This window comes from Dermochelys coriacea, chromosome 11 (assembly GCF_009764565.3).
Source record: "Dermochelys coriacea isolate rDerCor1 chromosome 11, rDerCor1.pri.v4, whole genome shotgun sequence".
NCBI classification, from domain to species: Eukaryota; Metazoa; Chordata; order Testudines; family Dermochelyidae; genus Dermochelys; species Dermochelys coriacea.
The window spans coordinates 59,527,582-59,599,338 of record NC_050078.2 but is presented as its reverse complement, the minus strand read 5'-3'; the positions used below and the strand labels follow the sequence as shown (position 1 = coordinate 59,599,338).

The following is a 71,757-nucleotide window of genomic DNA, read 5'->3' as shown; positions in this document are numbered from 1 at the left end:
ATGAACTTTGCCCCTCAGTCATTCACTTTTGTGTCTCAGTTTCCCCATCTGTGAAACTAATCACCTTAAAGCACTTGGAGATGTATTTATGTAGCACTTTTCAACAGTAGATCTCAAAGTGCTTTGCTGGATCAGGGACTTAAAATTTCTCATAGTTATTTAGCAAGAGTGCTAGGTAAAATGTTGTGTTTGTATATAAACAAACATTTCTGTTTGTATCTTTTGAGGTCGAAACGCAGCCCTGGCTTTACACCATTATAGAAAGTGCTAAGGTAGGTCAAGATTAAGATTGCTGAATAATTTGGGATGGATTCTGTTAAATGCAGCCTTACTTCCAGGAAAGTCTGAAGTCATTTAACAAGCATAATTAAGTATAGTTATTCTTCAGAAACAATCCTGCAACTGGGATGTTATTAATTTATTACAGGAAATATGACAATGAATCTGAAGTGAAAGCACTGCTTTTAAAAGCATCTGTTATTTAGTAAAAGCAAGTTACAAGCTTCTGGCTTCACTGAGGGATTCATGTCCCATTCCATTCAAACTGGCAGGTGTTCTCATCCCTTCCCATTCCCTATTCACACCACATCCAATGATTACATTAAAAACTGCCACTCAGATGGAATTGTGCAGCTCCACAAGAGACTTGCAATATTTTTATACAAATGCATTATCCCTAGAAAGCATAAACACATGGGAAGTTGCATATTTTGCCTAAGCTTATAAATAGAGATCCAAGTTCTCTTCTGCACTAAGATCCATTCAGTGCAGGAGAGTGGAGGGTAAGGCAGGGAGAAGCATCACTAATTCATGGGCCACATACCTCTTAAGTGTACTCCAAAGGACATCATCCACTTTAGTCCAAAGTTACCTACATTCCATACAAACCTGGTGTCTTCTCACTCAGATTGTTGAAACATTTACATCATGGACAAGGAACCATGGGATTGTGGTTACATAAATAGGTATTTCCACAACATGGAATGGATACCACAACAACATTTTCAGTTCCTGCATGAACTGTTTCTTCATCCCCCTCTTTTAGGCCTTTGTCCCACATTCAGGCCTCAGCAGATTTTGAGGTACAATGGGTTGATCTGCCCTAGCCCAAGCTACAGCAGCTGAAGTTCAGCTGCTGCTACAGAAACAATGCTTCACTCAAAATCATGTTAAGTGCCTTTAAAAATGTTTAAGTTAGACTAAATGTGGCTTATTTTAGAAAATTAAAACCATTCAAGATACAGGTTTCTGGGAGATTTTTGGAAAGAAGGTGGGAGGGGAACAGAGGAGGGAAAGCTTGGAAAACATGGAAGTTAAAGTTTAGTTCTTGCAAAAGCTACAAAGCATAAGAAATCAATCTAGGCTGAGCTGCTGCAATAGACAAAAAGGCTAAAGGCTGAAAGTTTTGAGACATGTGAATAAAATTATTCAAAATAATGTATGTTAAAGTGACAAGATTTTAATTGTGTGATTCCAACCTTGTGAAAATGAAACAGGAAATACCTAAGGCATATGAGGTACCCTCATGACAGAAATTATGGATTTAGTCAGTGATTGCTCTGTGAAACAGTATTGGATGAAGTCCTTGAAAGAAGATTTATCTAGGTATGGTCTTAATAGCTAGGTCAAGGTAAGCAGTTTTGGAACAGCTGAGGAGATATCAAGCCACCTCATTTGCATTACAGTATGTTCCAAATTATCTTGGAATTGATCAAGGCATGTCACACTAACGCTGTCAGACTTTAAGCCTTGAAGGGATGTGACATGAATGTGGTTAAATAGAATGAAATAAATTATAGAAGGTGTATAAACTGAGGTGAGGTAGTTTTAAACAGGGCCTGTAACTGGTGAAGACAAAGGGCAAACATGCTCATGAGATGCAGAGTCTCTGCTTGGACTATGCAGATCATTCAGAAGGGACCAAGAATGGAAAAACAATTACATGCAGTGCCGCTTTCAAAGGAAACAGGAAATATAGTGCTCTAGGGAGAAATATAGAAAACCTCTAAAGCAGACAGGCTATTGTGAATGTAAACAAGAACTATAAACAAGATAGGGAAAGATTTTAAACTCCTCCACAAAAACTCACAAACTGCAACAGACCAGCATTGAAGGAAACAAGAAGCACTTCAGATTTCACTGAAACCCTTTTGGAAATAGCACAGGCTACCATACAAATGAAGGGAGGCTACCGTGGCTTCTTTAAGAAGGAGTTCAGAAAAATTCCAAATCAAATCAATAGTGCTGCAATAAAGTTTGATTTTAGCAATGTGGGAAGGGAAGCATTGCTTACACAGACCCTAACCCACCAAAGCACCATTCAAAGAAATGGGACGATTCATGTGCTCTGATAAATTTGTGCTTCAGCAATTCTCTGGATCAGGGCTGGGAAGAATAAAGAAAGTATGAATGTAAACACTCCAGCCCAGGCTTGCAGTGGCGGAGAAAAACTTTTCCTAGGCATCATCCATCCTATGCACTGAATGAGACAGGGATCCCATGGTGAAAAGAGTATATGATTATGTAATTAAAGACTATCATAAAGCATATGTACAAGGGGGCTAGATTAAGGTTGAACAGGCAACCTTAATTCTGGTATTTCCTAGCTATTGAGTGCTTGACTTTGCATCCTTAACATTCTTTTAATGTAGCTTTTGGATGTAATGTATCAAATATAGTGTTTATTTCTGAGTTCAGGATGAAGAAGAAAACTGTGTCCACTTCAGATATGAATGTCCTGGGAGAAGTGATGGGACGCATTCAGATGAATATCATTACACAATGTGCTGGAGAAACTAGGAACAAGATCTTAAACATAATGCAGACACATGCGTGGTAATGAAACTATGGACAAAAAACAAGAAAAGGAAAGAAATCCTTACTGACTGCATGCATACTAGGAGAAAGGTGAGGAACAATGCTGGGAGAATTCCAAAGCCTTTGGCACAGTGTTTAGCAGCAAGAAGAAATAGAAGCCAACAAACCAGATTCAGGGATGTATAGAAAGACATATCAAATGTCAGTTAGAGGAAATTATTCTAGCAGCTGACAAATACCATTCAGACTAATTTGAAACACTGTGCAGAGCTCTGGTTAGGCTATTAGAAACATGCAGAAGCTCGAGCAAAGAGAACAAAATGATCCTGGACTTCAGGAGACTGGTGATATCTATCCATATATAAATATCTTGCTTACTAGAGCAGAGATCTGAGGTCTTCAAAGCGAGGGATGACACATGAACATCTGTGATGTATAAAAGCCATCGGAAAGAAATTGTGGGATAAATGCAACAGTGGTTGTTTGCTCGGGAGTCAAACATAACAGTAAAAACTGGAGGTGGAGACAGTGACAGCTGCTAAAGGAGAGGAAGGCTGGTCTTGTGATTAAGGCACTGGGCTAAAATGCAGGCGTGTTCATATTCCCGAATGTACTATAGACTTCTCATGTGAGCCACTCTCCTCGCTGGATTTTGGTTCCCCATCTGTAGACTAGGGATAATACTTTCTCCTTTATCTGTCTATTTAGATTGTAAACCTTAATAGGGCAGGTGCACATTTATTAGGTACATGTCTGGTGCCTAGCATAAATGAGGGCCTGATCTTGGTTGGGGGCTGTAGTAATAAAAATTAAAAAAAAAAAACAAACAAAAACTTGAATTTTTTTTTTTTTTTAAAAGCAGGGAGCAGTAGTTATACAGAACAACATCCAACAGCAGCAGCTATTCAAAAATCCTTTTCAAAATCCACTTATTTCACCTTGTTTTACACTGCTGGCTTCTATTCCTGTGCTATCTGGTCTTCCCCTTCCAGTGTACTCCAGGCTATTATTTTAAAATAGCAGGACTATGATCTGCTCACTATCTCACATTATTAATTATTATTATGGACCCTCATTCTCACTATCCCTTCCATTGTCTGTTATCTTCATGTAGTACGCTAGTCTAATTTAGGGCCCAATCTGGCACCCATGAGAAGTCACACTGAGTTTATAATAGGAGTAGGAACTCCTCCTCCAGTGTAGAGGTCTCGGGTCTACACTAGCCTATTGCTACACTAGAAAGCTTACTTTGTCAACCAGTCTCCATCTGAGAGTTTTAGGTTCTTTTAGATACCCTGGCTCCAGCCATTGAGCACCTTGAAGAGAAGGACTGAGACCTTGAATTTAACTCTATAGTGTATGGGAAGCCAGTGCAGAAAGGTGGTCAGGGTAGATGGGCTTGTGGTAGCCAGTGTTGCTGAGGAGATGTGCTGCAGCAGCCTGTACTAAATGGGGTTTCAAAAGATGTGAAGGCTTCATGCCCAGATATATTGCATTGCTGTGGTCCAGCTGAGAGGTGACAAAGGTCTGAATAACTGAGGCCAGGTCTTCCTCCACCAGGATGGGTGGAAGTCTCATAGCCAGCCAAAAATTAGAGCAACTTCTGTGAGTAATACTATCGATGCAAGAGCTTAGCATCAGCAAGGAATACCAGAATACTCCTGAACTATGGACTGAATTGGCCAATTGTGGGTGTGTAACTCCACCTAAAGGAGATTTTGCAGCAACAGTGCAGTCACTCTTCAAAATGTCTTCCTTTCCCCACCAGCATACCCCTCTGTCTTGTTTGGGTTCAGCAAGCTGTTCTTCATCCAGGAGATGATCTTGTCCAAGCATTTGGCTGTCTTGGTGCAAGAGGCATGGTCTTATGTGGTGAAGGAGAGAGGGAGCTGTGTCTCATCTGCGTATTACTGGGACTTGAGTCTGTCCTCTGACCTAGTAGCTACATGTAGATGTTGAAAAGGACCAGAGAGAAAATTGATCCTTGTGGGACTCCCCAAGTGAAGAGTGTGGTGGTACAGGTGCAGCTTCTCATCACAACTCATTGGGGATTGGGTGTATCCTTCTAGGATGGACTAAAACCATGTCAATGTGTTCCCTTGGTCTCCTGCCACTTCTCTCAGGCAGGACAGCAGTATCCCATGGTCAATAGTGCCAAATGCGGCAAAGATTAGCAGGAGAATGAGAATGGATGTCTGCCAGCTATTCATTGACAGCAGATCATCTGTCAGTGCCACTAACTAAGTTGCTTTCATCCGGTGTCCTGACCTAAGTCAGGATTGTGCCAGGACTAGAATGTTAGCTTCAATTACATGAGCTTGTAGTTGGTCTTAAACTTGTCAGGATCAGGAGGTTTGACTCTGGATAGTAGTTGGCTAGAACCAGTGTATCCAGAGTGGGTTTATTCAGTATTGCTCAGACTCAGCACAGAATAGCCAGACCACAGAGCTCTCTGGCTTCTCCCCCTCCAGCCCCAGCAACTCACGGCCTAACCCCTGCCATGCCTCCATACCAACAACTGCAAAGAGGACAGTTTGGGAGCACATAGCCAGCTCTACGCTGCCTGTACACTAGGAGGATTCTCCTGCAGCCCATTTACATTGCTGGAGCAAGGTAAAGGGGCTGCAGCAAAGGCCAGAATAGACCTCCCTAATCTTTTCTTGGCTCCTTTTCCGGTTAGAAAGGAGTTGGTAATCATTAGGAAAGCTTTATTCTCAATGTTCTGTGGATCTATATAGTACACAGGCCCTCTAGCTACCAGAGCCTGGCAAAAAACAACCTCTCTCTGTGATATTCGGACAAGTGAGCCTGTGAAGTTAACAAAAAGAAAAGGAGGACTTGTGGCATCTTAGAGACTAACAAATTTATTTGAGCATAAGCTTTCGTGAGCTACAACTCACTGTTTTTTTGCCAGGCTCTGGTAGCCAGAGGGCCTGTGTACTATATAGATACACTTTGTAATAGAACATTGAGAATAAAGCTTTCCTAATGATTACCAACTCCTTTCTAACCAGAAAAGGAGCCAAGAAAAGATTAGGGGGTCTATTCTGACCTTTGCTGCAGGCCCTTTACCTTGCTCCAGCAAAGTGAGCTGTAGCTCACGAAAGCTTATGCTCTAATAAATTTGTTAGTCTCTAAGGTGCCACAAGTACTCCTTTTCTTTTTGCGAATACAGACTAACACAGCTGCTTCTCTGAAACCTGTGAAGTTAACGTCATACCTGTCTGATGCAATAACTATTCCTGTCTCCTTTGAGAGCTTTGGGAAAGTTTGGCTCTGAATCTGATCTTTGCAGCTCAAGCCCATCTACAATGTACAAAGTCATAATCTTAAAAAAAAAAAGTTACAATTTGTCATTTAAAGGGATGCGGACAGGTCAAAATGAAATTAACTGAAAAACTCCATTAAAAACCACCACCTGTCTCCCCAATGTGTTAAATCTCTCAGCTCCTCAAGGCAGAGAGCTGCATTGCTGCTGAAATGTCAGCTTTTCAGCTGGGTGATCTAAGAGCAGCAGCAAGTCAAGGACACTAGGGGGTTCCAAATCTGAAGATGTATCCTCCTGACACTATCACCACCAACTGGCACCAATCACATGAATACCTTACTGCCCCTATGCTGTCTCCTGCCTGCTCTGTTCTTATGTATTGCAAAAACCAAACTTGCTCTCAAAAACCTGGTTCTTAAAGGAAAGCACAAGAGTGTTACAGCATGTCTAATATATTGGATCTATGTTTTTGGTGGAATGACTTCAAGGTCAGTAGAGAAATTACAGACCCAGTCTGCTCCCATTCATGTTAATAGCAATTTCCCTGTTGACAGGGCTTTACACTAGGAGCACAAACACACAAATGCCCACCCCCCTCAGGATCAGTTAAAATGTACCCTATAGATGAGGCCAGAGCAACAGTTATTTTTACACAGCCATGGATGCGCATGGCCCTTGTTCAGGGAGTTACTGTATAAAATAATATGAAACAACAGGAGACAGCTAGGTGGAGAGAAAGGTTGAGCCCTATAGGATGCTGATCACCAACGATACATAACATGGAGTCGACACTGAGTTAACCGAGTCCTCAACTGGAAAGATGATACTTCTTGCATTTAGGAAGAGCAATATAGTCATTGTTGTGAATACGAGAACATATGACTTAGAGTAGTGGCTTTCCAGACTAATGTACCCCTTTCAGGAGTCTGATTTGTCTTGCGTACCCCCCGCCCCCCAGGTTTCACCTCACTTAAAAACTACTTGCTTACAAAATCAGACATAAAAAATACATGAGAGTCACAGCACACTATTATTGAAAAATTGAGTACTCTCTCATTTTTACCAAGTAAGTGTAGAATAAACCAACTGGAATATAAATATCGTACTTACATTTCAGTGTATAGTATATAGAGCAGTATAAACAAGTCATTATCTGTATGAAATCTTAGTTTGTATTGACATCGCTAATGCTTTTTAGGTAGTCTGTTGTAAAACTAGGCAAATATCTAGATGGTGTTGATGTACCCCATGGAAGACCTCTGCAGATCCCCAGGGGTATGTGTACCGCTAGCTGAGAACCACTGACTTAAGGTATCTGTATACCACAGACAAGCTTGAGTTAATGCATTAAAAAAATAACACTGTGGATTCTGCGGCTTGGCCTGCAGCTGGGGCTCTCAAGTCCATCTAACCTCTAGGCTTGAGAACCCAGACTGCAATGTCCAAAATGCTGTTTTTAGCATGCTATCTACCTGGGCTGGGAAGCTCACTCCCAGCTTCAGCGTAGCCATACCTGGAGTGCTGATCACTGGAGAGCAACATATAGGAGACTTGAAAATTGTGACATATATAACCTGAAGCGAAGACAGGATGAACCTGGAACCAGTCTTGAAGACAGAGTGGGGAAACTTAGAGCCCCCAAATGATCAGGGCCATGTGAAAAAAACCCACAGTATTTCAAATGGTAGCATAAACCAGGGCTGCTACTATTACTGTTAGAAATTAAGACTTTTGAATTAATCTACTTTTACAATTAATCTTAAATATTAGGAATTTTCATCACTTTCATACCATGTGAAAAGGATATGGAGCATCAGAGGAGCCCAGGACCAACGCTGGTGAGTATGTAAAGGTTCGCTAAAGAGCCAAATCTAGAGAGTTCAGAGACTGTTTAAGGAGGGTTGATTTGAAGCCTATACAGTCATAACAATAAATTGGTTCCTCACCAGTCCTACCCAACACTTGCACTACCATGGTACAATAGCTTTGTGACTGAGGACATCTACTGGCGAACGGGATATGTGCAAACAAACAACTTCTGTGTAGCTAACTTTAATGAAAAAAGAAAAGGAGTACTTGTGGCACCTTAGAGACTAACAAATTTATTAGAGCATAAGCTTTCGTGAGCTGTAGCTCACGAAAGCTTATGCTCTAATAAATTTGTTAGTCTCTAAGGTGCCACAAGTACTCCTTTTCTTTTTGCGAATACAGACTAACACGGCTGCTACTCTGAAACCTGTAACTTTAATGAGAATTTTTAACCATTTACTGACTCAGCCAGTGAAACTGTGCTAAACAGCTGTTTACTGACACGGGCTTGTGGGTAAGTAGTATAACTGTAGTTTCAGATGAAGAAAAAAAAATAAAACCTCCAAAAATCCCAAGAGGAACAACTACAAATGTCATGGCTATAGATAACCTGTGAACCAAGAAATATATTACCCAGCAGAATAGTAATAGAGTCTTTCACCTCAAGGTCACCAGTTCAAATCTACTTCAGGTGTGTTACCATCGGTCTGCTCTTTGGTACTCTACCCAAAATGAATGTGTGATTGCAGGTTTGCTATTCGTGGACAAAAGGCCACTTTGTGAAAAGTGGCTACCAAAATCTGTAGTCTTGTTTTCAGGGATGCGTGGAAACAGAGACTGAACAGCACATGGTTCAGAGGCCAGAGCATTAATTTTTTCTGTAGAGTCGCAGATACGCAGGTGAATATAAAAACTAGGTCCCTGCCCTAACAGAGTTACCATTTCAAATACAGACAAAAAAAACACCAGCTACGGAAGTCGGAGAGAGGGAGGATGAAGGTGAGGAAAAGGTTCCTCCAGTTCAAAACTGATGAAGTTGGCAGATTAATTAAGCTTTCGTGAGCTACAGCTCACTTCATCGGATGCATGTGGCTCACGAAAGCTTATGCTCAAATAAATTTGTTAGTCTCTAAGGTGCCACAAGTACTCCTTTTCTTTTTTGCGAATACAGACTAACACGGCTGCTACTCTGAATACCAAGAAACTATTTGTGTTACCAATAAGAAAAGCAAACATACACACGCACAAAACAAAGCAAACCCACAAAGTTGAGAAAAACAAAACAGCCATTCAAATATAAGGACTTGCTTTGGTCCTACATTCCTGGCTGCCTGTTGAAATCAAAGTTGCAAACATTGGAGATCTTGCCTGTTCACAACCATCTGTTCAGCAGAGATCAGCTTGCCATGAAAGACAACAGACACCTTTTTCCACCCCTCCACTTAAAACAGAAAAACGGTTCTGCTAAAGTGGGAGCTGGAAATATGTCTCTCAAATGCCCTCCTTTAGTTTCTAATCTTACCTTTGTTCAAAACAAATTTAGCATCTCCTCACTTGTGTTGTGGAAAGTCACTTACTTCAGGAATAAGGAAAAGAATAACGATGTTACAGAGAGAATGACTGAATCCCACAGCATTTTAAATTCTCTTCTCCAATGTTACTCTACGGCCGCGCTTTTCTGCCATACACAGTAGATTTTAACAGCAAGTCAGATAACTCTATCCTGGCCAAGATTCAAAACTTGGAGAAAATGCCTTTAATTAAAAAACAAAACACTACCACTATTCTATTGTAATGTTCCAAAACACTGCACTACTGGAGTGGATTTGGGTTTGAGGGAAGCGCAAGATTTGCAGGCAATGTAACCATGATGCAACCTAGCTTCTTGTACTTTTTTAAAGTAGTGTCCTGAGATTCTTCATATGATTTAGAAATAAGTTCCTACATGCAAGCAATTAGCTATTTGCATGGATAGTTTCCTATGGATTGGCTGCATATATGCAAAACCAGTAATCCAAGATGTTATACTCCATTAGGTCAGCAAGTCTGCCTCTCTAATTTCTTCAGGAGTCCTTGACTTGATCGACACTGATGGCTTAGGAAGAATTATCACAGGCTTCCAAAGCAAAAATCACTTAAGAATTCTTTAGGCAGCTCTTGAGAAAATAAATGAAATCATAGATAATAATGGCTCTGAAGAAGGCATTAGGGTCACTCGACACCATTCACCCAGTTACATGACACAAGTGTGAACTTTCTTTTGTTAACAGGTCACTCAAGTAAATGGAGCAGATAACCACAAACTGCATTGCGTCCAACTGTCTCCAATTGCTTGTTCAACTGGGGCCTGATCCTATGAGTTGCCATGTGCCCTACACTCCCATTTATTTCCCCTGGACTTGAGAGTGGTCTACAAGCCTTTGCTTATGCAAAGCAAGTCACACAAGTAAAGGGCAGCAGAATACAAATAAAGCCTTACTAATCCAAGATTAACCCTCACTAGGACAGGGGGCAGTTATTTCCTGGTAGCAAGTGGGATAGAGTCAACAAAATTCACTCCCAGGATAATGGAATGCATGTGTCCCTTCCTCCATAAACCACAGAGAGTATGTATTGTAATTAACAAAGGACACATGGGATTTGTAACCTTTTTGTGGCTTCCCTGCCTTCAGTCTAGAAATCTGACCCTTTAGAATAGGCCAATCTGGGGGAAAGGGGGCTATATTTTTGAGCAGCCTCCTCTCATCAGCACGTCTGGTGACCCAGGGTTAGAACAGAAACCCATCTTTCCAACCTAGTTGCACAAGCTCTACTAGTTGCTTAAACATAGTATTGTTAATTCTAATTCATAAAGTTTAGTAATTTGAATGTACTTCCCAATTTATTTGCTACAATAAGGGAAAGGATAGATACCAAACCAGATGGGGATTGCACTGTTTTACAGAATTGATTAGGTGACCACAATAGATTCAGTCTCAACCCCTGCTCAGTCTTAACTCTGAAAGCATGAAACTGTAGATACGTAAGACTCCAATTAGCACCCTTCACTAGGTATTCTTATGCTTTAATTAGAAGTACAGTGTTGTTTCCTCACTCCAAATCAGCAGTTTAGCAAAAACAGGGTTTGTTTTACCTTTAATTCTGCCAAAAGGTCTGCCTCTTCTCTTTTTGAGCGTCTTTGAACATTTTTCACTGATATGTAAAGTCATAAAACTGGAGGATTCAGCAAAAAGTTTGATATCTTATGTCACACTATTGTAGATAAAATATTTTTTGACCAGTTCCACACAAACAGAAGGCCAGAGACTGCTAGAACAGTAGTTCTTAACCTTTCTAAAGTAGTGTACTCATTTCAGGAGTCTGGTTTGTCTTGTGTACCCCAAGTTTCACCTCACTTAAAAACTACTTGCTTACAAAAGTAGACATTAAAAAAAAAATACACAAGTGTCACAGCACACTATTACTGAAAAATTGCTTACATCTCATTTTTACCATATAATTATACAATAAATCGATTATAATATATTGTACTTACATTTCAGGGTGATACTTGAGCCTGTTTTTCACTTGTCAGCTTGTCTGAAGCTGGAGCTTCGAGTGGCAGGGCTGAAGCCTGAACCTCACCACCCCGAACACTACATGTAACTTAGCTTCACAGGGTCCCTTGTGGTATGAGACCCTGGGCAATTACCCTGCTTGCCACCCCATAATGCCAGCCCTTCACTTACAACCTCCCTAAACCCATCCCTTGACCCCTCTGAGAGTTGCAACCCCAGGTTAAGAAATACTGATCTAGAGGGGTTGAGTACCCCCTAGAAGACCTCTGTGTACCCGTTTGAGAACCACTGTACTAGAACGTCCCTTCCAAAGCCCCACTTCTGAAGTTCCACCTCTGCTATTTCTCTACAGATTTAATATTCAGGGTCTTGAAGGGTCTCTCAGACATGTTGAAAAATTCACCCCTATAGCATTTTCCTAGGGCGCTATGGTAGAGATTTCCCTACTAACACTATACAACATGAATGGTCCAAACACGATTAGACAGAGCCAGAGAAAAGACTTAGAGAACCAAGTCCACTCCACTGCAAGGGTAAAACAGTATATTTTGTTCACATATAATGTTTCAAGAAATGGGGCTTTGATCCATTTCTTTGAGAGACCATGTCACAAGCTAATGGTGCCCTCCCAGAACAATTTTTCTGGATATCCAAACGTATGTGCCTTTTAATTTCCTCCAGCATAAATGGCTTTTTACCATCCTATCAAATCCTATTCCCTTTGTGGTTACAGCCATTACCTACTTGTAGAATGGTAACATTCCAAACTGTTATTTAAATCGCTGTCCGCTATCACTTCAGCCATCTTTCAGCATTGCCTGCCTTCCAGGTTTTGGTAACCCATTGATGATTTTGCTGTGTTACGTATTCTGCCTAGGATTCTGACCTCTCTGGTTGGCCCCTGCATTACATACACCACACAGAACAGTGACCCTGTCCTAGGGCACATCTGCCTACCTCATTAGTGTGCTGTTTATTCCTTCTGTTAACATTTCACATGGGGATGAGACTGAACAGAAAGATGAATTAGTCTGATAGACATCCAAATTTGATACACTCCATTTACCACATCATTACCCTTTGGCTAAAGGGCCATGAACAGTTTTTAATCTGCCTCAAAGTTTCTCAAACCCAAGTTATAAAAGTTGACTATATATATTTAAATACAGAATCTCAGGTCTTCTCCCGTTAAGACAGGGAAGTGCTGTTATCGGTCAACATTGTTCAAGAGTTGAGACAACAGGAATTCTCAAGTACAAAAACTGGTGGCTGACAACCAAAGTATTTTGCTCTCATTTAGTCTCCCAGAATGTTAAAACAGCTTGTTGATGAATCCTAACTATGTGTTATTGCCATGAATCCTTTTTATAACCCCAGATTGACTGAGGAAGACGCATGTTACAATTGTTGTGATGCTCTAACTCCAACGCCTATGACTCACACAGTAAGAATACTTGAAACACAAGGTGGGTGAGGCAATATCTTTTATTGGACTGACTTCTCTTGGTGAGAGACACAAAATTTCAAGGTTACAGAGCTATAGAGATGAAGAGCTCTGTCTAAGCTTCATAGCTTGTCTCTCTCACCAAGAGAAGTTGGTCCAATAAAGGATATTACCTCAGCCACCTTGTCTTTCTCCTATCCTGGGACAGACATGGCTACAACAACATTGCGTACAGTAATAATACTTGGCACTTAACACCTTCAAAATGCTGTATCCTGAGTTAATCCTCATAACAGCTCTTGTGAGGTAGATTAATAGTGCCCCTCCTTTTACAGAGGAAGTCAGATGCTCCTGCCAGGAATTCCTACTGAACTCCATGAAAGTTACAGCTACTTAGAGCAGGGTTGAATTTGGCCCAGAGATATTAAAGGCAGATTATAACAAAGCTACAATGCAAATCTGTGGCAGAGTTGGGAGTGAAATTCAAGAACTTCTGGTTCACAGTGCCCCAATGTTTTTAATTATTTTTGTTTATTTTGATGGCAAGCCTTCCAGCTTGCCAGGGCTTGATTTGACACAGTGCCCCAACTTCAACTTTAGTTTCATGTTTTGGATTAAGTTTTGTTCCAAATACCCAAATTTGAAACTGTCCAGGTTCTTCAGTCTGAAGGAATTTTGTCACTTCTGTTACTTAATCAGAATACCAAAATAATTTTTCTGTATCACTTTCATAGTAGAATGCTCTATGTCTGTGACAGCTTAGACTGGAGTCCAGAATGTACACTTTTTAGAATCTAGTTTTAATTTTCTTGACTTCCAATTCATTAATTCAAGAGTGGAATTACACAAATATATTGCTATCATCAAACTAGCTAGGAAGTGTATATAACTGTACCCACCTCCTTCAAACATTCTGTTTTAACTACTGTACATTATATCTTTGAGAAAATACCCATAATAAATTAAGTGGTATTATTCAGAAGGGTTGCCAGTTACGACTGCATCTTTTGTTTTATACATATTGTATCCTATTAGAACCAAGATTTCTTCTGAGAATGTAACAGATCAATATGTCTGTAACTCTGACCTGTAACCCAATTACTATGCAAATGTCTCTGATAACTATTACAAATTAAATTTGTATTTCGTAGCTTCAGAGACTCGCAGAAAAGGCTTTATTGTTATGCTTTCAGAGAAATCCTGTCTAGGTTAATTCAAAAGTATTTTGGGAATTAAAAAATATAAAATTAATCCTTAAAAGAGATCGTTGCGGGGAGAATAAAAAAGCTTGACACTTGGTATGCCAGAGGATTTATAAGGGTCCATAAAAGTCATTGTACAAGAAATTTATTCTAATAGCTTTGGATGCTCAATCCGTGTAATAGTCCAGTCTGCCTTCACTCCTTGTGTAAATTCCCTTCGGAACCTAGGAAAAACAGCACAAATAAGTTGTTAAAGCTCACATAATCCTTTAAAGGGCTCCTAATGCTATTGAGAAAACTTGGCAAAATACTTTCCTTAGTTATTCTGTTATCGTTTTCTCTATCTCTTCCCTTGTCCTTCAACCTTATGAAAGCCAGGTGTTTTACAAGAGATCATTAGATGCCACCGCTCAGTCCCCATATGCAGAATTGTGACTTCAAAGCTATTTCTGCAACAAGAGACTGATCCAAAGCCTACTGACGTCAACGGGAAGGCTTTCCTGACTTCAGTTGGGCTTTGGCTCAGGTCACAAGTGAGGAATAAAACAACAAGAGCAGAGGAAGTCTTAAGTACCCCATTTTCATGCTAATACCCTCAAAATTCTAGAAAATGGTCTATAGGAAAATTAGTTTCTAAATTAAGGGTTTCATTTTTCCACGAGGCATCAGCAAATCAATATGGTGAACTAGGTGCTTTTTACCCAGAGATATTTGGTTTAGGCATAAAAAAAAAAATCACGGAATAATATGAAGTTAGTAGATCTTTTTAAAGATTAGACCAGATATACCAAAAAAATCTAAGTGTAGGATTGAATCCTTCAACACATTTGAGTTCTACAGTTGTTTGAAAGAATGTTAACAGCCACCCCACATTTTAAAAGCTTTCCCCTTTTAGTGCTGGAACCTTTGAACACCTGCATTTCCAAGTTGGTAAGGTCTTTTCATAGGTATTTTATGTGAAGCCTTCAGTTTCTAGTGTGTTAACACAGCATTTATATGCCTAAATCACACACAGAACAGCAAGGGCAGCAGCAGTGTAATCCATATTGTCCTTCAAGTGTGTTCCAATCCTGGCCTGGGCAGAACCATCCCTAGACACCTAGCTACTCTAGTGATGGGTGCTTTACAAAAGGGTTTGAAGTCTCTCTGCGCATTTGTTCCTTGATCTCTGTGAAGAAGCCAGAAAGAGTGCCAATTTCAGATGATTATTAGGACACCTGGCCACTTGGAACTGAGACAACTCACAAGCTTTCCCCCAAGGAGTCAGGACCCTCAAAGAAAGTAGACAAGACTCTAAGATATGTGATAAATATGGTCAAGAGATGAACATAGTTGCTCTTCAAGTGATTTTTATTTGTATTTTCTCTGGACCTGGACGCTGCGTAGTTTCTCCTCTCTGAGAAAGAGTTTAGAAGAGAGCCATCCTATCATAACTTAGGCAAAAATATGCCATTTCCCCTCCACTTTTTATAATTCTGAAGAATATTTTCAATCGTTTTGCCAAGAGTGCAAATATTTTTTCATCTCTCCGACATTAGCACATTTTATAACCAGTGTTTTATATGCACATTCCTATGAAAATACATCCACTTGCAAGTGAGCACTCAGAGGATTTAGATCAGATCCATGTGAACTGTTCAAACACCAGATGATGATTGCGTTGTTCTAACTTGCTTCAGAAAGCATTCAGTTAAATCTTTCATCTTCTCAAGCCAACAGCAATACTTGCTCCTTTGCAAGAGGGTGGTGTTACAGCAGCAGCACAAAGCAGGCTGATTGACTAGGCAGCACTGTTTGATTTGGTGCATAAAACTGGGACTGAGGACTGACATGGGCCTCTTTCCAAAAAGGGGGGGATAAGGAGGGATGAGAAAGTTTGTGACATGCTAGTAGATTCATAGAGTGTAGTAGCATCAGTCTGAAGTTAAGAATCAAAGCTGTAATGTGACAACCTTAAGGTGATTGTGTTTTAAAAAACCCCACACCCCAAGAGTTGCTCCCCAGAATAAAAGTTGGGTTGAATGAGGAAACTCTTATGCTGAAGGTCAAGATAAATACAACCAGAAGGAAAAAAAGATAGGGAGACTTACTCATAGTTTGCTGTTAGAAGACGTTTAGTTTCTTTCACAGTTTCATCTCCAAATACAATCTGGAAAACTTTGGTTCCATCTGGGGCCTCATCAGGGAGGTCAGCGCTAGTTAGATACCAGAAGCGCATCAGGATACTAACAAACTTTCTTCCTGTTAGAAAGAAAACTAAGCCATAAGCCAACATTCAGGAATTTTGCATATACCTCAGCAGTCTAATATTTTTTTACTTGCAAACCACTAAGCATTTACTAAAACTCTAAAGAAGCAAGTGGCTACAGCCTAAGAGGAAGCACCAAAAAATAAGGAAAACATAGTGATACTTAAAGTAATTCACCTTAAAGCCACCTTCATAAGGTTTGGCAGGAGTAAAAACAAAACATCATACTTTCTATAGAGAGGTGCATAAGTCAGCAGGAGTTATTCCTGTCACTATCTATAATCACATTGTATGGAATGCTGGCATATTCCAGATTATAGAATGACCATTGTGGCTGAAAAGATACTTAGGGTGACAGGGAATGAGACGTGAAGAAGTAGGATTATTAAAACAATAGAATAAGAGAAGTCCAACGTATTAGATAGCCTGAAATAAAGAGGTATGGATGGATGAGACCAAGGTTAGGTTCAGAAAAAGAAGCATCTCAGCTATATTTTGTAATGAGCCAAGCACACATTGGTGGCATTTAACAAAATAAAGCAGATGGTTGCTAGTTTAAAAAATAATATAATACAGTACAATATAATAATATTATCTATATCTCTATCTATCAAGGTGTCCTGGAGCCGTGTGGAGAAATTGTCACACACTGTGGTATGAGATTATTCCCATTCCACTTCTCTATGCTAAATATGCTGAGCCAGCATGGGGAGAAATTATGCCAATGCTGCTGCTCCAGCATACAGCACTTAGTGGTACAATAGGAAAGCAGTAAAGAGCAACTCAGACCATGCCCATTTCATGCTGCAGCTGCTGCATCCCCAACACCACAACAGAAGCAAACTTTCAGAAGGCAATAGGTAGGAATGGAACACACAGGACGGGAGGCAGACAATGAAGAGGAACGAATTACAAAGTCAGATGCAACATGAAGACAGAAAAATTCAGAGGTCTTAAATTTGATCCCTCATTTCCCATGCCAGCAGGATTTTGGAGCACTGCAGAGGCAGTGCTCAGCCCACATGGGAAAAGACAGACTGTATGTCGCCTTTCTGGCTCAGGCTGACAGAAGCAGCAGCACTAACAAGCTCCAAAGAAAGTCATATCCAGCCATTCTCCATCAGAAGAATGTCTGCCACAAGGCAACATTTTTGGCAGGAGCACAGGGTGGGGAGGAGGGGGGGGGGGGAATAAAAGAAAGGAGAGAGACCAGAAGAAGAAAAGAATCTATAAGAGAAGGAGCAGGAGTACACATGTTGGGAGTCATTATGTTTTTATAGCACATACAACACTTTAAGGCCTAGCACTCTGCATACAGTAAAGTATGAGGGGACTTTTTTTTCCCCTGAGAAGTGTATAAAATCCATGTGAAGGAGAATAAGAAAAATTTGAACAGGCACCAAGGAGGTATAATGACTCCTACTACTAATGATAGTTTATAGTGAGATAAAATAAGTACATAAAGATCTTTAAACGTTATTTCTAGGAATGAGAAATAGGACTCATGAACACCTTTGTAACTAGAAAAGCTGTAAAATACAAAAACCATGACAACAGGTTCGCTATCTATGCTAGGTGAATGTTTTAGAATTCCATACATACCATTGTCATCGTAGTAAATACCAACATCTCCTGGTGTTGTATACATTATTTCATCCATGTCAGCAGTCAGGGCATTCCTGTGGTTTTCAGACAATGAAGAAAGCTTCTCCTCCAACATCTGAAGTACCTGAATTTAGAGAAATTGTAGCTTTTGTTAATTGTAGCTACAGTAGCTACTGTAGCTATTGTATTGTACTGTAGCTATTGTAGCTACTAGATAATTGAAACCATTGATCTTGTAAACTCCATAACAGTCCAGTATTAACCAGTATTACCCCAATACATATACTGAAGTATTTCTAATCCACATTGCTGTAAAATAGTCTATTAAAATAGAAATATTGTTCAGCCAAAAAAAAAAAATACATACATCTCCCATAGTATTTTCTTCTAACTGAAGAATGGTTAAATGTAAAAAATTACATCAACGAAACATTGAAATCCACAAGAATGGACATGAAAAAGAATTAAAATACTCACAATAACTTTAATTTAAATGTATCCTGTGCAATGTGCGTTAACACTCAAACTAATTAAGACAGAATATCCAAATTCTACACAAAAAGCTACATCTGAAGAACATTAACATTGCAAAGTCAGAAAGCATCAGTTAAGGTTTTCCTCAAAACCTAAACTCTGCTCCCCCCTTCCATTTAACCTTCTCTCTGCTTCCTCTTATCTATATTTAAGTTTTGTATTACACATCACTGTGGTATGCGAGTGTCCTTATCCTTTTATACATTACAATTGTCTCTATAATTATATATTAATTGCACTGGACCGTTGCCTCATTCAGTGCACAGGTCAGACAGGACAGTGGAACTTTGCCTTTTTTCTCTAAACACCATCCTCCAAATTTGTTCACATGCGATAGTGGCAAATTAAATTTGTGTTAAAACAAGTCCTGGATACACAGAGCCCAGGCCCCGTTCACAATTTTGCATACCACATTCACTGAGCACCATCCAACCTGCAAAAGATCATCATGATGTTCACCAACCCAGGCATCAACAACAAGAAGTCTACTAGCTGGATCTAACTGCAATCATTGTTTCACAGTTTCAGTCTTGGGTCACACATGGCTCCTAATAATTGCTTCCCTTTCTCCTCCTTTGTGGGGTGGCTCCCCATTTCTTCCCCCTCCTCTGATTGTGGGTGGTTTCCTTTTAGTACTAGTAGAGCTTCTATGAACACCTGCTGAACCCATAGAGTTTGGGGTGGGAGGAGGAAGGGAAGATGCTCTCTTTAAAGAGCTCACTAGGAACAAGCTCACATTTCACTGCTACCTCTACTCAGCAGGAGGCAAAATGGTCCATTGGCACTACACCACATGGTATTAGGGTTCTCTTTCCATAGGCACAAGAGGCACCAGGCAGCCCAAGCTACTGGCATACAGTAACACAAACATACACCTGAAACAGCTCACCCATGAGACTCTTCTGGATCCGAAAAAAGAAAAGGAGTACTTGTGGCACCTTAGAGACTAACAAATTTATTAGAGCATAAGCTTTTGTGAGCTACAGCTCACTTCATCGGATGCATTTGGTGGAAAAAGCAGAGGAGAGATTTATATACACACACACACACACACACACACACACACACACACACACACACACACACACACACAGAGACACCCTTCTCCAGAGGTGACCACGAAAACAGTCCCAGTGGTTCAAAATTCACACTGACAATTAAAACTGGTCAATTTGGCTACATCCTTGAGGCCATGATGCAAGATCGAGGTCTCCAGTTTAGGACTAGGTAGCTAAGTGGCAGTGTGACCTACATGGGATGGGAACCAATTCAGACGAGGGGATGCACAAGAAATGAATTATCCATTGGGCAGGTCTATGTTGCTCACCTAAAGTTTTGGCACCAATGAATAGTACTGGTGGCCACAGTAGGAACTTCTACTCACTTGCCCCATATGAATAGAAGTTTGCAAGCCTGCCCCTGTTATCCACCCTCTTCTGCAATGACTATATTTTTAATCCTTTTTTGATGACTCTCCGGACTCTTCTGGCAGCTGCTCCATTATCCTAATGGCAAGAGCAATTGGACAATTTTCCTTATACAGTAACTGATCATGCCCTTACAGATTAGACTAAAGGAGGACAGACAAGCTTAAGACTAACATTCTCCTGATCTTTATTGAGGAGTTCTTCCCCAGTTGGTACTATCTGTGTTTATTAACAAGCTAAACTTCACTTTAGATGACTGAGAACCCATTGGTAGATTAAAGGGTGAGACAGAGAAATATTTTTCATTCTGTGTTGGAGATTTTAGAAAAGAAATAAAATACTCTTTACCTCTTTTGATACAAATTCCTCCATCTGATCAAGTTTACATTGAGAAAGCAGCTTTGAAACAAGAGCAAAGGCCTACAAAACATAAAAATACATGAGCAAACATTCCACTAACTCCAGGTCAGCTCATTTTCCCGTAAACAGAGAATCAGACATTAGATATAGAAAAAGACTCATTAGGTCATCTAGTTCCATCACAGTGGTAGGGCAGGATTGTTGCCTTCAGTATATTTTCTAGTGTCTGCTTCCATCCAGTTTTAGGCAATCCATCTAATGGGACCGTGGCCCCACTTTGCATACAAAATTACTCCAGACCAAAATAGATTTTTTTTCCTGATGTTTACCTTACATTTTCCCCATTCTTAGTCTTTATCCCCTTGTACCACCCTGTATAATCTCTCTCCATTCTAGAATGCGACAGCCTACTCGTACATGAAGGGTGTGAATGCCTTCTCAGTATTCACACCAGTCATGAGTATCGACCTTTTACACATCAACAAAGGCATAGTATAATTGCCCTCCCATAAAGTTAGACTAGTTTCTACTGTCCTTCCCTAGAAGCAGCTGGAAATGGCCTTCCCCACACTATCTTTCTATTGTGACTGTGGGAAAGCTATGCTGAAGTAGCAAGTTTTATTCTTTGCTCTGAAAACAGCAAAGTCTGAGTGTTCTCACTTCCTCCAGAAAAGTGGCAAAGCCTTGGGCCATCTCCCCAGAAAACCATCTCCCCATCTCATACATGACAGCTTCACTTTTCCTACAAAACATAACTGTCAATGGAGATCTATATCTTGGGTCAATTCCACAGGCCTTAAAGCTGAGACTTGAATATGACCTGTAGTCTATGGCAAAGCCAGTACAGTGAGCCATTGACCAGGCTGATGTGCTGTTGATGATTTTTTTTTTGCTGCAGAAACATGGGGCTGCATTCTGGACCAACTGAGGCCAGTCAGTGAGCTACTAATACAGGGAAATGCACTAGTCAAGTCTTCAGGTCACAAGGGCATGAATCACTGTGAACAAATCATTCTGCAGCAGTATGGGATACATGCAGAAAAAAGCACTTTTAGCAGCAATTGCTATCCAAGTATCCAGCAGTAAGGAGTTCAGTAGAAAAGAGAGGCTATGAACCAGCTTGAGTACTTGAGAGCAGGCTCCATCAAAGCAGTGATGCTACAGTGATAGTTACATCTTTAAGATGACATATCCATCTTCCTTGGGTTCAACTTCAGCCAACTGTTTTTCAGCCACATGCTGATCTCAGCTAGACAACCAGAAAGCTGAGAGATAGTTCAGTTGGCATTGGAAGTAAATGAGATATGGGGTCATCTGTGTGCTTGTGGAACTTGAGTCATTACACAGTGACTTCATGCAGATGTTAAGTAGGATGAGGAAAGAACAGAGTTCTGTGGAACTGCACAAACGAGTACTCTGATGGCAGAGGAACATTTGTCCAGCACTACTCAGGGTGCAGCCTGAAAGGAAGGATTGGAGCCATCTCAGTGCTTTCCTTTTTATTGTTGCTATATCTTTAAAGTGGGAGAGAAGTGTGTGATCAATAGAGCTGGATTAAGACAATCCAACGTCCTAGGTAAACCCCACATGGCCCTGCCTCTGCTTGAGGGATCGTCACAGTCCCCCCCCCAGCACAGACACAAGGTGGGAGGGCCATTACCTCGCCTCTGTGGGGGGCCACTATCTCTCTTGTTTTGAGGAATGAGGCCTCCCCTGAGACTACCTATGCCAATGGTTTTCAAACTGTGGGTCACAACCCAGTACTGGGTCGCGGAATGTAAGGCACTGGTTCGTGGTGGCTCTGGTCAGCATCGCCAACTGGGCCATGAAAAGTCCCATTGGTGGTGCTGCCTGGCTAAGGCAGGCTAGTCCCTACTTGTCCTGGCTTCTCGCTGCACCCCAGAAGTGGCCAGCAGCAGGTCTGGCTCCTAGGCAGGAGGGCCATGGGGCTCCACGCACTGGCTCCACATTCCCATTTGCCAAGAACCGGCCAATGGGAGCTGGAGAGGGAGCAGTGCTTGTGGGCAAGAGCCGCTTGTGTATTTCCACCTAGGAGCTGGACTTGCTGCTGACTGCTTCTGGGGCGCAGCGTGGTCCACGGTGCCAGGAAGCCTGCTTTAGCACCCCTGCTGCACAGCTGACTGGGAGCCACTCGAGGTAGTCCCGCGCCCCAATCCCCTGCCCACCCCCCAAACCCAGAGCCCCCTCCTGCACTCCAAACTCCTCATTCCCAGCCAGAGCCCTGACCCCCTCCCGCACCCCAACCCTCTACCCCAGCACAGAGCCCCCTCCCACACCCCAAATCCCTTATCCCTGTGGGTCGTGGGCATCAACAATTTTCTTCAACTGGGTTGCCAGAAAAAAAAAGTCTGAATTGACCTATGCCATACCAGAAGGAGTAGTCAGCCACAACCTACCTAAATGGGTGGAGGGATGTGTGGGGAGCTCCTCCTGACACCACCCAAACAGAGCCATAAGAAGGAGGCAGAAGCAAAGCCTTCTGAGCCTTCTGCTGAGGTGCCGTCACTGGGGGGGTCTCAGAGAAGCAAGTTGCAGAGTTAGCATAATGAGAAAGTGGGCACGTGACATTCACAGAGCTATTGTTGCAGGCTATCGGCAGAGAGCAGTTAAATTTAGGCTCCATGTTCTCAAGGTTTTCTTCACAACCATAAGGAATAGAAAAAGATTTAAAAAAAAAAAGTGTGAAAACTGAGATTCTATCATCATGCAATTCCAGGATCTGGAACTATGCCTTAAATCCAGGCACAGTGATCAATGGTACCAAGTACCAGGAGAGATCCAAAATGATATACAATTCCCATTCTCTCAGTCATTTTAGCTAAACTAGTTTCTGTTGTTCTGCTCTGAGCACCCTCCATTTTATCAGTACCGTTCCAGTAATGTGGCACCTAGAACTTGGGTTTCCAATTTTGGTTGGACATATTCCCGGAGATTTCATTTTATGATGTAATATTTAATTAAAGATTAATCTTCAATTCCTGGAGACAATCCTGGAGGGCCGACAACCCTACCCAGAACTTGAAAGCAATATTCAAAGTGCTGCTGCAATAAGAATCATACTGAATGGCCTCCTTGCCTCCCTGCTCTGCGACTAGATGCCTCTGCAGCCTGAAATTTATTTGTCTTTTCTGTTGCCAAATTACACTGGACCCTGCCATGGTGTGTTGCATTTATGCCTAATACTGCATCACTCTTACAGATGTTTTGCAACCTTTTCAATCCCTTACAATATACAGGAAAGCCTGTCAAATTTTGATTCCTGGTTTAAGGAGATAAAGGACAACTTATATGGCATCACTGTCACAGCAATAATATCCCTCCCACAGGGTCTCACTACTGGGACAATATGAACAAAACACACAGTTCATCGCAGTTGAACAAAATATCTGTCTCCAGAGCCAATGGGCAGCAGTATTTAGTGGGGAAAGGGGGAAAGAGCGATCAGCGGGAAGAGAAGCAGCAGAGGGGAGTAGGTAGGGAGCAGTGAGGGATAAGGTCCAGGGTGGCCAGGTACGCCAAGGGGAACAGTGAAGGTGGGCCCCATAATGAGGTGACAGGAAGGAGATAAGGGGTTTCACTGCATACACAGTGTGTGTGGGGAAAGGCTCCTTGCATGATCGCACACCGGTCAAGCCGGTGAACAGGCCTCCCCGCCAACATAGCTGGGGCACCCGGGGAGTCCCAGGCAAGGGTAAGGGGGGATAACGGACCACCCTCCTACAGAGCCCCCCCCACACACACACAGCAGCGGGGGGGCTGGGTAACGGCCCCCCCACACACAGACAGACACAGCGGCGGGGGGGGCTGGGTAACGGCTCCCCCCCACACAGACACACACAGCGGCGGGGGGGGGGCTGGGTAACGGCTCCCCCCCACACAGACACACACAGCGGCGGGGGGGGGCTGGGTAACGCCCCCCCCACAGAAACACAGCGGCGGGGGGGGCTGGGTAACGGCTCCCCCCCACACACAGACACACACAGCGGCGGGGGGGGGGCTGGGTAACGGCTCCCCCCCACACAGACACACACAGCGGCGGGGGGGGGGGCTGGGTAACGCCCCCCCCACAGAAACACAGCGGCGGGGGGGGGGGGGGGGTAACGGCTCCCCCCCACACAGACACACACAGCGGCAGGGGGGGGCTGGGTAACGGCTCCCCCCCACACAGACACACACAGCGGCGGGGGGGGGGGGCTGGGTAACGCCCCCCCCACAGAAACACAGCGGCGGGGGGGGGGGCTGGGTAACGGCTCCCCCCCACACAGACACACACAGCGGCGGGGGGGGGCTGGGTAACGGCTCCCCCCCACACAGACACACACAGCGGCGGGGGGGGGCTGGGTAACGGCTCCCCCCCCACACAGACACACACAGCGGCGGGGGGGGGGGGCTGGGTAACGCCCCCCCCCACAGAAACACAGCGGCGGGGGGGGGCTGGGTAACGGCTCCCCCCCCCACACAGACACACACAGCGGCGGGGGGGGGCTGGGTAACGGCTCCCCCCCCACACAGACACACACAGCGGCGGGGGGGGGGGCTGGGTAACGCCCCCCCCCACAGAAACACAGCGGCGGGGGGGGGGCTGGGTAACGGCTCCCCCCCACACAGACACACACAGCGGCGGGGGGGGGGCTGGGTAACGGCTCCCCCCCCACACAGACACACACAGCGGCGGGGGGGGGGCTGGGTAACGCCCCCCCCACAGAAACACAGCGACGGGGGGGGGCTGGGTAACGGCTCCCCCCACACCCAGCGGGGGGGGAACGGCCTCCCCCGTAGCGGTTGGAGGCGCGGCGGCCCCGCAGTCACCTGCTTGGCCCCCTGGGTGAACTCCTCGACGCTGAACTCCCGGTCGAAGTAGGCCCGGATGAGGAAGCAGTAGAGTCTGGTGCGGACCCAGATGAAGGGGTTGGGGATCCCCAGCACCACCACGCTCCGGCCGCCGCCCGCCCCCGGCGAACCCCGCCGCCGGCTCGGCTCGTCGCTGGCGCAGAAGCGCGCGGGGGGGCGGGCGCCGGTCAGGGCAGCCGGGCCCCGCGGCTCCAGCTCGGCCCGGCCGGGTCTGGCAGTCGCCGCCAGGAGGTGAACGGAGAAGGCGCGGAGCGGCCCAGGGCAGCGCCGGAGCCCGCTGGGCAGCGCCATCTTAGCGAGCCGCCCCGCCCCGCCCCGCCCCGCCCCGCGCGCGTGGAAAGGGGCCTGCCCGGGAAACCGGCCAGATCCAGCCGGGCGCCCCGCGTGCTCCGGCCCGCCCGGAAGGGCCGCTCCCTGGCGGGAGGCAGGCCCCGAGCGCCCCTTGCTGGCCAGGCCCCTCGGAGGATCGGGTCCCAGCCCGGGGGCAAACGGAGCTTCCCGGCCCGGCGGCCGGAGCAGCGGGGCGGCCGGGCCCTTGTTTCCCGGCGGAGCGTGTGAGCGAGGCGCAGCCGCCGCCGCCGCCGCCGCCATGGCGCAGCCGAGGGGCCCCGTGGCCCGGCACAGCGGGATCAGCAGGGAGCGCTTTCGGCAGGACCTTTACCCGCTGGTGAGGCCCGGGGCGTGCTCGGGGCGGGACCCTGCCTGGCCCGCGCCCCTGGGTGCCGGAGACCCCTGCTCGGGGCGGGCGCTGGATCCGGCCTGCGGCAGCTCCCCCGCAGCGGCCTGACTTCCCGCTCCGCGCTGGAGATTGCTGGGGTCCCCTCAGATCCGGGGCTGGGGGCTGCGCCTCCTCCCTCCCGGCAGCTCGCCTCTCCCGTCCCGGTATGTCACCCTGGTCAGTGCCTTGCCTCTCCCCTCACACCCCGGCCCTTCGCAGTCCCCGCTGCGGTGCTCGGCAGCCCCCGCAGTTTATCCACTTGAAACGCCCTGAAAAACCGACCCTGTGCTGCCCCCGACACCCTCCCGAGAGCGGGGGAGACCAGAGCAGACCCTCGGCTCTCTTCAGCTGAGGCCACAATGAGCGTGAGACATTTAGCTGGTCTGTGGAAATCCAAGGTTGACGCTGGACCCCTTTACCCTTCCCCCTTGACTTCGCAAAAAGAAAAGGAGGACTTGTGGCACCTTAAAGACTAACATTTATTAGAGCATAAGCTTTCGTGAGCTACAGCTCACTTCATCGGATGCATAAAGCTTATGCTCTAATAAATGTGTTAGTCTCTAAGGTGCCACAAGTCCTCCTTTTCTTTTTGTGAATGCAGACTAACAGGGCTGCTACTCTGAAACCCTTGTCTTCAGAGCCTCTTCCTGTCCCCTCTACAGCAGCTGTCTGGCTCTTTTGACACAATACTTAATTTTTTGATCCCAGGTTTTTGGAACTTGAACAGTATTGAAGCCCAAACTTTGATACCTGTTGTTTCTGGGTTTCCTGTTTTAACACAGTTGGACCCCAGAGAGAGAAAGAAAACAACAAATACCACAAAAATCTAAAAATAACCGATGTTTTAACAACTGAAAGGAAGTGTACAAGTTGCCTTTCTAAATGATTCTTTAAAAAGAATGTAAACCAGAATGTCACTTTTATGTAATATCTATTTTTATAATTAAACAAAATAATGAAGATTCGTCAGAGACTGTGAAGTGTGTTGCTTGTGTGGTATTTCAGTTTCTAAAAAGGGTTCTGATACACTTTACAGATTCACTTACCGAATGGTATCCATTTGACAAAAAAATGGTTTGTGTTTCTAAACAGACGTGTTGTGGTGAGAATAGATGGGGAAAGGAGGAGAAGCTGCAGCATAATTAGAAAAAAGGGACATACTCAGTAATTTTGTTGGTATTATTTAACAGTGAGGTACGTGTTGCTCATATGAAATGTTTTCCTGGTAGTGGGATAAGTGAAAAATACTGGCGAGGGACAGATCCCATTATATGAAGTTGCTGGCATAGATCTTGAGGAACTGGAACAACAGTCCATCACCTGGCCTGGCCCAAGAAGACTGGGGAGTCTCCCTCACTAGGCTAAAGAGGTTAAAGCACTAATCCCACAATGCATACAGACTCTGCACAAAGCTCTGTCGTCTTCTTTGGATGCAAAGTGGGGGCACAGGGCTTAGAGCCCAGGATCAGGACCAAGCTGGAGTCAGATATGGAGTAATGTCTTCTTTTAACCTATCCTCATACCAATCCCAGTTTGCTCATATAATGGTTGCATGGTTGTCATCCTGAAAGTACACTGCTCACTTTTCTGCCAGCTGGAATATGATGCAGTGATGAGCTCAGTCCTGGATGCCTGTGTGTCAACTCCTACTGAAACAAGTGGGATTCTAATTAGTTAAAATTGGGGTATAGTTTGTGTTTGTTTGTTGTTATAGCTACTGATGCAAGCCTGTCCGTTACTCCCTTGGAGTTTGGCTTGAAAATAAAAGGGGATAATTAACCTCATGTGTTCCTCCATCAAGCATGTTACATTAAAACCAGAAACTCATGAAAGCCATGAGCCAGCTCCACTGTGCTTGATCTAAAAAGGTATTACAGAACTGAGTTTGTAAAGACTTCATATATAAAGTAAACAAACTTCCCCAAACCCACTATTTATAAACAGATTCAGCAAATGAGAGAAAACAATTTGGGACAGTTTGTACTAATCTGGTGGTTTGGTTCCTTAGGACTTTACTGTAATTCCACCGGTCTGGTCTTTTGTGTTTTGCGGAGAGGCTCAGTGGAGTGAGTATTGGGTTGGGAGCAAGAAATTGCTGATTTCTAATTTAATTCTGTTCCTGACATCCTCTGTGTCCCAAACCCCTAATCTCTCCCTTGTTCAGTTTCCCTGACAGTAAAAGGTGATGATGGTAACTTCCATCTCATAGGATTAGTTAAAGTTTGGGCAGTGCTTTGAAAATATACAATGTTGTGTGAGTGTGAAGTGTTCTTGTAATTGTCACTGGCCCCTTGCTCTCTAAGGTCCTGATCCAAAACCAACTGAAGTAAACAAGTCTTTCCATTATTTTTAATGGACATTAGATCGTTGTTTATGCTCTGCCAGCACAAAGAGGACTTAGCATGTGTGGAAACATCTTGCATAGAGGGCATCCATGGTCAGTGTAAGAACTGGTGTAATATTGCCCCCTGTCCCAATATCTGGGTCAAGGGTGTGGACTGGGGGCATGGCCTAAGTGCACTTCCCTACAGCTGTGCTCTACTAAGCCTTTTGAAGAAGAGCTGAAGTTATATCAGGGCCTTGCCAAATCCTTCCATGATTCCAGAATAGGGTGAATGCAATATTGGTTAAAGAACCTTTTCTCACACTCCATTCCTGCCACAAGCAAAGGAGTATAATAACTGAGAATAAGGCCCATGATTTCCTGGATTTTGTTTTCACACTCAGTGCACAAACTCATGGAGCCTTCTGACTAATGTGCAACAGGTGTACATATTCAATTGATTTGTTCTTGTACTTGACAAATTAGTCCTGAATTTTTTTGTTGGATTCTGTCACCAATTCAGTGACAACATGCCATGCCATAAACCTGCTTTTGTTTACTTCTCAGAGAAAGCCAGCAGTGCTGAAAGGAATAGACTTGGGTACTTGTACAACCAAATGGACAGTGGATTACCTCAGCCAAACAGCAGGAACTAAAGAAGTAAAGATTCATGTTTCCACAGTGCCACAGATGGACTTCCTCAGTAAGAACTTTGTATATAGGTACTTTATTCCAAGGCTTCCTCTATTTTAAAGGCACATACTGGTAACTTTGAGAAACATTCTACATTGCTTTGAAGTTTTATACAAAGTATACTCTTCTGTGTTGCCTGGCTCTGTTGGTGTTACCATTCAGCAAGTTGGTGCTCTCTGGCTTTTTGTAAACTTTTTAATGGTAATTGCTGTGTATATTGCTATTTATTGTATTACCTAGATATGTTATAGAGCTTCTCTTTCTAGAGAGATGCTTTTGAATTCAGGTGCCATTGTCTGAAAGGCATTTTTTTTTATTTAAAAAGGTAAAGATATTTCAAAAAAAGAAAAGGAGTACTTGTGGCACCTTAGAGACTAACAAATTTATTTGAGCATAAGCTTTTGTGAGCTACAGCTCACTTCGTCGGATGCATTCAGTGGAAAATACAGAGGGGAGATTTATATACACACACAGAAAACATGAAACAATGGGTATTAGCATACACACTGTACGGAGAGTGATCACTTAAGATATGCTATTACCAGCAGGTAGGGAGGGTGGGGGGGAAGGAAGAAAACCTTTTGTGGTGATAATCAAGGTGGGCCATTTCCAGCAGTTGACAAGACCATCTGAGGAACAGTTGGGGGGGGGGGGGAAGAATAACATGGGGAAATAGTTTTACTTTGTGTAATGACCCATCCACTCCCAGTCTCTATTCAAGCCTAAGTTAACTACTCTGAAAGATATTTCAGTACTAGAAGAAATATTTCATCACAGTTTTGTCCTTCAGCTATGGCTTTGGAATTCATGGGTGTGTCATTATTCTCTTTCTTTTTTCTTTTGGCCCAGTCCCAGATAGCAATTTTTTAACATGCCTTTATTGTTCATGATGGATGTCAGAATGACCAAGCTTTGAAAACTTGAGCCTGTATTCACAGATGAGTTACAGTATAGGCTGTGGTAAATCAGATTTCCCTACATACACCTGTCAGTACACGCCACTCCTAACAGCAGAGAGGAGTTTTAAAAGAGTATTTGGGGGAAGACAATGAGGTGGTTCTGCAGATATTCGTAGGGAGCGCCTCCCATGCATAAGGGGCAGCACAGGAAGAACTTCAAAGATGTTTGTTCGGAAAAATTTTAAAATGGGCGATGAAGACTGGTCATTTGCAGAATGAATGTAGGAGTCAATGTCTCGATACTGTATAAGGGTTGATAAGTAGCACAGGGATAGACTGTGAAGGGCATAAAAGTGAAGATAAGTGGTCTGTTTTTGAAATAGTGAAGATGAAGAAGTTAGTGGGGGAATCCAAAGAGGAGGGTTTGAAAGAAACTCTCAGTTTGTGACTTGCAGTCTGCTGCAACAAGAACTTTGAAACTAGGCAGGTCATTCTGATACTTGATGATTATATTGTTTGAAGCTAGCGCTGCTCAGTACCTGAACTGCTTTGAATGCTGTTATGTTACAGATATGCTAGTTCAGTGGTTCTCAAACTTTTGTACTGGTGACCCCTTTCACATAGCAAACTTTTGAGTGAGACCTCCCCCGTATTAATTAAAAACACTTTTTTTTTTTTTAATATTTAACACCATTATAAATGCAGGAGGCAAAGCGGGGTTTGGGGTGGAGTCTGACAGCTCGCAACCCCCCCAAGTAATAACCTTGTGACCCCTTTAGGGGTCCCGACCCCCAGTTTGAGAACCCCAGTGCCAGTTGGTTTAGTTGGTGTTGGTCCTGCTTTGAGCAGAGGATTGGACTAGATGACTTCCTGAGGTCTCTTCTAACCCTAATATTCTATGATTCAACAGAATTATGCGGGAGGGATGTCAGCAATTAAAAAACAAACAACTTCAAAGTTTAGGGTATGTGCAGTTTCTAGTGTCCTCAAATTACAGACTATCACACATTTCACCAGCCCTTTAGTCTGAAGACATGTCACGCAGAATGTCTAATGTCCTAAGAAGTTCCTCATTAGATTTGTCCATGTCCTGTAGTTTGCCAAAACGTTCTTCAGAGTCTAATGCATCTTAGTCATTTTGTTGTTGTTCTGCAATCGTAAAGTCTTCATTTCAACTGTTGTTTGCTTTCCCCAAGTATGAACAAGATGTGTTCAATCATTTATTATTTTAATAAAATTTAAGAAAACAGACATATGTGCTGGAATCAAATATTCTACAGTCTATAATGAGTGAATGACCCTGGTGTCACATTCAGTACACTCTTTATTCACAGCTGGTTGAACCATTGAACATTTTGAAACTATTTTTTGGACTGCAAATAAAATTCTGTCATACATCTTTGCCTTATATATATAGTTCAGTGTTTATCTCACTGTCTGGGGAAAAAATGAAACACAAATAGGCATAAAAAAGGGAGATGCAATTTTGTACCCTTGCATTTCCCTTCTAAGGGTCTGATTCTGCAGGCCCTAATGCACTTTACTAACATTATGCTTGTATGTAGTTCTGTTTAATTCAGTGGTGATATTTCACATGCATAATTTTGTTCAGGTGTGTTAGGATTTGCAGATTAGGGGCTAAATTTGCATTTTTGTATATGGCAGTATGGTAATGCTCTCTAAATATCTGGTCTTGAGAGTTGCTAAGTATTTGTGACTTTCACCATTTCTAGAGGACTTGGGGAACTCAGAACCTCTCTGAATCAGGCTATGTATTTATATCTGTGGGGAAAATAAATAAAATTGCTACAAGAATAAAAACTCTCTAGTACAAAGACTTAGACATCATTATGGCCAGCTAAGGACCTGATCCAGACATACGCTGAGCACAAGCAACTCATATTTCTTTCAGTGGGAGATGTAGTCGTTCAGGCTCTGGGGTCTGATCCACTTCCATTAGTGTCCAAGGGATTCTCTCCATTGACTCCAAAAGCTGCTGGATCAAGCTTTTCATGAACCAGAACATAGAAATTGTATATTGTCAGGGAAATGGTCCATGTAGTCCTATATTTGACAATGGCTACTACCAGATATTTCAGAGGAAAATGTAAACCCCCTGTAATGGATAACTTTGCCTATGGGGAAACTTTCTTCCTAACATTGGGCATTTAATTGTTCTTATGTTCTGTGAAGCATGAAATAAATTGCTATATGCAGCATGGATATTAGCCAGTAGCAGCTAGGTGATTTGAGTGATCTTTACAGCTTGGGAAAAAAATCTTTCCTGATTAATGAGAAATTCAGGATATTTAACAATAGTTAGACTGACTCCTGAGACGTGTGCATTATATTTTTCATTGTCTAATTTGAATCTTATGGTAAATGATATGTTTGTATTAGGTTCTAGTTAATATTTTTGTATGCATGTTTGTTTATGTTGTTTTTTTACCCCTACCCTCTTGCTGTTTAAAAAATCAAAATTTAAATTGTGCTGGGGTGGAAATCAAACTAGCTGGTGCTTATAGATGCTATAAACATTAGTAACCACCATAAAATAATCCATTTGGTACTTCTGATGTTGCACTCCATAGGCTTTATGGAAATATGCTTATGATATGACATAACTGGAATATGCTTTACTCTAAATACCCCATGTATGGTGTCATTAGAAAGCTAGTAATCTACTAAGTGTGTTCATCGTATTTGTTGTCATGTATTATTTCTATATCTGGAGTTAAGAGAATAAGATATAAACTTGTATCACTGATGTAAATATATTAAGTAGAGACCATTAAGGGTGGTCCAGAAACAATCAGTTGTAAATGGCCTTAGTTACTTGAAAGCCTTCCTGTGTATGTGTGGGCCAGCCCATGGGGAATGGAGACTAGGGGTCTTACAGTGACATGTGACCACGTCACCTGATAATGAAATCCATCTTAAATCTGGTACTTTTCCATTTAGAAGGAGGGGTGGGGACCCAGAGAGACAAAAGATTCCTGCCCTGTGCCAAAGCTATAAAAGGGGGTGGAGCAGGACAAAAGGGGCTTCCAGTCATGAGAGACTTACCATCTGCTTACCATCTGAGATGTTTGCTGGAACTAACAAGGACTGTACCAGGGGAAAGGATTGGGCCCAGACTAGGAAGGAGTCTAGTCTGTGAAAGAAACTTATTGGAACATCTCTGAGGGTGAGATATTATCTGTAATCAGTTTCTTAATGTGTTAGGCTTAGGCTTGCATGTTTTTGCTTTATTTTGCTTGGTGACTTACTTTGTACTGTCTGTTATTACTTGAAACCACTTAAACCCTACTGTTCATACTTAATAAAATCACTTTTGTTTATTAATGAACCTAGAGTAAGTTATAAATACCTTGGGGAGCAAAGAGTTGTGCGTATCTCTCTATCAATGTTATAAAGGATGGACAATTTATGAGTTTACCTTGTATAAGCTTTATACAGAGTAAAACGGATTTATTTGGAGTTTGGATCCCATTGGGAGCTGGGTCTGGGTGCTGGAGAGCTAACCTTCTGAGCTGTTTTTGGTTAAAGTCTTCAGCTTTTGGGGCATGGCCCAGACCCTGAGTCTGTGTTGCAGCAGGCTAGCGTGTCTGGCTCAACAAGGCAGGGTTCTGGAGTCTCAAGCTGGCAGGGAAAATGGGCTCAGAGGTAATTTCAGCACATCAGGTGACCGAACCTGTCACAGTACTACATGCAATTGTTTTGCTCCAGTATCGAGCAGGCCAAATGCTACAATATTTGTTCAGGCAAAGGTCTGTTGAAAACCAGATCTAAGAGACCTTTAATGTTTTATGCTTGTATTTACTCTGTACCAGGAGCAAACTTACCAAATATGTATCTGTAGAAAGCATAATTTATTGCAGTATCTGCTAAAGTTGTTAAAGAATTTTAGGAGGACCTCCTCACCCTGTGAAATTGACAGTCATCTTGGGCTTGATTCTGCTCCCACTGACTTCAGTGGGTCTGGGCTTGGCACGTAGGCCCAGACCTTCAAAGGTACTTAAGTAAATAACTCCCATTATTTCAGTGGAAGTTAGGCTTTTAATTACCTTTTGAGGATTTGGGCCCTAGTGATTTCTTTTTAATAGGAACTAACCTGAAGCTGTCCTCTGAGCTGAAAAGCTAAAGTTCTTTCTTTTCCCCATAGAATCACTGAATGAAGCAACTTTAGGAGAATTAATTTAAAATACAGGAAGGTTGGGACTGTGGTAAACATAGGTTTCACCAGAGGCAGCATATATAAAACACAGATCCATTTATTCAAAAAAATCAGCACAAACTATAACCCATATTTTCAAAAATGCTCATCACTTATAACTGGGATAATATTTGCAATGGAGCTTAGTTTAGGCATTTAAATTAAATGCCATATTTTCAAAAGAGTTTGCCACCCAGCTGCTCCATTGAGCACAAGAGTTTGAGCACAACATTTTTGGATAGTGAACACTCTTGAAAATCTGATCCCAAATAATTATCTTTTTACAAGCTGACTTACAGCCAAAAATATTTGGATCTAGTGTAGGAACAATCTGGATAATAATGAAAGATTTTTAAATATGATTTTTATCTTGGCAGTTATTTGACATCCTGTTGCAAACAATTGTTAGTCTGTATGATGATTTTTTAAAACAAATTAAATCATCTGTCCTGCTACATTGTTATAGGCCAGAGACATGAATTTGATCTGGTGCTAAGTATTGTGTGTCCAGTAGTTAAATAATTCATTGTTACCTTGATTAGCATTATGAATTTTTATGTTTATATTTCAGAACATTGCCTTTTGATGTGTTTATTCGGAGAGCAGCTGAAGTCAAACATAACGAGTACTTTATATCTGAGGTAATTTCCTTAAAGTGTCACATCTTCTTCTTTCATAAGTTATTTGGTCAATATATTGAGATTTGGTTTAAAAAAAAAATTTTTTTTTTTTTTAGCATAGCACTTAACCTTGGTTTGCTGTCTTGGAGCTCAAGAGTTAATCATTCCTCATATCTACTGTATAACTGACTACAGTAGGCTTGCTTGTGTGGCCAAAGACGACTACATATGAATAAAGGTTTCAAGATAAGGGACTAAGAAAACACATTATGTTTAAAATAACAACTATATATGTTAGATATTTTAAAAGAAGTAAATACTCAAATGTTTAGTTAAGCTATAGCAACTTTCAGAGGCACAAATATAAAATACAGAAATGTTACAACATACTCATTGATTAAGTAATTAATGAGTAGATACCTTAACATAATTATGTCCAAAAATATGGAATTGTTTGTGTGTTAATAGGAATTCACCCTCCCCCAAATAAATCTAGTTATAGAATGTTTACATGGGAATAGGAGTTGGGCTGCTCCAAATGATTTTTCAAATATTCCTTCCATCATTTATTTGTAACATGCAGTATGTTCTGAAATACATTGTTGTGATTTCCTGTGTCAGTGTTCTGAAGGGTTTAATTTCTACATATGCTCTATTACTGGATAGACTCAAAGCACTGTTGAAGTGGCTGACAATTTGTGATCTAAGACTCCATATGGAGCAACATGTGTTTTATACCCTTAGATCTTTCCGTGCCCCCTTGAATATGCCTGTTTCATTTAATTAGCATACTTTCACTTTCTTCCATTTCTTCAGGTAGCCAGCAGGGAGCAATAGAAGAAAGGGCAGGGTAGCAGAATAGCTGAATTTGTAAATGGAATTTAGTTATACCAAATTTTAATGAGGCTCTTCATTAATCTAATGAGATGGTCAAAGCTCTATATGTTCTAATTCTTTGTTCTTGCTTTCTGATGATCAGTCTCGTTTGTGTTTGTATTAAGGATGAGAAATACTACTTGCGATCACTGGGTGAAGACCCACGAAAGGTGAGTAACTTGGGACTGCAGAGTATGTGTTTCAGAGCAGCAGTTTAAAATCTTTAAGGGCCGTATTTCCTTTACACAAACAAACAACCTTTTTGTCTTTGTAAATTAATTTAGGCCAGAAATTTTAAACATGAGTGCTTAAAGTTAGGCACTTAAATCCAAGCTTAGCTGGTCACTGAAGGACCAAGCCTCCATAAGAGGCTTTCTGGATGCCATACAGCTGCCATTATGATTCCTATGCCTCACCTTCCATCCCTCAGCTGTTGGTATAAAGAGATTGATCAGGAGAATGGTGGTGTAACTGGGGTGTCCTGATGATCCCTGGCTGAAGTAGCGTCCCCTCAGGCTGTCCTAACTTATACTGGAGACAGGACTGGCACCCAGATGGCTGAAGATTGTGTGCAAAAGGCTCCCTTGTGTCCAAACCCCAGCAGTGCCAAGTGCTCCTTGGCTACAACTGAGGATCTAGCCCAGGGGTTCTCAAGCTAGGAGTTGGGACCCCTCAGGGGGTCGTGAGATTATTACATGGGGGGTCATGAGCTGTCAGCCTCTACCCCAAACCCCACTTTGCCTCCAGCATTTATAATGGTGTTAAATATATAATAAAGTGTTTTTAATTTATAAGGGGGGTCGCACTCAGAGGCTGGCTATGTGAAAGGGGTCACCAGTACAAAAATTTGAGAACCACTGATCTAGCCTGTATGATTTAACACAGTCATGAGCTAATCACCTGCTTTCACTTCAAATATATGATTTTATCTGGAACATTGAACTATATCCCTTTTGATTCAGGATATCGCAGATATCAGAAAGCAGTTTCCTTCATTAGCAGAAGATATTCAGATACCAGAATATTTTGAAAAGGAACAGTTCTTCTCCAGTGTCTTCCGCATCAGCTCAGCAGGACTGCAACTCTGGACACACTATGATGTAGGCAAACAATCTTTTTGCCTTTGTTGACGAAATGTGGTGTGGCTTTCATTACAGGATTGGGGCACTAGGTTACAAGCCTTACAGGGGGTAGGGACCTGCTGGTGGTTAGAGAGGTGTCTTGCATACTTTTGGGTACTAGGTAAATAATAACTGACTTTAGGTATTGTATATTTTAAATATAGCTGCTATTCTAAGCACATTTTGGTTCTCAGTTTATTTCCCAGTCCTGAACCCTTGCCTCATATGAGTAAAAATCGCAAGACTGGGTTTTTTGGGTTTCTACTCATTGTTTTAAACAGCAGCCAAGAATGAAAAAACAAACAAAAAACAACCTCTCAACATTGCTGGTTTCAGTGGAGGGTGAAGCTATGCAGTGCCTTGCAGAATTAGCTTATTTTGCCACTCTGCAAGACCCTTTCCTTGCTAATCTATGTGGTGGGTTTTCATGCTCTTCTGCTGTAGTTGATACCATATATATTTGTCTAGTAAGAGCCCACAATGTAATACAAGACAGGTTTAGATACAGGAATATTATGCTGTGTAGTTGAGCTAGTGCAAAACCCATTGCTGTTCATTAGTGGCGGGTCAACAAAATGAGGTAAGAAGGCTGTTTGAAAGATGGTAAAAGCAGTTCTATATATATTCTGCCTTATGTTTTGCTTTGCTAGATAGTCAAGGCAGATAATTGATTTGAATTTTTAACAATAAATCTTGTAAGTCCTAGTTTAAAGAAAAGAGGAAAAAAAAGACAAGTAAAAGAGTTATTAAAAAGAAACATGGAGAGGCATTTTTCCATTTATAATTAAGAAGTGCCAAAAATGTAAGATTAAGAGTGAAAATATATGTCTTATGATTCAGATTTTCAGGGTAATTTGATATGGAGTAGCAATTTTTCTTTCTTTTTTTTTTTTTAAACACACACACACACAGCTTCTAACATTTGTCTTTGTTTTCGGGCATATTTTATATAACAGAATGATTATATGGAATATATATTTGCCCATTCTTCTTGTATAACATCTATCTGCTATTTATGTTTGTAGCATACTCTTATATTTTCAGATAATGGATAACTTCTTAATCCAGATAACAGGAAAAAAAAGAGTTATACTGTACAATCCTCGAGATGCACCATATTTGTATTTAGCAGGTATGTTCTTGTCATACACATTTAATTGAGTTTGGTGTTCTGAGTTCAGTTTCCAGTAGGCAAGTGTCCCTTTATGTATAAAAACCTCTGCCATAATTGGCAACTCTGTTAGAAATCTCAGCAGGGAGGTGACATTGACTAATCTAGTATCTCATTTCTAACAGTAATCACTCCAAGTTAGTGTTGAGGAACATTGCTGGGGTAATGCAGGGGAACTTGCACTCCTGGTGCCCATGCTCTAATTGTTCTGTGGATTAATAAAGCATTCTGGTTCTTAACTGCATAGGAATAGAGGGTGGTAACTAGGCTCTAATAGAGTTCTTCTACTGTCTCAGTGAACCTTGGCTTCGGTGGCTATTATGGTCAGTGAAAATTCTCTCTAGTGTCAGTAGTATTGTAGTTGTACTTGAAATGTGGCTACAGAATGCCACATTCAACCCTGGTGGAACTCAGTTGAAGTCAATGAAGTTCCACCAGGGTTGAATTTGGCCCAATAATTGTTAGACCTTAGAGTGTTGTGTTAACTTACATTGGCCAGTGTTAAAAGAATTCGTGAATGTTCATTATTTTGTTGAAATTTCTTTAGGCACTAAATCAGAGGTCTTAAATGTGGATAACCCAGACCTGGAGAAATATCCCCTTTTTATGAAAGCCAGGCGCTATGAATGTTCTCTTGAAGCAGGTGATGTGTTGTTCATTCCAGGTAAGTGACAAATCGCTCCGGCCCACATTATTTTTAATAGTTTTATTTTGTGAATCCTCATTTCCATGTGTGAATTATATATTTGTAACTCTCCATGCAATTCTAATGTGTGACACTTTGCATATGACCAAAATTATACTCTTTTTTGACTCAATGGGCATATATTTTAATAGCCTTATTCTATTAAAATCAATTTTTCCCTTCCCTGACCTGGCTTCTTTATATTCAGAAGTGATGACAGAATTAGGACAGGGAATGGGCACTTTGTTCTTCTGTAGCTCTAATGTTTTCTCACTGCAGAAGTAAGAGGCAAATGACATAATGTGCATTAGGAATGGAACTGTTAAGTCCTTACATTTTTTTTATTACAAATTGTCAGTTTTGAAAATAAAGTCAGAATATTTTCTGTCCTAAGATGCTCCTAACTTTCTGCAACAGTAGCTAATATAAAACTGCTTGCTGTGCAAGGTGAGACAGCACCAGAGATCAGGAGCAGGCAGCTGAATTATTTCTGCTGGCCTACGCATCTTCTAACCAACCTCATCAGCAATTTGCAGGAGCAGAACCTGACACTTGCTGAAGTATTAAGAGGGAAGTAATGTAAAGGGCTATTCAAGTCTCTAGGCAATGAACAAAGAGTAATCTGTTAATTACAAGTGATCATTTTAAACCCTAATCCTGGAAACATTGATGCACATGTTTACCTTTGCTCACCTAAGTAGTCCTATTGAAGTTACTGGAACTCCTCACCTACTTAAAGTTAAGCATATGTGTAAGTGTCTACAGGGTTGGGGCTTGGGCCTACAATCTGTGTGTGTTTTAATTGTAATTGTTGTGCAGTTCTAAGCAGTACCTAGGTCAGGGATATGGGGACAGGGAAGAATTAATATTATTTGTGGAACCATGAATTTTAACTACTTTATGGAAAAAGTGGATCTTATTTTATAATTCCCTGGCTTTCAGATGTGTTAAATAGACTATAGCATTCCAGTATTGTTTCTAGAAAGACATCATTGATACAGTTGCAAAGCCTTATCTGAACAAAAGTTTTGACTGCTAATAACCTTCAAGAGGAGGGTAGGAGAAGAATTCTCCATGAATAGAATTTAAAGTGATCTTATCCATATAATGTTGTGGGGTAGGGTTTGAGTTTATTTTGAGTTTTCAAGTCAGCTTTCTCAGTTCTAATCTACAGACATTAAGTCATACTTCTGGTATCAAATATTAGTTAAAGCAGCCTTGAAATAACTAACAAAAATTCACAGTGTAAGGAGAGCTATCTTTTATGATCTTGTAAACACTGTAGGAACCTTTGTGTTCTAGCAGAATCTTCAGGATGCTTACCAAACCGTGATAAAATTTGCTCTAAAATTTTTTAAATTTGTCTTCTACATCTTCCTATTCAGAATAAGCAGGCTAATAGTAACAGTGTTTGTGACTAATCCTGGAATATTAAATTGGACAGGATAACATCATAATGAAGACAAAAACGACCTATTGCCTTGGTATTAATTTTTTTATTATCAGCTATGATCCTGAGCACACATAAATATCTAGATCCTTTTCACTGGTTCACATTCTTGGTGGGAAAACTGAGTATCACAATATAATTATGGTTAGGGGACGAAGGGGGATATGATAGCGGTCTATAAAATCATGAGTGGTGTGGAGAAAGTGAACAGGGAAGTGTATTTACCACTTCACATAACACAAGAACAAAAGGTCACTTGATGAAAGTAATAAGCAACATGTTTAAAACAAAAAAGGAAGTACTTTTTCCCACAACACTTGGAACTTGTTGCCACGGGATATTGCAAAGGCCAGAAGTATAACTGGGTTCACAAAAGAATTAGATAAATTCATGTGGGATGGGTCCATCAGTGGCTATTAGCCAAGATGGCCAGGGACACAATCCCATACAGTACTGTGGATGTCCCTAAACCTCTGACTGCCAGAAACTGGGAGTGGATGGTGGGGGATGGATCAATTGATAATTGCCCTGTTCTGTTTATTCCCTCTGAAGCACTGGGCGTTGGCTGATGTCGGAAGACAGACCATTGATCTGACCCAGTGTGGCCTTTGTTAGTCTCTAAGGTGCCACAATTACTCCTCTTCTTTTTGTGGATACAGACTAACACGGCTGCTGCAATGAGTGAAGTTACTCATGTACATAAGTGTTTGCAGGAATGGGGCTCTTAAAGATTTAGGGCTTAATCCTGCACTCTTTACTCATGCAAGTATTCCCATTCAAGGTAATGGGATAAATGACATAAATAAGGGACAAAGAATTAAGTCTGTTGACCCTGATCCAGCAAACACTTACCCACTTGCTTACCTTTACATTGACTTCAGGGGGAATACTCATGCATAAAGTTAAGCATGCTTATAAATATCTTCAGGATCAGGAACTCACTGTTTGATATGCTGTAGCATATGATGTAGTGAGTCAGAAGTACCTATACATAAGTGAATGTCAGTGTTTATTTCTTATGCCAGTTGCATTCAGTTTGAGATGGTTCAAACATCTTTGTAAATGAAATCAAGTTTTAAATGGCAGTTTATCTTTTTAGACTTTTTTCTTCCCATAGCTTTATGGTTCCATAATGTAATTTCTGAAGAATTTGGAGTGGGAGTGAATGTCTTTTGGAAGCATCTTCCTTCTGAGTGCTATGATAAGACAGATACCTATGGAAACAAAGATCCTACAGCAGCTTCCAGAGCTGTACAGATTTTGGACAGGGCTTTGAAAACACTGGAGGAACTGCCTGAGGAATATAGGGATTTTTATGCCCGAAGAATGGTTTTACGCATCCAGGAAAAAGCCTATAGCACTAACTATGAATAAACTGTCAACAAGTCAACCAAGCTCCTCTGAAAGTAGAGAGAAATACAGATACGGATACTGTACCTGAAGACACTTTGAGAAGACTTCAATAAAAACATTGTTTGTAGACGAATACTTATTTCATAGCCAAAAGATGTTGTTTTAATAGATCCCATTTCTACTAATCCATATGAAGTATAGTCTATTTGATTCAGCTGTACAACAATAAGGGGTCAATTTAAAATTAATTTTATATATATATATAATTTTAAATTGACCCCTATATATATATATATATATATATATATATATATATATATATATATATATATATATATATGCGCATATACACCCAAGTTTGTGTTATTTAGAACAATTATCTTGTTTCCTGGGGGTAGTTTACTTTCAAATAACTATCTCAGAAAATAAATATTCCTGAATAAGACCTAGGGCATTGGCAATTTAAGTTCTGTTTTAGATTCTGGTATCTTCTCCAGGGTGGCTATTGAAAAGAAAGTTCCAGCCCAAATGGGTTATTCTCTAGAGTGGTGGAGACTGCTGATCTGTGGGACTCGCACAGCTTTAGGAAAAGGCAAGCAACCAGCCAGGGTTAACTTGACTAAGCTACCTCACTTTCTTCTAATTATGGGGTGATGAGAAGCAGCTGTGCTCTTAGCAGGACCCAGTCAGGGACAGCAGGTGTTTTCCTGTTGCTCTCCTCAGCAGAGAAAAGAACAGAAAGGAGAGAGAATGCCCTGGCTGGCTTGTCTGGGCTGTGTGAGTATGTATTTTACTTACATTCATTTGTTTTTAGTTTGAGTAGGGTATAAGATAAAGTGGCACCTGTAGATTTCTTTTTCTTTTAATTTCCCTGATCTGGAATTATTTGCAGACAGATTGAATCAACACAAGCCCAAGAAGTGGGATTTGTTAGAACTTAAAATGGATGTGCAATCTGAGGCTCCCTGCCATACTGCAGCTCAGCTGAGAGCTATATTAACCTGAGTATTGAACGTTCACAAGTGCTGTCTCTGTCAAACTTATACAATTCAGGTCCCCTAAAAAGTCAGGGTGGAGGTTAAATTCAATTTCCTTTATGTGGGGTGTGGAGTGAGAGAAAGAAGGAAGTGCTCAGATGCCTATAATCAACAATTCCTTTTGCATGTTGAGGAACCACTGGTCTCATAATCAATGTATAAAATACTTGAAGACTGGAGCCTCATGATTTCTGGATACTTCAAGAGGAGCACTGTTTCCTACATCAACACTCTGTAAACAGAGAGCAGAAATAATGGCCGGAGAAACTCATGCAGATATTCTGATGCTTGAACCAAGTCAAATAAACATCTCTGGTTGCTCAAATAAACTTGTTAGTCTCTAAGGTGCCACAAGTACTCCTTTTCTTTTTACAGTGAAGTATTTCAATATTAGCTCACTTGGATCTCTGGGCTGGGTTCAGAGGAGGCATGCAGGGACTACTAAATGCATCTCCCTTAATCTCAGCTCAGACGGTAAAAGCTCAGTAAAGACGCCGTCACCCCTGAGAAGGTCCAAGTGAGCTGATTGCTCTTGGCATGATTATTGACCTTGTTCTGAAAGATCTTCCTCTTAATGCTTCTATAACTCCTGTGAGCAACAGCATGGGAGCAGACACAGAGTATCCACCCAACTTCCCCTTGTGGTGACATCACAGAAACCCCCAGGGCAGCAAAAACTACAGGCAAATTTTATGCCAGAGTTTTTTTTAAAGTTTAGATTCATGCTGTAGCTTGAAGAAAAGAACCTGCCAACTTGCATAGTTTTATTATATCAGGAGCCCTATCTCCACAGCTGTTGCTATTGCACCAAACGGCATCACTGCTAACAGCAGCCAGTTGTACAGTACTTGATAAATCAGGGTGAGGCTTTTATTCTACAGCTATGGGATTTGCTGGAAGGCAGGCCCTGGTAATATTGTCATAAGTATGGAATCCATTGGGAGCACTTCAAGAACCCTACAGTAGTTGAGATGTATTGTGTGACTATAGGAATAGAAGTAGCATCTGTCAAGTGGACTCCATTCCTGAGATACAAGCCTGTTGCTTCCAGATGGATGGAGCCATAATGTTGCTCTTGTTTTGTAAGCTGAATGATAACGTGATATCTGACAAATATGACATAATGCCATTTAAACATCTCTATTTTACTACTTAGGGCGTAAGAGAACTGTAGCTGAGGTTTTGGCATTTATCTGCCATTTAGATCGGTCTGATGCTTCCAACAGGGTTGAGAATTGTGACTTGTCAAAAGCTGTTAGCAGGACTAAGGAGGGATGTGCCACTAAGGCAGAGAACAGGGGCTTCCTGCAGAAGCTGGGTATTGCAACTCTGTGCAGATTATTCATCTAAACCCATTTTTGTTGGCAGCTGTAACTTAGAGAAAATAACTTCCCACCATGTGTATGGGCACAATGCCATCCTAATGAATAGGCATGAATGTAACCAGCCGGGCGATCTTGATGTGCATACATTATGCATACAGAGGGCAGAATTGCAACCTGAGAACACTGAAATACTTGATTCCTCTAAATTTCCACTTCTGTAGTTAAAAGGACTGTACAGATCTATGTGGGGGTGGGAGGGAGAAATTAAGGTAGGATCTGTGGATCCAGGCACTGGATTGGGAAAGGGCTCAAGGTCTCTCTCAGATTGGAGCAAAGGATCCCTGGAAAGGGTGAACAGAGCATCCTTGAGACCTCTTTGGGAAATGGGAAGAAAGAGAAAGCAGTGTCAGGCTAGGGGCCAAGCTCCACCTGTTTTCTGCCTGATAATTCTGGCTTAACTTGCTCTCAGCCAACCATTAGCAGCTTTCCAGAATGCCAGCCCACAGAGGTGCAGGGGGCTGCACTGTTCCTTCTTCCTCCCTTCCCAGCTCAGTAGGTCATTCTAACTTCTGCTGGCCAGCTATACCCAAGGAGGGAAATCGAACTTGACGTAGTGATTAGTGTCCTCCTTTGGTCACCTGAGCTGGAAAGCCATAGCTGGGGCCTCTATGTGCCGCAGTAATGCAAATAATAATTCATAAGGAAGGAAGTAGTGGTCAACATGTTACTGATCTGTGAGTGTCACGGCTTGTAGGTAGGACAATAGTCTTATGGAGGACAGCCCTTTGGGGCTGGGCAATAGAAGAGAAGGAAGGGCACTGTGGATTTGAAACACCCTTTCTCCAGATGCTGACCCCACTGGCTGGGGGTGTTAAGGTTTTCTATAGTACTAGTTACTGTAAAGGCTTGCGGTAGTGGCTTCTAGGCCACAATTGCAGAGCCACAATTATTCAGGATGCAGTTTTGAAATATTTTTCTTTGGTGGCTTTTTTTATAAATAAAAATTGTAACCCCCCAAAATTGGGCTAAATTAATTCTATATGTAACTTCATTGCAATCAAGGGCTGAGATGGCCCAGTGCGGTGTTTGAAATAATTCTCTTGTTTAGTATAGCATGAAGTTTGGGTCAGGGCACAGAATATTTTAATATGTGAACCAAATGCTGTAGTAAATGCAGCTATTTGCCTTACACAAAAGGATTCATTTAAACATGCTGTCCACACAACCTTTCTTAAAGTGGCACCATTACGTTTTATATTTAAAAATAGAAACTGATGACATCCCCTTGCTTCTGGTAACACTAACTTCTGCTCCCTGGGCCCCACCAGTGTACTGGTGGAGCTCTCTAGGGATGCGTCATTCCCTCTCTATGGGCTCTGTAGTCTACGGCCTCTCTACAGGCATTGCCAATGAGGGTACCAATCGTGTTGTGGATATTTGTCTCATAGAAAGTGGTCTGAGATTATCCACAATTCCAGGCAGGTCAGTGGAAAAGCTTAGTTTACCACTGCTTGCATGGTCCCATTTTGAATTGGTATCTTAAATCCTCCTTTTTATGAAGCAGTGATCATTCCTTTTCTTAGGTCTATCATCTGAGAGCATTTGTTGTCATCGGTTTTGTTTTCTTCTTTTATTTGATGACATGACTAGTTGTGAAAATCCTGAAGCTACTATGTAGAAGTAAATTGAGTTTGTTTCATCATCTCATGTTGGTGTAAAACTGGAGTAGCGCAGTGGTGGATTAGGTGCAACATGTTCAAGGAATAACTTCAAGCTAAGATGATTCCTGAATATACATCAACCTAACATCACAGTTGCTAAAATAACACGCTGGGAAGTGGACACGTTAGTGTTGTGTGGGATTTTGGCCTTCTGGGACCCAAAGCAAAATGGAATTATGCCACAATAAACTAGAAAGTTCTGTGATTGGGTATTTGCCAACATAACTATACCAAGAATACTTCAAATAGCATATAACACAGCCATAAAGATGGATGATACTGTCATAATAGAAGGTGAAGTTGAGATAGTTTAATGTAGGCAACCCCCCAAAACACCAGTCAAAACTTGGCCACCCCCTTATGTTTTGTTACACTGCAACAACGTTGGTGACTGACATTTTAAATGTAACTGATTTTATTGCAAACCAACATCTGGAAAGAATTTAAAGCAATATTTACCCTTGGTAGGATTACAAAGGGCAACTCTTGATTATAGGTGTTATACATTATATATTTTTCTTAGCACAGTTGCCATGGAAAAGAAAAACCAAATGAAAAACATGCATGTCAAAATATAAGTGTCAGACTATTAGCATGGGCTATCTAAACTACCCATCATAAAGCACTGAGCTGGCTGATCAATGTGATGCTTTAAAAAAAAAATGAAATAAAAACCTCATGTAATGCAATGTCCAACAGACATTTATATATACATCTCCCCTGCCTATCTTTCTGGTATAAATTGTTTTCAATGGCTGTTGATAGGACTGGAGTTTGACCCTTGGTGTTACCCAAACAAGTCATGAAAACATTTAATATCAGAAATAGACAAATAGGCTGAGCCCTTCTCAGTGCTTAGGATGAAACTCTTTTTGCTTCACTTATACAAGTAGTCCTGTTGTGGGGCTATTAGCATAAGTAAGGCAAGCTGGATTTTACCCAGAGTGGCCCTTCTACTAAACTCTGTTAAACAATGTCCTTTATTTCACCACTTCAAAAATAATGACTTGGCAGGTTTGTCATTTACTCTCTGTACACAGACGTCACTTCCCAAATCCCTGAGCGTGAATGTGTTTTTCCAGTTTAGGTCTCTGGACATCTAGTAAATGCACTGCATAGGCTAAATATGTTACAGATACACAGCACCCAGTGGCAGTGTATTTCCTACAATGTAGCTTATATGCCAGGGCTCAACCCACAGGCCAACATCAATAATAAGTGCAAATTCTGCTAATCATAATGGGAAGAATAAATGAAATCCCACAATTTCCAAAAATTGTTTGCAATGCAAATACATGTAAGCTTCATCCATCTTATTTTTGGGACAGATGATGGTGTGGGGGATAGATCCTGGTCTCTGGCTGCAAGGTTTGACACTTGTTACTCCCTCACAGAGAGGGACAGAGCAACAAGGATTGAGAGCAGACTATTTCTTTTTCTGGTGTTTGTGGTGTTAACACATTCCTATTTAACATTTTAGAGCAGGTTGGAAACACTAAGACAAAAGAACAGCTTGTTCATGCAAAGCACCCTGCTGGTCCATATGGTACTATGCTCAGACAAAAATTACAGGGTATTACCTGCAATAATGCGTATTTGTATCATAATTGACAATTTTTGCTGTGAAAGGATTTTTGTGTTTCAGAGGCCCGAGCTGAAAGCTTTCATTACAGAAACTCAACATATTTCCAGCGATAATGGCTGGGGAAGAGAAGTTTTCCTGGAATGGACTTAACTTCATGTGGTAGCCCCTCCTTTGAAAATCCCCCTAGAGCAGTAGTTTTTGACTTGTGGTCCGCAGTCCCCTGGGGGTCTGCAAACTCTGCCTAAGATTTCCAAATGGGTATGCACCTGCATTTGAAATTTTTTAGGGCTCTGCAAATGCAAAAAGGTTAAAACCCACTGCCAGACAGGCAAATCATCAGGGGATTTAAAGGACTCCGATTTGCCTTTCCGCAGTTTTGGGATGCCTGCTGCATTAGTCCCTAGACCAAATTTTGGCAAACTTTGCAGTAACACTTGCTTTGGTGACAGCAATTTGGAAAAAAGTCTGGTATTCCAGTGCTAAAAGGAACAAGACAACAGCAAATAGAGCTCCCCTCAAAATCTGTGAGAAGAAAACAAAATCCTTTCTCTAAACTCTGAAGAGAGAAATGTTTGCTTATATTTGAAATGGAGACCTTGAAAGTAGAATATGATATAACTGCATCCACATTAGAGGCTGCAGCTTCTAAATCTATATAGTTAAACCTGTACAAAAACTGTAGACCAGCCCTTTGACAGATCATAAACAAAGGTGCTGACTCATCACATGGCTGTTTTCAGACAATTGTGAAGCAGACATACCAAACCCATGAAAAAAACCACAGAAATTGGGCTTCTTTTGGCTTGAGTTGCTTGTTGGTTAGTTTTTAGCTTGTTGGGCTTGTACCTTTTTATTTTTGATCAGCTCCTGGCAAGCAGGGGCAAGAGAGAGTCAAGGGTTCACAGCAGACTGCAAGCCGGGGGGGATCTAGTCACATAGAGTGTTGGGTTCTTAGGGATTAGCTTGTTTTGAAATGGGATTAGCTTGATTTTTGGCTTATTGTGAAAGTCATGGTGCTTATTTACCACATGAAAGTTGGCAGCTGTGTTGTGAAGGCATTTCTTAATAGAGATAATATCTTAGAGGCTTGATGTTTGCAAAGTGCTTTGAGTTCTTTGTCTGAATTGTAGCATAGAAGTGGAAAGGAGTGTTACTGTTCTGTGAGAGATCTTTTGAGAGAGTGACCGAAGTCAAGGCAACTTCAGAAGGATGAGAAAGAGCCTGAGAAAACAAGACCACAGACCTGCCTGTTTGCATCGAAAGTGTTATTTGAACAGCTAGGAGAGCTTTCCATTAAACCAGTCCAGAGCCAGTTTGTACATCAGAAATGCACCTGGAGAACCGAATTGCTGTGCGGCTGACAGATAAGCCATTGCTGGACTAAGAACAGGTTTCCTAGAGAACACTTGGTGCGTGGGTGAAAACAAACAGGGAGCTGAGGTTTTTTTTGAGAGAAAAACAAAGCATGGCATCAACTATCCACGACAAGATTTTTGTCTTGAATGTAGTCAACTAAAAGGGTATTAGTAATTTAGATTTGTTTAAAATTCAAATATCGTGACTAGTGGAGGGATGGTGGTGGGAACTGCAGTAATGAAATGCTTGTTACTACATCATTATTATGGAATATAAACTTAGTACCACAAATGAGAAAACAGCCTGAGCACATTGAAAAAGATGGCCACAGCACCTACAAATTTAGTGCAGAGTTGCAAGAGAGCTGTGCTCTCATTTAGGCTATTAACTGAAGTGGTCATCTCACAGCAACAGCCACTGTTCTCAACGGTCCCAATTCAGGAAGGCACTTAAGCACATACTTAAGTGTGTTCCTGGATAGGATTCCTTTCCAGAGTCAGGGCCAATGGGAGCTGTTGGATGCTGAACTCCTTTGTTAATCTGGTCTATGGTACCTTTGTGGAATGGGTTAACATTTCCATAAAGTGATTTCAACTGATCTTATTAACAGAATGCTTAACAACTTCCTAATATACTTTCACATTTGTGAGCCCCTACTGTGTTGAATGATTAAATTAAAGCCACTAGAAAGCTCTCATTAGAAATGTTAATTAGAAACAGTGTGGTGACTAAGTGCCATTCAATTGGCACTAAATTACTGCTTGAAGTTATATATAGTCGTGTAAATTATACTTCCACACGTAACACTTCCTCTACTCCCACTTCTCCTCCCCCCCCAATAAAAAAATAAAAGTTTAATTAGGGTTAATAGTCAGACTTCAAAAAAAGAAAAGGAGTACCCGTGGCACCTTAGAGACTAACAAATTTATTAGAGCATAAGCTTTCGTGAGCTACAGCTCACTTCATCGGATGCATCCGATGAAGTGAGCTGTAGCTCACGAAAGCTTATGCTCTAATAAATTTGTTAGTCTCTAAGGTGCTACGGGTACTCCTTTTCTTTTTGCGAATACAGACTAACACGGCTGCTACTCTGAAACCAGTCAGACTTCAGTTCAATCAAAATAAAATGTCACCTGTCATTGTTTAAATCAATGTCACTGTCCTACATTTCTGGCATTAAGTCAGTGTATTTAGGTTGTAAAGTCTATCTGAATCCCTAAATCTTTGCTAATGAAGCATGTTGCTTTTTGGAACACAATTTGGATGGAATTAACTCTCCCTCTTTCCCCCCCCCCCCAAAAGCTTGGGGAAAAATAACTTTCACTAGTGACAATTTTTGGAAACAATAACATTTACATCACATTTTGAATTAAAATAAAAAAGATGAACACTCAGTTCTGAACTATGTATTTAGTCTAGCTAACAACATTGGGAATGTGATTTAGGGCTAACTCCCCTTTTAACATTATGAATCAAGGTTTTCCGAGTTCATCCAGTAAAGTATTTATACTGGAACAGGAAAACAGCAAAGGATGCAGTAGCTTCAATTACATACTTTCTGAATTAGGACAAGATTTGAGGAAATAACCAAAGTGAATGTTTAATATGAGATGCACAGAGTTTGTTCTCAGAGGGACTCAAATATATTTTACTTTTAACCGTGTCCCTTTACAATTCAGATATGATGGGAAAACATCTTACTATCAGCTGGAGAAGAATAAAAAAGCAAAACCTCATTCCAAGCAAATGAAAGGCACAACTATTTTCAAAAAATCCCAGCTCACCCACCCCACTCAGGACTTTGCTTCCTTCTATGAAGCTGGTGTGGAAAACCCCATCTTGGAAAGCTGGCACAGCGAACAACCTCCTCTTGATCTCTGCTTACAGCTCTCACATCTAAGCACCGATCTCTTTAATCCTCTATTTCAGTTCAATGAACTCTCGGTACCTCCCCCAAGAGAACATGAAGGAAGGGGGAGAGTATTAGAGGAGAACATTTTTTCAAACGCATCTTTCACAAAGATGCTTCCTTTTCAACATTAAGAATGGCAATTATATTTGTACTGTAGTCTCCCTCCACTTGAGTTTTGTTTGGAATAGGTAAAGTACAAAATGACCTAAATTCAGCAGTAAGCAAACTAAGCTAAATCACAGATCACACAAACCTGGGGTACTTTAAAAAGATAAAAAGCAATCAAGATTTTTGGTTCCCAGTTGATGACATGTAAATGGATTTACTAATGCCATTATTTTGAACTTTTGGTACGCCAAACCTGCTACACAAGCAGGTCACTGGAGACATCATGCTGTTTGCAAGTAAAGATCAAAACTCTCTCCAGGATTCTTTAGTATCAGCACCCAATCCAAATTCTCAGGTAATTCCCCCCGATGTATCACCATTTGTTGAGGTTGACTCTTCTTTTGCCACAGTTCTATCATGTCTGGACAAAAGGGAAGATTTTTCATTTTGCTTAAATCAATAACCTTTTGGGCTATACTGCGATATAAAAAAAATACGATATGAAAGGGAATATAACCGCCCTCCTCTCAAAAAAAAATTATTCAGGATTGCTAGAAAAATGGATGCAGAGGAACAAAATAGAAACGAGGATAAACTTAAGCACCCAGGACAAGACAGCACTATCCTTGACTTGTATTCCCACCGGGTGTATTTTACTGAAAGCTGAATGCATCTCTTTAAAAGTACATACTGTGAGGTAAGCAGTCTTGTGGGTGTTTATGGAGGAAAAGTAAGAGATAAGTAGCATGGCTAAGCTAAAATGAATTAAGATTACATCTTGTAAATAGCCCCCTCTGGGTCCTGGTAGCAGAACAGAGAGGTAGGATTAGACTAGATGTCACGTCAGTCTAGTAGTGAGCTACAGCAGCAGCGAACTGTCAGCACTACTTCATGCTAGCAGTAAGAATGAGTGTACTCATGCAGCAGCTGCAGAAGACCCTATCTGCAGTGCAGAGACTGCACAACCCCTACATGTAATGAAGCTCAGTTTGCAGGAGTTGGGACTAGACCTATAGATCTGTGATTACACACGTCCATTCTCCTCCTTCCCCCAATCCACAAAGGGTGTACAGCCAAAGAATTCCTTGGACAGACCATCTTCCATAAAGAAATTGAAAAGATTCAGACTGTTTAGAAGAGTTGAGAAGGGATATGACAACAGTATACAAAATGATAAATGGTAGAGAAAGTAGATCTGAAACTTTATCCACCCTCTGCCACAAAATCAGAAACAAGGGGCATTCAAAGACACTGAGCTAAAAAGACTGAGCTGAAGAATCCACTGTGTGTGGTAGGTGGAAACTGGGAATGGCTGAACAAGGAAGGTGTGATGAAGAGCCCAGGGCAGAGCAGGGGTAGGGAGAAAAACCAAGACCCAGTTAGGGAACCCAATGGTGGGGGTGGGGAACCTGCAAGTGGCCTGCAATGTACGTTACAGTATTTAGAAAAAGTTAGTGTGGGTCTACTTTGAAAAGTGATAATGTACAAATTGCACCATACTCAACTCGTTTCTTAATGGAGGTTATATCTGCTTGTTTAGGGGACAGTTTTTACTTTTTCCTCCTTTTAGCTCTACAATGCTGAAAGGAGGAGCAGGATTCTTTTTTCCTCATGCATCATCACACAATTGTTTAATTTCCACTCAACCTCCAGTGGTCTTGCACACGGGTAGCTCTGAGGTTATATGGATGTCAAACATAATTCAGCATGGACATATCTTACTGGGGATGGTTTGCAAGAATGAAAAATCCCAGCTAGACTCCAGAGAAATCTTTTTTACTTGTCAACTTAGCGCAATTGATATGGAAGCAAATGAAAAATATTGCACACTAAATACCATGTTTTACAAAGCCACTTTTCAGAGTAAAACTACCTGTTAAGGTTAAATCTACTTAGGCTTAAATGTTTACTCATGAATGAACAAAAAATTAGCCTATTCAGTAATTGCAGATTAAAGTGCTTTAAACAATAGAGAAAGTTATAGTATATAAAATGAATTCATAATCATTAAACTTTCCACAAGGATGTGATATCCAGCTTCTGCTGCTATTCAAGTTTCATTGGAAGCTTTAGCCAGCACTACCCCTTGATTATCTTTTCAATACATTTTTAACAACCCTTCTTTATATACACATTCCAAAATAGAGGATTACCCCAGGAGCACTCTTAACGACACAAGAAGTGGGAATCAGGGTTTTTCTATTTGAAAAATATATGCTTTAAAGAAAACAAAGCACACATTTTGTAGACTGTTTAATAAAAATCTACCAATTGAGAGGTCTTAAGCACATCATCCACTCTTAGACTGAAAGATGCACCTTATGCTCCTTACTGGTCTGGTGTGTGTGCATAGTGAAGAAACTTTTCCAAAGTTGTGCAGATACTAATCTTGGTACACAAAGAAAAGAGAATTGTCTAATCTGCAATAGGCACACTTCAAAACAATATTCAGTGCTAGCCAAAGTGGAAAGTTTCACTTTTAAGAGGATATTACAAACCTATGAGAAGAGCTATTTATACTGTTTGGCAGTGCTCTCAAGGTGTCTGGATGATTGTCCTAAGTAAATCGGAATCATCAGTACAACAGAAGTGGCTTACAGTAGTCGGTACATTTGATCATATTATAGTTTCCATCTTTAAGAGTGGTTCTCATTCTAAGATTTACTATTTGTCCCTATTTTTTAATTTGAAATATTTTGGCTGTTGTATTTTCACTTTCTCTAGCCAGTTGCAGTGTTCTAGTGGATTGTGCCTCATTTACTTCAGTGCATGCTAAAAATATGTGCAAACATTATAGAAAGTAAGTATTTTTATGGGGGAACCACCTCCGTGTGAATGTAAAAACTAATTACATTAAACAAGGACTCTGCAGTTAACTGGCATGAGGTATACTTTATTGTGGATTTCTGGAAATTATGTACTGCTTATATCTAGTGTTGTCAAAGTGGCTTACTTAAAGGCATAAGATGATCTGCTGTTTGTCATGAGGGACAATAAAATATTTCTCCTAACTGTATATAGTAGAATGCCCTTTAGCACAAGACTCAGCTCTGTGAAACTGTCAAGGTTCCTCATTACCTGTTTAGTGTAGAAGTGTGTATACTTTTAAATCTCTGGAACATTCGCTGTAGCAATTTTTTTATCCCCCTTTGTTTTACTGATACAGCATCAACATATGTAAGGAGATGTGTAAAAATACTGCTAAAACATTAAATTTGAACATTTGTATCCACTTAATTATTCCATCTTTTATTGAAAAAATACTCAGTGACTGACTAAACCATAAAACAGTCAAGGATTCTATTAGTGCTTTATAGAAGTGTAAATGTAACAGTGTAGGTTTGTACTAAAATTGAATTTAAATTATGATGGAATTGTGGAACAGCAGGTTAAGCAGTGAAACTATACTAGTTTGTTCTATGGTAACCATTTAAAGAGAAAAGCTATCTTGTGAGAAGTGGTCAAAGCATACGAGTTGTAGAAGTTAGTCAAGCCTCAATATGAATAGGGAATGTTGAAACAATAGTAAACTAAATACTAGAAAGCATTCTTGGTCATTTTAAAAATTATACCTATATGTTTAATATTCTCTAGTCCCCAAATGAAAGGCTATTCGCTGGCAGATGGTTAGCAATTAGTTAATGGAACTTCATAAGCACCTTGCCCTTTCTGTGGTTATTAGGAAGAATAGATTGCCACCATTATTCCAGAAGTAAATGTCATTTGTACTTTTGCTTCATTTAGGGAAAGTTACAGAACTAGCAGATTTAAACTATCCAAATAGTACAATTTGCATTGAAGTATATAATCAAGACTGTTCCAACTATCATTTTTTCCTTTATCCCAAAAAGCTAAAAGATTGCTGTCTTCTACTGGCAGAGGTCAATTAAAGTTTCCCAATTAAAGTGGCCTGACATTCAGAGGTACTGAGCACCTACAACGCCTACTGACAGCAATATATGACTTAGAAGCCTAACTTCAGGCAGCAGGGTTGAAAATTTTGGCCACAGAAATCAGCTTCAGATTAAATACAAACATTTTACACAAAAATGTCCATCTGTTATGTTGAAAAATACATCTATATATGGACAGTTGTTACTTTTTTCCCAAGAGTAATACGCTCCCTCTTGCTATAGGAATATCAGCACAGGCATACAGGCTCTCTTACCAAGCCCCTTCTGAAACCACATGAATTTATATATATATATATATACACACACACACAGATTAACACATTATAATGGGCTTAGTACTCTTCTGTAGAGACCGTCAGCGCAAAACAAAAGGTAAGTCAACATTACAAGACTTATGTCAAAAGTGCTTTTGCAAAGAATATAGTACACGGATGTGTATTCAAAGTCTCAAAATACTTCATGAACTCTGAAGTGGTTATCTAAGGAAGGGACTTCATCTGCAAAATGAAGCAGTTTATCTACTTGCACACCAAATTCTTCAAGAATCTGCACAAATTTCTTGTGCTCCTTCCCAATCCATGACCTCATTGTATCAAACACTTGGTAAGGTGTAACATGAGCATGAACTGCAATCCCTGTTTCTGCAAATTCTTTCAACACTTCAGGGTTAGTAACCCAAGTATTGCTTCCTCCAGAGTGACCACCATCCAGCCAGTAAAATGCTCTTATATTTTTTATAAAGGCATCTGCGTTCTTGTCATTTTTAGCTTCTTTTAACTCATAAAGCAGCTGGTTCAAAACCACACAACCTTTACTGAAGCCAATCAAGGTAAATGATGCTTCACCTATAACAGATGGTGTACCAAAATTCATAGCAGAATTATCAGAATGTTCCCAATTTCTCTCTCTCTCTGATGCTGGACAGCCATTTGTAGTAGGAACAGATTTTGATTTACAAACAGCTATCGTTGCATCTTTGTTGAAACTATACATACTCTTTTGGGAAAGCAAAATGTTCTGGGTGACACTGAATGCATTAACTAGCAACGCATGAAGGTGTGTGAAAGCTCCAAAGTCACTGCTGTGTTCTGGTGCTCCAAACAAATTGCTTGCCACAAAATTATCATAGCAGCTGAATTTGTGCAGATGCATACGGGAACATTTTACAACCCAAACATAGCTATTAGGGAATCGGTGAGCGAGTATGGTAGCAATGTTTTCTAAACTCCAGCACTCCCATTGAAAGTTTTCTGGGTGGCAGACCATAACGTCACGATAGTTCTGAAAGAAACAAGACAGACAATACATTACTATGTTGTAAGAGTGCAGTGTTTCTGGTGAGCACAGGTTTAACTCTCGGTTTGTTTCAGACTCTCTAGCACAAGTACTTATGGAAAGGGCTATGTCTGGCTGCTAGAGAGGGATACATGATTGTCCTTCGAAAAGTACATCTTTGAGATATTCAACACCCAGGACAGAGGTGAAAGTAAGCCAGTACGCCCCGGTACAGCATACCAGTAAGAGCCGGTGCGCCATACCAGGACCGGCTTTCCAAGAGGGCAATTTAAAGCCCTCAGGTAGCAGCAGCAGGGCTACAGCGGGGATTTAGAGGGCCCCGGAGCTCCAGCTGCCACTACCGCCCTGGCCCTTTAAATCCCCGCCTGAGCCCTGCTGCCATAGCCCTGGGGTAGTGTCAGTGGGGCTCCGGCAGGCATTTAAAGGGCCAGGGTGGTAGCAGCACCTGGAGCCCCGGGGCCCTTTAAATCCCCGATGGAGCCCAGACACCGCTACCCCAGGGCTCAGGAAGCAGGGTTCAGGCAGGGATTTAGAGGGCTCAGGGCTCCAGCAGCTGCTACCACAGCAGAGCCCCAGGCCCTTTAAAGCTCTGCCAGAGCCCAGGGTTAGCAGTGGCACCCGGGAGCCCCCAGGGCTCCTCAGTGATTTAAAGGGCCCGGGGCTCCGCTGCAGTAGCAGCAGCTGGAGCCCTGGGCCCTTTAAATCACTCCCAAGTCCCAGGACTCCCAGCTGCCTCTGCAGCTGGTAGCTTGGGGGTGATTTAAAGGGCCTCAGGCTCCCAGCTGCCACTACCACAGCTGGAGCCCTGGCCCTTTAAATCAAGACTTAAAGGGCCTGGGGATTTAAGGCCCTGCCTCTTCTGGTTGAGGCCGCGCCCCCTGTTCAGGACTCTGGCATACCAGTAAATCCTCTAACTTACTTTCACCCCGACCCAGGATCACAGGATGAGGTTAATCTCCAAATGGGAAGCATGTGTTTTCTTTCTGATAAGTAAAATATGGAAACTTAAACAAGTCTTAAAAGATATTGCTCACTGCACACAGTATAGCAAAATATTACCCAAATACAACATTCAGTCTCCAAGTGTTGATATTTATTGTTTTCTGGTGAATTCCCACTTCAAAAGGCTAAGATTCTGTAGACTACAGAATACATTAAACTATATTCAGCCTCACAAAAATATTAATTCACCATTATAGTTTGGCCTTAAAACTTATAATGTAAAACTATTGTTAACATCACTAAGTATAAATATTGCACAGGAAACTAACCAAAGACATCAATCTCATTTCATTTTATGATGTTAATGCAGTCTACTTATATCCACCTTGCTAATACTGCAAACAAAAACAACTCCGAGAACTATGGGTGGTCTTCCACAGTCCTATTTCTATTCTATTAGCTTTTCATGAAGGATAATGCAAGAGAAATGAGACAAATCTTGATAAGCCAGACCTAGTTTACAGAGGACAAAGTCTAGCTTTTCATGAAGGATAATGCAAGAGAAATGAGACAAATCTTAATAAGCCAGACCTAGTTTACAGAGGACAAAGTCTATGCTTCTTTGCACAGTCACAAACCTTAAAAGGTTAAAAAGTCAGATAAAACTGTGTTTGTGCAGTTTTTGTGCTCCATTCTGGTTATGAAGGAGGAAAAGGGTTTTTTCCCCCTAACAAAAAGTTACTCTCCTGCTTTCTTCACCATAGAAATATTGAAGTCAGAGTAGCAGCCGTGTTAGTCTGTATCCGGTTTTAGGTAAGTGTTTCTGTGAAAGAACAAGCCTACTCGCCCTGGTTCAAGCAGTTTATAAACTTCACTTGTGTAGCTTGTTAGCTTCCAAATCTAAATAGCTAGACTTGACATTTTATAATGCATTAATGCATGGGGAGTAACTGTCAGAGTTAACCTCTTCTTAGCATATGTGCAATGTGCGTCAGGTGCCATATGACCAGGGTGCATCACTGAATTTGGTCTGCTAATTGGATCTTTAGCTTGCCCAGGCACTGACAGAGAGCCCGACATGAATGCTGATTTATGCCCCGCCCCTACCCCCTGTTAACTGAACATTAGAGCTGAGAAACGGAAGCACTCAAGAGCCAGAAGATACAGGAGCTAATGCTGCTCAACAGTTTGAGATTGACCATGTCCTGTTTCTCATTAGATTTATTATATTACTGCTGATAATGTATGGATAAATTGCTAACATTCTAGAGCAACCTTAACTTTTGACCACTTGATTTCACACCAATATTGTTTTATTAATTTTTTAAAAATAATTTCCATACACACATGCACACATCATCTTAGTGAAATCTATTTTCACCCTAATAAACCAATTCAATTTTACAATAAGTAGCTGTTTACTCTAACCAAAACTGTAGTGCACACACTACATTGAGATGAAACAAATCAGGCATTGACTTTCACCCTATTTAATTGTATCCAACAGTAACTCTCACTGTATCCAAATTTAAGTAGCTCCCAACAGATCCAAGCACACAATATGTTTAACATTGAGTTGTAATGCATACTATATAAGATAAGCACACTGATATTCCACGCTAATGGACAGGACTGTATTTCTCTCTAGCTGCATTTTTATAATGCTAGCCACAAGAACGGCCATAGTGGGTCAGATCAAAGGTCCATCTAGCCCAGTATCCTGTATTCCTACAGTGGCCAATGCCAGGTGCCCCAGAGGGAATGAACAGAACAGGTAATTATGAGTTGATCCATCCCATCACCCCTTCCAGCTTCTGGCAAAGAGAAGCTAGGGACACCATCCTGCCCAAACAGCAGCAACATTCCCAAGTATCCCAATTGACAGCATGCCTTTAGCTTCCTGCATTGTTTAACACCTGCTGTGGGTATTAACTGTTTCTAATGGACACAGTGACAGGAGCTAGGAGAGCAGCACACTAAGCAAATCTGAAAATGCCACAACATAACAAAATTCTGCCCTCCTTGCAATAGTCGGTTTAACTTGGCTTTTATTAGTACAGGGAGAACACACCTGGGATATCCGGTTAACCCTCCCCCCCGGGGACTGTATGGGGGAGAACACACCTGGGATATCCGGTTAACCCTCCCCCCCCGGGGACTGTATGGGGGAGAACACACCTGGGATATCCGGTTAACCCTCCCCCCCCGGGGACTGTATGGGGGAGAACACACCTGGGGCAGCCGGTTAACCCTCCCCCTCCGGGGGCTGTATGGGGGAGAACACACCTGGGGCAGCCGGTTAATCTCCCCCCCCTCCCCCGGGGGCTGTATGGGGGAGAACACACCTGGGGCAGCCGGTTGATCTCCCCCCCCTCCCCCGGGGGCTGTATGGGGGAGAACACACCTGGGGCAGCCGGTTAATCCCCCCCCCGGGGGCTGTATGGGGGAGAACACACCTGGGGCAGCCGGTCTGCCCTCCTCGCCCTCCTCCTCCTCCCCGTGAGCGGGGGCAGGAGGCGGCCCCATCTCCGCCTCCATGAGTTTGCACGGGGGGGGGGGAAGGGAAGAGCCCGGGGCAGCGGGGCCCCCCGGCCCATCTCCCCGCCCGCCGGGCAGGTACCTGCACGTCCCCCGGGAAATAGACGACATGGTGCCGAGGCGGCTGCGGCTGCTCCGGCGGCGGCAGCAGCAGCAACAGGTCGTTGGTCCGGCAGGGGTCGGCGCCCGGCACCTGCGGCAGCCGCAGCCAAGGGGGGCTGAGGCGGGCGGAGGAGGAGCCGCCGCCCGAGGGCCCCGCCCCGCAGGTCGCCGGGGCTGGGCACTGGCTCATGGCCCTGGCCAGGCAGAGGAAGGCCGAGCCGACCAGGCCCCTCAGCACCGCGCTGGCGGGGGGCGAGCAGCGCCAGCGCCTGCTCATAGGAGCCACCAGCCCCGCAGCAGCAGGCCACACCTGCCGCCTGCCTACCGCGCAGGCGCGAGCCGAGGGGCGGTGCCGCCGGAACGGAGGGGGCGAGGCCTATCCGCAGAGATAGAGTTCGGGGCGTGGTCTGGGGGAGCTCTCCCCCTATTGGCGGTTTCGCTTCCCGCGTCTTCTCGGAAATGGAACAGGGGAAAGACCAACGTGAGAGAGGGATGATGGGGCCGGCGATACGCATGCGCACAGCTCCTGCGCGTGTCGCAGACGTTTTCCAGCTAGGGTGACCAGATGTCCTGGTTTTATCGGGACAGTCGCGATTTTGGGGTCTTTCTCTTATATAGGCTCCTATTGCCCCCCCCACCCCTTCTCCCGTTTTTCCCCATTTGTTGTCCGTTCACCCTACTTGCAACGGTTATAACGGCTCCCTCCTAAGGCATGAGGCAGCGCATGTAAAAGCGCAGGTAAGTGCCCATTGCTGACCCTGCAGCCAGGCCCAGGGGGTGCCCAGTCTGCCTGCCTGGGCCCGCTGCAGTGGCAGAGCGTGGTTCCACATCGCAATGCAAAGCAATGGGGCTGGCTTTAAATGGCTCTGTAAGGTGATTTTGGTACGTGGTCATATTCCGTTATGAATGTTGCTGCAATTAAAAATGGAGTTTAGAAATTCAAGATGGTGCCTCTGATAGGAAGGGTTTGAACTCCATCTTGGTACCCTTTCTTCATGGCGCTTTCCCGCCAAAACTCTCTTTTCCCTCATGGAACCTGAGGGACAGTGAACTGGCTGGAAGCGGTTGGGGGCAGGGCCTGTCAGCGTGCGTCTCAGGACTGTGCACCACAGAGAGCGAACAAGGGTGTCAGTGGCGACGCAGGCGCTGTCCACCATCGAGGCAGCCACGTCCAGGTTCTTTGCGCCGCATCGGATCAAGACTCCGGCTACTAACATCTGTCAAGGACTCTGATACTTACCTGGCTCCTGTAATCCACCAAAGGATCCAGTGAAGGCTTTGCTGTCAGCTCAGATCTGTTGATCTGCTTTGGCTATAGAGAGGCAGATCCTCCGATGTTCCAGAGATCCTGAGACAAACCATCAGTTGTCGGTGCCCTCTTTCTGCAGCTAGGAGAGAGTAATTATTTTTCGGGCATTTATTAGTTTAACCAAGGGACAGTTTAAGGGTCTGGGCTTTATGCCCCTGTTGGAATCTATTTGTGGGTATTTGTTGTGTTCCCCATAGTAAATCTTCCCTAGTTGTATCTATCCCTTCATAAATCTTCTTTCTGTTTTAAGGTTATATTCTTTCTATCCTTTATTTCAATGCAACATGGGTGGGAGGCACACAAATTTCTAATTCTCCCAGTTGATAGATGCTGGTAGGAGTCGAACCTGTTGTATATGTCACTTCCTTACTATTCCTTACAGAGACTTTGGGGTAACAGCACCATAACCAGCCTCGCGGGGCTGCCTTACAGGAGCACCACATCTCAGTGCCTTGCCACAGGGCTGTGTTGAAGCAGCCTGGTGTCACAGCCCAGTGCTGAGTTACAGTAGGATGATGTCACACTGCTGCATTGTGATGCAGTGTTGCAGTGCCATGTGAAATGAGCATGATGTCAAGACATCATGGCACTATGCCAGAATTGTTGCATGTCTCAATATGATGTCATGGCCACATGCTGAAAAATCCATGTCATGCAGAGTGATAGTACTGAGTTCAAATAATACCTTGTTGAGCTGCTATGTTACGATGTTAAGCCCCTGTGTAAATAATGACTGCATGGGAAAGCCTGAAATTAGCCCCGTATTGAGATTTGGCTAACAACAAGGAGGCAGAAGTGGGGAATGTCTGCTTCTGCCTCCCCACTGTTGGAAAAATCATGGTATTGGGTTAATTTGATTGTTGGAGGTTAGCTTCCTGTCTGGCTGGCTGATAGGAGAGGGGGCTGGTGCTGACAATGTGTGGCCATTAGGAGCCCCAGCCTAGCCTAAGACATTTTGAAATTTGTTAAATGTAATGGGATGGCCAAACCCCACACTGGCCCAAAAGGGTTAAAGGACAATACTCAGCTCAGATAGCCCCAACCATCCAAACCTGCAAAGCATGTGCAAATGGAGATGAAGCTTAAAAGGGACAATTCAGCTGAGATAAGGGAGGAAGATGGACCTATTTATCCAGAGGCTCCTGAAGAAGCGTGCTGAAGAAGCCTCCGTGTGAGGATGAAGTCGGCCAGCTGAGGCCGATTGGGGCTGAAGGTTCACTTGTCTTTTTCTATCTCATGTTGGGCTTGCAGATATAGGGGAGATGGTAGGAAGTGATCCAAGGAGGCAGTTCTAGGGGTATGCTAGAGTGTATGCCACTACGCTACCTGGCCTTTTGAGGACTCTGTTACAGACAAATGTTCCCTGCCAAGGCATGGAAGGCATAGAACATAACGTATTAGTGAAGCTTCTCTGTGTTTGGGGGATGGGGGGAGGAAGGGGTGACAGAATAGCACAGAGGATCCTTTCAAGAGTTGGGCAAGTAGATCCACTGGCTAGATGCTCTCAGAAGGGGCACATCACTTACGGTGGGCTTACCATGGAGTGGCTGTTCTGGTAGTAGGTTCTGCCTCTTCCCGAGTGCACAATCCATGTACATTTGCACCATCCATATACATTTTGGAGCTTGTGTATACAAGGAGAGGGGATTTATTTATTTTGTAATTTAGTTTCTTTGGCACAAACTGACTTACATCCATACACAAAAGTTCTTTTCTCAGTTTATCTGGTGTCTTTATCCTGTTTTCATTAAACCTGCTTTGGAAGCAACAGAACTTTCAGAATTAGTTATACTGCTATAAGGTTCTGGTGGATGCATCCTAATTTTGAATTAGCTGTGCTGCTTCAGGTAGACCTCGCTCCCACTATTATCCCACACTGCATTGCCTCACATCTGGGTGAGAACGTTTGGTTATCCGTGTGCTCTCCACTGCTCTAGGGTCATCTTGACCACTTTCCTGTTTAAACTCTGGCACATACCTAAACACACCCCTTTGCAGTTCCAGCTCCTAGCAAATTCATACACTGAATCCAATATACCAGTCATGACCCATGCGTCTATGTAGTCCCATTCTGAGGTCCTGGACATCCTTTCCAGAAGACATGGAGAGGAGAGGGCATGTCCTGTCCCATCTTAACAGGAATCACTGGAATACAAAGATTTATGAATGGCATGTGCAGAAAATGCAGAAGGGGTACTCTGGGGCCTGGCCCAGTGCTGTGCCAAAGGCAAAGAGCTCTGGCAGAATTACAAGAACACAAAAGACAAAAACAAAACTGCTGAGAATGCTCACAGCACATGCACTTACTATGAGCAGCTGGACTGTATTTTTTCCAGGCAGGCTACCATGGAACCTCTCTATGTGCTGGACAGTTTGCCCCCAGAAAGTAACCTGTCTGCTGCAGGTCTTGGTGAAAAGGCCTTCCCTCAGACAGCCAAGATCTCTTCAGCCTATCCAAACCTGAGTAGCTGGTGCATTTTGCAAAGGCACCCTCTTTGGCTGCTCATATCATTTAGAAAGTCTCTTAACTTCTGCTTCTCACCCACCCTCCCTCGCTCTCAGATGTTGTGCAAAACACAGCAAGCACCCATGACACCTATGACAAAGGTAGGTATTACTCAGAAACTTCCAGACTTGTCACGAGACACCTCTACCTTCCCTTCAGGCTTTCAAGGATGCTCCATTGTCATTTTGCAAGTACTCAGAGTATAGTTAAACAGCTCCTTTCTAAGTGGCCAGTGAAAGGTTTCATAAACTAGGGAAGCAGAGGCTAAGCTGGGTCTCTCAGAATAACAGGAGCAATCAAAACACTATTAATGTCCAGAGTAGTTTTGGGGGCCAAAGTTCAATTTTTTTTCATTGCATAAAACAGAGGTGAGTTTCTAAAGATCATGGACCTTTCCAGATCAGCCCACCTTAATAGTGGTGAACTCTTGGAGGTCACCAGGCTTTGTATCATCAACAGCAAGGAGTATTGCTTGATGATGAACTCTGATGCCTCCAGTGGATGGGGACAAATAATAGGTACGTGGGTCCCTATGCGAAGTAATGGTCCCTATGCAATTCAGGAACCTCAACAATGCAAATCCAAAACAACGTCCTGTGCATTGTTCAGCTTTACAATCTGGGGCAGCAGCAGTCTCTCAATAAAAGAGTGCACCTTGATGAGAACAGCTTTGACAGTTGACTTACCAACACCAGACTGGTGGCTAGCTACTGAGCAGTTGCTACCGGGCGTGGCAAGCTTCCACGTGCTGCTCCATGCTGAGGGGAACTTTCATGTAGGTATTTCACTACTGCAGCTCTAGGGTAAGCTGTGCACAGATCTCAAGGAAAGTAGCCTTCTGCATCCTGAATCTTTGTTTCCACTGCTGGTGTCATCAGAGTTCAGCAGCACTATTCTGTCCCACCAATTGGTGCGAGGTGGCCAAGCCCAGAAGTGGCACTCCATCAACTGAAGCTGCTGCAGGAAATTATTATGCAGAGCTAGCTGGAAAGTTTCCTCTTCCTCTAGCAGTATTCACATGGTGTCATGGCAATAATGCTCATGGTCAGCTGCCAAGCCATCCAGTTCATCCAAAGCCACCAGCCTCTGTGATTGCCAATACGTTTGAAGGATACTGTCTCTTATTAATGATGATCAAGATTGTGGTGCTTAGCAATGCTTCCTCCATGCTGCCTGATAGCAGTTTGAAAATAGCGCTACTGTGCTTAAATCAGATGAATTATGGGGTACCAGGAAAGAAATCATGGGAGTTTCTGAGTTTGAGTACAAGTCCCAGATTTCTGTTAGGTTATGGTAAGTATCCCACAATGAGGTGTGAGGAAAAATCCCAGAAAGCATCGAGCCGAATAGTAGAACATTGAACCATTGGATATCTACCTAGAATACAGAGCAGTTATTTTGAAAAACTCATTCCATTCTGCATGGGTGCAATGATTTGCAAGGGAAGACGATTAAGCCAGCATAAACAAAGCAGCACGGATGCACTTTTTTGCAATAGCTATACCAGTTTAATTATAGTGGAAATATCTATACTGAAAAAAAATCTTTTCTTTGTAGACAAACCCTTATGTCTTAAAGCACTCTGAGGTCCTTGAATGGGAGGCAATATAGAAGTGCAAAGTATTGTTATTCCTTTAGCCCAAACATTTAGCCAAATTTGGGGCCTTCATGGTTGTTTCCCTTTGGATGAGAAATTGGTGGTAGGAGTCAGATATATTCTTGGTATAATCTTATCACAAAAATGTACCCAAAGTCATTTTTCCCTGAATCCAGTAGAAACAAACAGCAGGCAGTTTCCTTGGACAAGATCATGACTGTATAACAAGTACTTTGAGTTTATGTCACATTGGTTACTAGGTATCTTCTTGCAGCAAGACACAACATATTTATCTAGGTACAGAAAATCCAAGCTGATTATCAATATTATGCATGTGTTGTATTAATAAAAATCTGCACCATAACAACTTGGTAACAATTTGAACAATAAAGTAATCTTGTTCTGTAATTATGAATTCTGGACTACAGATTTTAAGGCAATCTGCTTACAGATATTTTGTTTGTTTGGTGGCTTTACAGAAAAGGGTTGAACTAGACAGATAGTCTAGAAGGATGAGAATTGCCATCGTGGTGAGAACAGAGGGATAATAACATATGACTTTAATGTTATTTCATTTTTATCTCTACTGTAGCTCCTACAACTGTGTACTTATTTTAACTACATTATTCTTTTCTAACTAGAGTGGATTTAGCATTTAGTTTTTCTGTTGCTATGTAAGTGATATATAAAATAATGTACACAGATAATAATAAATCCAGACGTGTAAACTACAGTACATTAATTATCTCTTCTGGAGTAAGTGGTGGGAGAATGGGTTATCTAGTGCATAGGGCTAGGACTTTGTAGCCTAGGTTCATTTTTTGTCTCTGCCATAGCATTCCTGTATGATTTTAGTAACTTCATTTACCCTGTGCCTCAGTTTCTCATCTGTAAAATGGAATAATAATTTCCCTATATCACAGAAATATTGTGTGGATAAAATGCTATGGTGATGAGATCCATATAAGTAAGTAGATATAGGCTAGGTGCATGAAGGCTGCCTTCTGTTACGTCAAAGGAGCCTAGAAATAGGTAGTTTCTGCTGATTGAATGTTTATTGGTGTGTCTGTCATCCTTTGATCAAGCTTTATCAGCGCTAAATAAAGATATATTACAACTCTGTTTCAGTTTATATTTGGAGTTCTATTTGCATAAATTATTATTTTGCTTATTTATTATTCTGTATAATCTTCTGGTACTGAATTTTTGCATTGCATAGTTTTTCCAGTTGTGGATCACTTACATAACTTTAGAATCACCTTAGGTCAAAGTAACCGTTAGAGAAGCCATTGATTGCTTATTAATTTACGATACTGTCTGCCAAGAAACAATACTACCTGCCATTCACACTTTTCTTTATGAAGAATAAGTCTATGTGGTCTCTAAAATGTGTTGTTTCAGAGTAGCAGCCGTGTTAGTCTGTATTCGCAAAAAAAAAAAAGGAGTACTTGTGACACCCTTAGAGACCAACAAATTTATTTGAGCATAAGCTTTCGTGAGCTACAGCTCACTTCTTCAGATGCATTCAGTGGAAAATACAGTGGGGAGATTTATGTACAGAGAACATGAAACAATGGGTGTTACCATACACACTGTAACCAGAGTGATCACTTAAGGTGAACTATTACCAGCAGGAGAGCTGGGGGGGAAAAACCCTTTTGTAGTGATAATCAAGGTGGGCCATTTCCAGCAGTTGACAAGAATGTCTGAGGAACAGTGGGGGGTGGGGGGGTAGAAGTCACCTACTACAGAACAGGCCCAACAAAGAAAATAACAGAACGCCACTAGCCATCACCTTCAACCCCCAACTAAAACCTCTCCAACACATCATCAAGGATCTACAACCTATCCTGAAGGACGACCAATCACTTTCACAGATCTTGGGAGACAGGCCAGTCCTTGCTTACAGACAGCCCCTCAACCTGAAGCAAATACTCACCAGCAACCACACACCACACAACAGAACCACTAACCCCAGGAACCTATCCTTGCAACCTAGCCCATTTCCAACTGTGTCCACATTTCTATTCAGGGGACACCATCATAGGGCCTAATCTCATCAGCCACACATAATCAGAGGCTTGTTCACCTGCACATCTACCAATGTGATATATGCCATCATGTGCCACCAATGCCCCTCTGCCATGTAATTGGTCAAACTGGACAGTCTCTACGTAAAAGAATAAATGGACACAAATCAGATGTCAAGAATTATAACATTCAAAAACCAGTTGGAGAACACTTCAAATCTCTGTGGTCACTCGATTACAGACCTAAAAGTGGCAATACTTCAACAAAAAAACTTCAAAAGCAGACTCCAATGAGAGACTGCTGAATTGGAATTAATTTGCAAACTGGATACAATTAACTTAGGCTTGAATAGAGACTGGGAGTGGATGTGTCATTACACAAAGTAAAACTATTTCCCCATGTTTATCCCCGCACCCCATCCTCCACTGTTCCTCAGACGTTTTTGTCAACTGCTGGAAATGGCCCACCTTGTTTAACAAAAGGGTTTTCCTCTCCTCCCTTCCCTCCTCCCTCCCGCTCTCCTGCTGGTAATAGCTCACCTTAAGTGATCACTCTGGTTACAGTGTGTATGGTAACACCCATTGTTTCATGTTCTCTGTGTGTGTATATAAATCTCTGTATTTTCCACTGAATGCATCCGATGAAGTGAGCTGTAGCTCACGAAAGCTTATGCTCAAATAAATTTGTTAGTCTCTAAGGTGCCACAAGTACTCCTTTTTTCTAAAATGTGTGTATATTTATTCCTAAGAGGTCCATTATCAAATGTTAATGTTTATTTGTCTATAATGTATACATTTTCCATACTGTATCCACTGGAACACTGGTGAATTGCTAAGGTGTCATTAGGAATTGTTATATGAACTCTTTTCCCTCATTTTGCAAGGACTACATCCAGGTGCTGCAGTGCCTAAGGTTTTCCATGAAACTGTATGTCTAGAAGAGGAAAGTTAAAGAAAAGAGAGAATTAGCTTTTAGGATTCTTCCAAATACAGTGGAAATGGATAATAATCTTAAGGCCCTGGTTTTTCATTGAATCACAACATCATGAAATGCTTATCTATCAACACTCATTCAAAGAAATAAAGACACAGGAGGATTACAATATTGTCTTTACTCTGGGGCCATTACAAATAAAAAGCTGGAGCAAGATCTGTTCTGATTAAAGTTTAAAAGGTTAAGACATTTCCTAAAAATAATGCAGCACTTTCCACATCAAGGCTTAGAACAGAAGAAATTGCTATGCATCCCTGTTCTGGAATCAACTTTATCATGGCTGATCTATAGATGGAGTGAGAGGTTTCCAAATCAGTTTTGAGCTAGATTCTGAGACAGACAGAACTCTCACGTGGTGAAATGGCACTAATTCTTTGAATGAGAGAGTAGTCCAGATGTGTGTGTTTTGGGTTGGTTCTTTTTTCAGCTCTGAAAGTTATGTGAATGAAGATTTTTAAAATATTATAATAGAGGGGATTGACTTGCAGAGAGGAAGTGATTAGGTTGACCCTGCAAATGCCATACTCCTGGGTAGTTCTTACAGGACTAGCCCCATTGAAGTCTGTGGGGCTACTCGCATGACCAAAGGTTTGCAGGATTGGTTCCTAATGAGTGAGTGAAGTTTTTCAGCAAAATCAGGATCAGGGCAGGGGTAAACTATGATGACAGAGGTAGGCGGAGTTATGGAAGAAGAGTTTGGATGTCTGGCTGCGGGAACTAAGTTCAGTATTACAATACATGTGGCCATTCCATGCGTATTCAGTTATAATTAAGGCTGAGAGTTTGTCATGGAGGTCACGGAAGTCGCAGATTCTGTGACTTTCCGGGACCTCCGCGACTTCTGCAGCATCTGGTGCAGCTGGCCTGGGGCCCAGCTGAGCAGCTCAGGCAGCCCCTGGGCCAGCCGCACTGATCGCTGCTGGGGCAGTCTCGGGCCACCCTCCCCCAGTAGCAGCAGGATTTTGGGTGTGGGAGGGGGCTCAGGGCTGGGGCACAAGAGGCGGTGAAGACTCTGGGTGGTTGGGGGGGCTCTCTGGAACCGGAGACATCCCTTGGCTCCTAGGCGGAAGTGCAGCCAGGTGGCTCTGTGTGCTGTCTCCACCTGAAGGCACTGCCCCCGCAGCTCCCACTCGGGGCAGAGGCAGCGTGCAGAGTTGCCTGGCCACGCCTCTGCCTAGGAGCAGAGGGAGGGGGATGTCACCACTTCTGGGAAGGTGCAGGCCAGGTAGGGAGTCTGCCAGCCCTGCCAATCCCCGACCAAGCAACAGTGGGGTTCTCAGGCTGCCCACTCAGCACCCATGGTGCCCCACAGGATACCCCCCCCTGAGCACCCACAACACCCCTGGGCCACCTCCACCTCCCAAGATTTAGTCAGGGGTATATAGTACAAGTCATAGACAGGTCATGGGCCGTGAATTTTTGTTTACTGCCCGTGACCTGTCCATGACTTTTACTAAAAATATCTGTGACTAAAATGTAGCCTTAATTATAATGATAAAATCCATACTGTGGACAGCAACCTAACAAAATAATTGTTTAGTCTAAATATCAACAAGAAAAGTCAACTCAAGCACGACTATGACAGACAACAGCTTCTAATAAACCAATTATTTTTGATTCTATAGTAACCTTTCACAGAAAATTTGGCAAAATACCATGTGCTAATGGCAGATTTAAGGAGAAAAGGACCTTGGCCACTATAACAAGATATATTTAAACTCCTTGTGTAAAACCATATTATTCTACATTAAGGTTTGCAAAAGGAAGTCGTCAGAAGTCAGGGGATGCCAAATTTAAGGTTGCTTACTAACCTTTACATTGGCCTCTTTTGCTTCTGCCATTTCAATACAATCTTTAATTATGTGATCCGATACTATTATTTCTTCAGCATCCCTGCCTCTGTTAATGTGCAGGTTGGATGGTTCACAGCGAATTAGGCAACTGAACTATATTTATTTTCACTATTCAGTGAGTGCACCCCTGGGTTAGTCACAGCTCACTAAATGTGATCTGAGACCTGGAGGAACAAGAATATGTGATTATGTAGTTAAAGGCTCTTGTAAATGCATACATACAAGGTGGCAGAGTTAAGGTTGCACAAGTAACCTTAACTTCATAATTTCTTGATTTTGGAGTGCTTCAGTTTGACTGTGTAGGCCCTGATCCTGCAACTGGATCTACATGGGCTGATCCCTACATCAGCAAGGATGCCCACTGAAAACAGGATCAGGATCTTAATTTTCTTTTCATCCACTTTTTGTATGAAGTCTATTGTGTTTTTAAACAAAAACAATAGGACATTCTGTAATATAAAACTACTTTCCACAGCAGAACGGTGTCCTATACAAAATGGGTGCTTAGTGAGCCCTAATGGAAATGTACTATATAATTTGATGAAATGATAATCTTTCCAGAGGCATGTATATGTGTGTTTGTGGTTTTTTCTCCCCTACCATCTGGTAGAATTTAACAGACATACCTCTGCTGTAGAATTCCATAATGTCTAAAAAAAATAACCTATAGAACAGAATAGCAAGTATATTCTTCGATAAGTTTCATAGTCATATATGTAGAATCCTATTAAATGTATACAGAACATTACTGGTTTCATCCCTATTACATTCTATAGTGCTTTTCCAAAAGAGAGGCAAGACTTTGTTTCATTTAATGCACACTTATGTGTATTAAATGTAGCAAGGCTCTATAGGATATGAGTCCCACATGTGAATAGACCATACAGAATGAAGCTGGGCTATGCATTCCTAATTCAACTTCAGATACTGTGTGGAATAAGATTCCCTGTGCACCCTAGATATAAAAAAATTAACTAACTTCCTTTATGACTGTGAAGTGCCAACAGTGTTGAAAGATTGTTTAAAAACAGCTGTCATTAGAACATTTTTAAAGCACATATTGTCCTCTCCATCTTGATGGGATCAAGGAATCCAAGTTTGAAGTAATATCTTGGTTGATCCTGGCCATTACATCTTAGCTTTTGAAAAGGATCCTTGCTGTTTTAATGTTTAATATATAACATTTGTAATATTAAACACTAAAACAGGATCCTTTTATATATAAAAATTATGATGGTAGGAGTCTCCTGAATGAAGATAGTTAAAAGTGCATGAAGAGAGAAAGACAGATAAGCCTTACAGCAAAAAATACTCAGGACTCTAGTCTCTTCTGAAAGTCTGCAGGGCCCAGGCATAGTCTGTTAAAAATATTGCTGTTCTAGAAAAACTAGACAGTCTAATCCCATTGGGCCATACTGTGAATCTCTATTCATTTCAAGGGTGAGCTCTGCTTAATAACTGATGGCATGATTTGGCCCGTTATTTAGATCTGGGTGATAATTATTCCCCATTGAAAAATGTGAACTGGTTTTTAGGGGTAAGTGATTCCACTTCTGCTGTACTTGCATGCAGTCCCTGGAAATATGACAGAAAATTAAAGATAACATATGGTAACTGTGTTATTACACTTGGAGGAATACTTTAAAAACACTTAAACTAAATACAAAGTAGTTGCATTGCGGAAAAGAAAATGTACCATAATGAAACAATAACAATTACTGTAAAAAGAGCAGGTTAAGCACCATCAAGGAATGCCACTTCCTCAAATGTAGATAAATTAAGTAAGGCAATATTCAGGGTTTCAAGCCAGGGAATGCTGGAGCACAGAGGTGCTATAGGCTTGCTTCCTGCATTTTTAAAACACTAACAATTGAGCTTGTCTTCTCTTTTCCAGGGTTCTTGGAATTTTTCTCTACAGCTCCATTTTCTTCCTTTTTGGAAACTCTCCTACCTCCAGCTTTGACTGCTGGGAGGAGTCAGAGGAGGAGGCAAGCCTATAGCACCTCTGATCCAGCATTTCCTGGCTTATAAAATAACTATTTGGGGGCCTGTAGCAGGGTCGTCACCTGCTCCAGGCCTGAAAGGGTTACAGCCAGCCCGGGGAGAGGGCTGGGGCTGCGAGCCAAAGGCTAGGCTGATGGGGAAGGCAGCCAGAGCTGGGGCCGTGTCCCAATCAGGCCGCAGCTGGCCTTATAAAAGGCTGTGAGGCAGGTGCTCAGGCAGTCTCTCTCTAGCTGTGGAAAGAGATAGGCCTGCTGCTTGGGAGCTCACCAGGGTACCTAGAGTGAAGTAGAGCTGGGGAAAGGCCAGAGGTAGTGGGGAGCTCCAGCCTGGAAAACCCCCAGCCTGCAGGTCTTGCTGAAG

General features: G+C 42.2%; 3 protein-coding genes across 5 annotated transcripts; 1 reads left to right on the top strand and 2 right to left on the bottom strand.

Moving 5' to 3' along the window:
• Window positions 1-12,536: 12,536 nt before the first annotated feature.
• On the bottom strand, window positions 12,537-25,734 carry MAIP1 (matrix AAA peptidase interacting protein 1). 2 transcript variants are annotated; one of them, XM_038422481.2, is made up of 5 exons: window positions 25,102-25,734; window positions 20,260-20,331; window positions 17,948-18,074; window positions 16,188-16,338; window positions 12,537-14,321 (listed from the first exon to the last, which is right to left on the bottom strand). In XM_038422481.2, exons 1-5 carry the CDS (start codon window positions 25,732-25,734, stop codon window positions 14,243-14,245), a joined length of 1,062 nt encoding a protein of 353 aa, XP_038278409.1. In that variant the 3' UTR covers window positions 12,537-14,242. The 2 variants fall into 2 exon arrangements, with proteins under 2 accessions (XP_038278409.1, XP_043361481.1); XM_043505546.1 differs by lacking the exon at window positions 12,537-14,321 and adding an exon at window positions 14,676-15,265.
• TYW5 (tRNA-yW synthesizing protein 5) lies at window positions 25,675-41,713 on the top strand. Its single transcript, XM_038422483.2, has 8 exons — window positions 25,675-25,810; window positions 28,752-28,906; window positions 34,564-34,633; window positions 35,614-35,658; window positions 36,451-36,588; window positions 37,654-37,741; window positions 38,328-38,444; window positions 41,033-41,713. The coding sequence occupies exons 1-8, from the start codon at window positions 25,733-25,735 to the stop codon at window positions 41,287-41,289; spliced, it is 948 nt and encodes a 315-aa protein (XP_038278411.1). The 5' UTR covers window positions 25,675-25,732; the 3' UTR covers window positions 41,290-41,713.
• Window positions 41,714-54,418: 12,705 nt separating this feature from the next.
• C11H2orf69 (chromosome 11 C2orf69 homolog) lies at window positions 54,419-60,661 on the bottom strand. Of its 2 annotated transcripts, none has more exons than XM_038422479.2 (2): window positions 59,085-59,578; window positions 54,419-55,507 (listed from the first exon to the last, which is right to left on the bottom strand). In XM_038422479.2, exons 1-2 carry the CDS (start codon window positions 59,379-59,381, stop codon window positions 54,674-54,676), a joined length of 1,131 nt encoding a protein of 376 aa, XP_038278407.1. In that variant the 5' UTR covers window positions 59,382-59,578; the 3' UTR covers window positions 54,419-54,673. The 2 variants fall into 2 exon arrangements, with proteins under 2 accessions (XP_038278407.1, XP_043361480.1); XM_043505545.1 differs by lacking the exon at window positions 54,419-55,507 and adding an exon at window positions 56,442-56,505 and having other exon boundaries at window positions 59,085-60,661.
• Window positions 60,662-71,757: the final 11,096 nt, after the last annotated feature.

Coding starts and splice junctions, on each gene's coding strand:
- TYW5 (XM_038422483.2), top strand. CDS start 25,733: ATGGCGCAGCCGAGGGGCCCCGTGGCCCGGCACAGCGGGATCAGCAGG. Junction 25,811..28,751: donor GGCAGGACCTTTACCCGCTG/GTGAGGCCCGGG, acceptor TTTACTTCTCAG/AGAAAGCCAGCAGTGCTGAA. Junction 35,659..36,450: donor TGGGTGAAGACCCACGAAAG/GTGAGTAACTTG, acceptor CTTTTGATTCAG/GATATCGCAGATATCAGAAA.
- MAIP1 (XM_043505546.1), bottom strand. CDS start 25,734: ATGGCGGCGGCGGCGGCGGCGGCTGCGCCTCGCTCACACGCTCCGCCG. Junction 18,075..20,259: donor AGGAATTTGTATCAAAAGAG/GTAAAGAGTATT, acceptor CTCTAAATTCAG/GTACTTCAGATGTTGGAGGA. Junction 15,266..16,187: donor CTTCTAACAGCAAACTATGA/GTAAGTCTCCCT, acceptor GCTTCTTCACAG/AGATCAAGGAACAAATGCGC.
- C11H2orf69 (XM_038422479.2), bottom strand. CDS start 59,381: ATGAGCAGGCGCTGGCGCTGCTCGCCCCCCGCCAGCGCGGTGCTGAGG. Junction 55,508..59,084: donor ATTTCCCGGGGGACGTGCAG/GTACCTGCCCGG, acceptor TGTTTCTTTCAG/AACTATCGTGACGTTATGGT.